Source organism: Lonchura striata, chromosome 1, assembly GCF_050655825.1.
Source record: "Lonchura striata isolate lonStrDom1 chromosome 1, ASM5065582v1, whole genome shotgun sequence".
In the NCBI taxonomy this organism is placed as follows: domain Eukaryota; kingdom Metazoa; phylum Chordata; class Aves; order Passeriformes; family Estrildidae; genus Lonchura; species Lonchura striata.
Window position 1 is genome coordinate 53462384 of NC_140703.1, and position 69804 is coordinate 53532187.

At 34.2% G+C, this 69804-nt stretch overlaps 1 long non-coding RNA gene across 1 annotated transcript; it reads left to right on the forward strand.

Moving 5' to 3' along the window:
• The first annotated feature begins 20082 nt into the window (after positions 1 to 20082).
• LOC146768675 (uncharacterized) lies at positions 20083 to 50254 on the forward strand. Its single transcript, XR_014954279.1, has 2 exons — positions 20083 to 25491; positions 46095 to 50254. It is a non-coding gene; the product is annotated as an uncharacterized LOC146768675 (long non-coding RNA).
• The last annotated feature ends 19550 nt before the right edge of the window (positions 50255 to 69804 follow it).

The window sequence follows — 69804 nt, forward strand, 5'->3', positions numbered from 1 at the left end:
GGGGGCATGTGCTGTCCAAGCCTAGATGCTTCCTGGGGAAGAGCTGGCATACAGAAAGCAATGTTGTAGCTGGTGCTGGCAATTAAGCATGAATAATGGCAAACCTTCTTCCTGTCCCTGTGCTACTTATACACACAGAAATAGCCTCAGTGTCTTGCAGATGTTTATTAATGTCACTGGTGTCAGCATTATTCCCTATTTAAATATAAGCACTCTTTCAAGATTCTTGTTTTGAAAGTTAAGGTGCATGGCAAATATGTTTGTTTTATATAAAATTAAACCCTCTTAGTTTATAGTCTATACCTGGAAGAAAATAGATTGTGTAAAACTAAAATATGCACTTGGGAACAAAGACTCCTGTACTCTAATGCTGCAGGAAGGTATTACATATTTAGCAAGTCACTAAGCTGTTTGTGCTCCATAAATCCCATCTACAAAAAAGGCATATTCTAGTTATTAACTCTAAAATATGGTGATAACCTACAGTAAAAAAAAAACAAAAAAAACCAAACACAAAAAGGGGGGGAAAGAGGTTAAATAGTATGATTTTTATGTTTATTTAAATATCAGTGAACTTTATCTTTGAAGAAATCACACATTTTGATTAAAAAAAAAAATAAAAAAAGAGAAGATAAAAGTATGTGTGGGTGAAGAGTCAAAGTAGTCTATCGAAAAAGGAAGAGACTTGTTCTGTCCAATAGATAACCTGACAGGGCACAGATGATAATATTATTCCATCTGACTGAAAATCATAATTGCATTTTAAGATTAATGGGAAGTATTAATATTTAACAATACATACTCCCATCTTATACTCACTAGAGATTAATGAGCATTCAAAGAATGAGCAAAATCTGCAATTAGAAATCATTTGTCATTTGGAAGGTGTCATTGATCAACATCAGCTTTCAGTAGTATATTTGATTTCCATTTAATAAATATTTTTTTTCTGTTCTTAGTAAGTATCCACAGAAAGATCCTTCAGCTCTAATTCATGTGCACACATTGTGATCATAGACCTGATAGGAGTTTATTGACAAAATTCACATGAGCATGCTTAATAATGATAAGAAAACAGTGTATGCTTGGTGTCCTAGAAAAAAATGTTATCTAAAAGTGCAGCTGCCCAATACTTGTGTAGCTAACAGAGAATTCCTAGTTCATTAATCTGATAAGCTAGTTTGTCTCATTTGATTCTTGTAGGGAGCCTGGTTTGATCATGTTTCCAGATATGCCAAGTGCCTAAAGTGAGATTGAAGGTTTCAACATTAGGAAACACTGCAGCTACAACAAATACAAAGATGTTAATGTCGCTAATGCTTTTCCACTCTTTTTGGAAGCTGTAAGTTTTAATAAGTAATATTAATAGTGACCAAAAATTCTGCCCCAGTCCTCAAGGAATGGAGTTGGAATGTTTATGTTGATTTTTCATCTTCATATTACTTATGAATTGATGGAAAATTATACGTTGCCTCACTGTATTATCACAAAGCATATTTATCATGGTTTAGTGTGAATGACAAATTTGACATTTATTTCTCTAAGATTAAAAAAAACACAAAACCTAAATCAAAATCAAAATAAAGATATGAAACAAGCAAAGTTGTGTAATTAGATGTACTGTTTAAGGAGATGGTATATTCACTGAAGCAATGAAATTATGTGCTTGAGGAGAATATAAATATTTTCCCCTTAACCTGCCATTTCTTTAGCTGTTATTAACATTCAAAAGGACTCAGCCAAAGAAGCACAGGAGCCATTTTGAGACCTTCAGTGTCATGGAGAAGTTTTCACAGCTTTACACCAGTAGGGGATGCCAAAAGAAAATGTAAAAGTTATCTTGTTCCATGAGCATATACCTGAGTTGTCAGTGGATTCCTTCATATTGCATACCTTAGTCTTTGAATTCTGAAGTCAGAATGCTGAAAAAAAAGAGAATTAGTAGGAAAAAAAAAAGCACAGACTAATCACTACAATGTGGTGATTATTAATCAAGATACAGTCAAATTTTATAGTGGAAGACTGCTTTATTGGTATGCAAGTAGTGCTCTGAGAAATTTGAAGATAATAGAACTATTACACATAATAAATAGTAGGGTTGTAAAGAATAAGCCAATATGTACCACCACACAAAAAATATCCTTTATTTTTCTTTAAGGAAGTATCTAGGTTTGTATTTATGAGTTTAAAAAATCACAACTATATATTAATTCATTGGCATTTCTCTCTGAGTTTGGCAATTAGTTTATAAGTTCCCCTATGATTTATGATTTATCATTTATAGAATATCACTTTTAATACATTTTTCTAATTTAAGTTATCTTTCTGTACTGTGTGGTAATTAAAACAATTACTTTTATTAAACGATGTATTGGGCTGAAATGTCATTTTGCTTTATGAATTCATATTGACTTGTTTGCTGTTTTTAAAATACTTTTTATTTGCAGCATTAGCATTCTGTGGTGCAGTTGCATTAAACTAACAGAACTAGGCAGGCATTCAACCAAAAGACTTCAGTTATATGATGCTCAGAATTGTGAAATGTAACTGCTCAGTTCCAGCAGTAGAATTTACAATGCAAATGATTAAGTTTGCATAAACTGTGATTCCCATAAATCTCTTTGAATATTAGAGTACTCCACATGGAAAACAGAAAATAAGAAAGGCATAGACTTAAGTGGGTTGCCTAAACTGAACTGTCATGGTCTGGGAATCCCAAGACATGAAAGCCATGAACACATTGGAACAAATCCAGAGGAGGCCACAAGGATGATCAGAGGTCTGGAGCACCTCTCCTAAGAAGGTAACCTGAGAGAGTTGGGTCCATCCAGCCAGAGAAGAGAAGCCACTGAGGAGAAGGGGATCTAGAAGACAAGAAAGCTAGGAAAGAACTTTTTCCAAATGCATGTAATGGCAGAACAATGGGGAATACATAGCAAATTAAATATACATCTACTTTCTATTGATCTTGCAAGACTAATCATCTCAGCTAGAATTTACACTTCTAAAAGGTATGGGAGTTTGAGAGAAGATGCAGCCACAAAGAATAGGCTGCTCTGGAAAAGACTGCAGATTAAAAAATTAACTGGTGTCCATAAGTATATATTGCACATCTATGCTCACCATGGCTCAATTTGTTTAGCAGAGCTCTTTTTAGTGTCAACTGCCAATTTTTATGGCTTGTAACTTTGGTTTCACTGCTGTGCTAATCAGATCTTGGTGTCATAAATACTTTGCAGAGTGTGACATATCTGATTTTGACAGAATAGGCTACTGTTCACCTTGACACTTCATCTGCCTCACATATATGTGTCCTCATACTGCCTTCAATTTAGCAGGGGAATCTGAAAATTACAAGGAAGTCGGAACAGATTAAACTAATGTGGTTGTACAAAGGATAAGAAAAATATCTTTATGTAATTGTATGTAATATGGTATATTTTTCAGAAATTTTTAAAAATATCCTGTAATTAGCAATTATATTCTCTTCCTCAGTTCAACAGGCTACCTTAAGTTATTATTTCCATTATTCAAATTAAATTTCTTGAAGAAACATGTTGATTACTTTGTATTGAAAATGTTATTATTTTTCTAACTATCTATTGAACAGAGTCGGTTGTGCTGCATTGCAGCATCAGTTCAGTGCATCAGAAATCTATGTGTAAGGGGGAGACAAGCCTCCAATCTTTAGGACTTCTGCTAGCTTTTATCATGTCTAATTTGCTTCATAATTCATATTATTTCTGATTTCTTAGAAATTTATAAAGAAGAATACACAGACTATTTAAGTAACAGAAAAGTAGAACCATTCTTCTATATAAATTAGCTGCTGAAAAAGTTAAATTTCCCATCTTATTAATGCTGTCTAAATCCCAGTTTCCAAACATACCCTCCATCAGGACACTGGATATCTTAATTTCACCTCTGTCTGCTGTTGTCAGTCTGCACATTTTGTCCAATTAAGAAGTCAAAAAACAACATTTAAAAGCTTTTCTCTGGACAGGAGCATACTGAAAATATTGCTGTTACAGTAGGAAATAAATAAATAAATAAATACATATTTTATCTCATTTGCATGACAACAAAGTCTTCTACCTGGAAAAAATGTACTATCAGAGTGTAAAATATATTCAAACAATTAGGTTATTCAGGTAGAAAAGAAGAGGTTTCAGAAATATCTCTTGATTAAAATAATTTATATTCACCTTAACTGTTTCCTTTCTGAAACACATTTAATTTCATTCTTCTTTCACATGTCCATTTATCTACCCCAGCAGAAGGACAGTAGCATTCCTGTTCTGCAAAGCCTCTAAAGTTAGAGGCTGTGAAGATTTGCTATGGACTTTTCTAATGTCTTTTAGCCATTAGAAAAATTAAATTATATTTTTTCCATTATTTCTTACGTAGTTCACTATGCATACAGGTTTTGGCATTTGCAGGAAGTTCGTATGGATTTGAAAAGTATCCTCATACCAGAGCCACAAGAACATCCCCACACCCTTTTTAATCATCTTCAAACTAAGCAATTCTCACAATAACCTAACTCATAAATGACTTACAAGTGAGTTGAAGAAACATTGCAAATACAAGTTGTGTTAAACTGTAGAGAATTGTTTAGGGACAACACACCCTAATATTTTAAATTAGTAAGCATGAATGGAACACTATTTAATTAGTGGACTACAGAACCAATGGTACTTTGGAGAAGGGTGTTTGAATTCAAGATGACACTGGAAACTAAGAGAGCATGGCTACATAGAAGGTGCTACTTTTAGACCAGAACATTCAACTACTTAAAGGCAGATAAGAGAATAGCTAACTATTGTGACAGCTCTGACAGGAAGAGTCTGAGGATTAACCTGTGAGAACAATATTAACACATTTCAATTTAAAAAATCATCCATTTCAGAGGACCAAGCATCAGTAAAAATATAAAGTCAAGTAAAGACATCCTAGTGTTCTGCTTATCAGAGGCATGTTTCTCCATATAAGAGTATTTAGGTAAGGACAGTGCAAATGTGTGCCAGTTAGAAAACCTGTAGAACAATACAAGGCAAACTTACACAACATACATCATAAAATGCAAAATGATAAATAATAATTTCAATTTTCCATGGAATTAATTACATTTTATTTGTTATTTTAGCTTCAGCTGCTAAAAAATAATTTTTAGTCTGAATTTTATTAATACAGCAAAGCTATCTTTTTGAATGTCTTCATACCTGTACTGAACACTGAGGTGACAAAGAAAACAGTAGTGGAAAGAAACCTAGTCCATCTCCCTCTCCTTGTAGCTTCAGGCCTGTGAGTGATTAGAAGTTGGTCACTTCATTTGAGATAAATAGCTTTACCAAGAGAGAATATTATCCAGCCTTTATCTTTCCTCTTGGAGCTGTTCTACTTTGTAGTAATAAATTATTGACTCGGTTGGTAAGAAACAATGGCATTACAGCCATAGATGTTAGAGTGCACTGATGGGAAATGAAATTTTCATGTTCAGGTCCTTGCTTCGGTGAATATTCAAAATTCATCAGAAAGAAAGTTCAAAGTCCTGTAATCCCCACTCAAATGACCTAATTAGAATAGTCTGTATGCATAAGAGACATCAAGCTGGTGCTCTCATCTGTTAGAGGAATACCCAGTAAGTACGTTATTGTCTAGTTAGGAGGCAGTAATTTCTGAAATAATTTAATTTTTTATATTGCAAGTGAATGGTCAATACATTTTATTATTAGATAATGTAAAATAAAGTCTTCTGCGTCCTTTCAGAGGGGAAGGCTACCTGGATCTAAAGCTGCTTAGCTCTATGCTTTGTCTTAAAAGGGAACTCTATTCTTTGTCCTTTTGGATTTCTTCCACAGCTTTTCACTCATTCTTCAGGTACCTGTTAATACGTCCTACTATCCCATGCAAATTTTTATGGGCATAGTCATTGAATTCATAAGTATTCCATTAAGTCCATGGGCACTGTTGAGATGGATCCACAGGTCCCAAGGGTGCCAGAATATGTTATTCTGAGGCCACTCTTATTAATATTTGATGGATTATGGTGACTGAGAAAAGTGACCAAATACCGGATGAAAACAAATGTCACCCATCTTCAAGAAAGGTGGGTGGACTAAGAGGACTCAGAAAAGTACAAGCCAGCCAGCCTGCCTCATTTTTATCCCCTGAAAGTTTATGGAGCAGCAATTCCTGGAAAACATTGCCAGGAACATTAAGGAGGAGAAAATAATGTAGTCAGCATGAATTCGCCAGGGGAAATTCATGCCTGACAACTTTTTAAACTCCTATGAGGAATCAACTTGCCTGGTAGATGAAGGGAATATTGTCTACCTGGGCGTCAGGGAGGTTTTTGGCATTCATCTACATAGCAGCACACATACATACCTAAAGGAATAGCGCAAAGAGGAGGGAACCAGTGTCTTTTCAATGATTCTCAGTGAAAAGACAAGAGGCAGTGGGCAGACACTGAAATACAGGAGATTGCATCTGAACATCAGGATGAGATTTTTTAATGTGAGGGTGACTGAACCATGGCACAGGCTGCCTAGAAATGTTGTGGAGTCTGGATATTTGAAGACATTAAAGGAATTCCAAGATATGATCCTGGGCAGCAGGCTCAGGTATCCTGGATTAAGCAGGGGAGTTGGACCTGATGAGCCCCACAGACCACTTCACTCCCATTCATTCTGTGATAGTAAATTCTCTTAGAGGTGCATTTCAAGGACTGGCATTACAAATTTCTGTGCAGAAATAGATCCAAATGGACATGGGATTTAAGTTCCTTAAGTAGTGTTCAAGAACAATGTGAAACTCTAGGATAATTTTCTCTTCAATAACTGAATCGCTTTCATGGGAAAATTCCTCAGGTATCTAAAGATCTTCTGATCCACATACTTAGACTGACACTGGCTGAGCAAATGTCTCCCTAGGTGCGTCTAAGACCAATTAGGATCTTCACAGAAAGGATTGTCAACATAGATATAGAAGATACATTGTTAAGAAGTGACAACATACATCATAATGGCGAATGTTGATCCACAAAATGTATTAATGTATGGGAATTATGTGCTTGTGTTCAAAATTAAAATAAAGAATTGCTCTTTATTTAAAACTTTCATTGCAATATTAATAAGGGAAGAAAAAATCCTAAGTCCTTAACTTTCTTAACTCAAACAAAGATTTAAAAAATTCCTTGTAAAAAATGCATCATAATTTTCAGACTATGAAACAACTTTAGTTGGGTAAAAAATTACAAAATTGTGTATGAAGTGGTAAAGAAGCCAAGAAAATAGGAAAGAAACAAAAACAGGGAAAGGAGTGAACTTGAATCTGCAAGCTAGTTCTATAAGCAGTCTGCTAGAACAAGGAAACCCAAGTTGAATTTCAAACATATTCATGCACTTTATTTAGTAACTGGTCAATGTAAAACCCAAAGCTTTTGTACAACTTCTCTCAGCAACAAAAAGTCCGACAGGTTGGCACTCCATCACACCTCTCCCAGACATATTTAAAATAGAAATTATTATTTTACTGAAAATCTATTTGCATAAAAGTTGAAAGGCATTTCAGGGATTCTCCCCATTATCATTTCTCCACGTTTCTTGAAAGTATATTTGATAAAATATTCAACAAAGCATATAATTTATAAGGTAGAGTAAAATGGATGATTTGGGAATTGATGTCTTGTTGATATTAAACTTGGTGTCCATTCACTGTGAAGTTTCTAAAAAAAAAATTATGGATCTGAAACATGAATCTGCCACTACAAATGTTTTCACATGACATTAATGCTCTTTTTGGAAGCAACATTCAAACATTCAAACATTCAAACATTCAAACCCATGTTTTCACTAACTCTCCATTTCATGTGTGTTCATCCTATCCCAGATGCTAGAGTGCAGGAGAGTTTAATCTATTTATTTGGAAATGCATCATAAAATGTATTATTAACACCATAAAATTATATCAATTATACAGAATAATATTAAAGAATGGATAATAATATTTCAACTAAAGTAAAAAAAAAATAAACATAAAAAAATCTAAAATTATAGACAATGTATTGATGGAAAAAAAAACAGTGATTTTACAAATTCATGAGCACATTTTTTTACTTTTATTTCATTGCAGAATGCAAATAAAATAAGAGTAATAAACTTGTCATATTACAAATATATGCAGCATTCCAGTAGAAAATAGGCTAGGCAAAAGTAATTAGTTGGAATATGTAGAACAAGGAATTACCCTTTAAATATTTACAGCATTATTTTTGATATTCCTTTGAATGGTTTATTTGCTTAAATTAATTAAAATTTTACAGGAGCTTTCAAAAGCATAGTTGCAATCTGAAATCTTAAACATTATGTTTTCCGTGTATTAGAATTGACTGCCTATAGTTTAAATTATTAAAACAACAAAGGAAATAATTAGAAGGTATGTTAAATAGAAGTTGTTAATTTATAAATCATTGCTTCATAAATATGTTGCTTTTAAAACTAATCAGAGACAATACTGATAAAGGAAAATAAATGAGCAGTGTTTAAGAATTGTACAAGAAATATTATGAACAAAAAAAATGGATCACGCTTTAAATTTCCATCTTCCAAGGTCTAGGTCAATAACAATCACATACTGAAGTTAGAAAAACAAATTTCAACTTCTAAAATTGACATTCAAGTAAACATTCAGCTCAGAAGATTGACAATATAGTACATATTTTTCAGTAAAGGAAGATGAGAATTCATATTGATGCAGGGCAATAAATGGAAGACAAAGAAAATTTAAAGGGGTTAAACAAAATTAAATGTGCAAAGGGATGTAAATTATGATAAAAGTTTTGTTACTTTTCCTATAACTTTATTATATATTTCTTTAAATATATATATATATATCTGTATTTGTTTAAGTATAGATCTTTCCATAGTGTAAAATTTTGGACAGTAAACTGAAACTGGCATAATTACAACTCAAGAAAGATTTTTATTTTTATTCATGCTCCATTCTTTACCTGAGATCAAATCATCCTATCTGTGGAAGATAAAATATTCCAACATATATTTTTATTGTTAAGTCACACATCTAATAAACCCATCTATGTATTTGTTATTACATTAACTAGATTAACAACATATGGTATGAACATACCTCATCAGCCAGTTATACTGCTTTGTATATCTTATGCATAGCTGCTGATAAATGGGGCAATAACACATTAACAATGCTGAAGCTGTATATAACACGCCTTGAATGTTTTTTTTATCATTAATATTTAATAAATTAATTAATGTATTGAAGTAATAAACTTAAAGCTTACTTTGTGTTATAGCAGTGGAGCAATATATTTTGGTTGCTAACAATAAAGTCACAAATAAATGGTTTTAGTTGGCAGCTTCAAAGAAAATTATTTACACAATGCTTGCACAGCAATTTTAAGAAAAAGTATTAAGCATTCCATATTGAGTTGCTAAAAACACCTTAATAGGGTAAAGATGGAGAAAACTTCTTTATTCATTAATTCACAGTTTTTCCCTTCCTATCGCTACTCACTAATTGATGAGGATTTTAACTTCATGGAATAAACTAGTACAAAATAATAGGGAAAAGAATTTGTCAGAAAATTACCCTACTATCAATTTCTGTAGGAAAAAAAAAAAAATCTCTGGCTATTAATGATTTAAAATAATTAATTTGTTTAAGTTTCTTGACATCTAAAGAAGTTTTACAAGTGTTTGATACCCATGTAGTATAATGTGAAAACTACTATATTATTAATCCATGCAAGAAAATTCTGAGTAATTAAGGAATATAAAAATGTCTTTATGGGAAGAGACCAAAGAATTATATGGCATAACATCCTGACAATAGTAAAAAATTGATGTTTAGGAAAGAATATAACAAAAACAAATGAAGACACAGAAAATATGAGAAACTTACATACAATTTTGCAGAGTAGTAATGAATAAAAGATCTATAGTCCTGATTTACAATTACTTATATATAGAAAATAAGAAACAAGTGACTTGAATTGCTGAGAGTGTCAAGTTTTATGAAGACTACAGGAATCACTCATCAGCCTCAGTGGGCATTTGCTTTCTTTAAATTTCCTGTCAATAGCAGAATGACCTTGCAGTGTAAAACTTAAAATAAGTATACACTTCTTCACATTCAACCTTGAAATGTCTCATGCTAAGGGAGCAGTGCTGTACAGTGGTGTGGGAAACACTACTCACGTAAGAAAGAAATGGAGGACCAAACAGAATCAGTTTAGATGCTGACTTTGTGTAACATCTGGCTACAAGTCTGAATATAAATCAATACAGATTCATTTCCACTGACATTATGAAGGCTGCTAAATTTCTCTGAGGATATGATAGCATTTTTATTTACTGACAGTAGAATAATATTAAAACAAACAAAAAAAAAAGAAATCAAAAGAAAACAAAAGAAGAAAAAAACAGTTCAGCTGTTTTGTCAGAAATTGTGAAAAGTGTCAGTGTTTAGGTCTTCTGCACTAACTGTGCGATTGGACTAAATTGGGCCAGTGACACTTTGAGATAAAGGCAAGTCACAGCTTCTTTCTGGAGGCACTGAATTTATTTGAAAATGTAAAAGCAACCACTTCAGTTACTTGTGACATTCTAACTTCTGGCTTTGTGTTTCTCCACGTCCTTTCAAAGTGTCCTGTCCATGTGCTATATTTAGCATCACGTAGTATAGCAATTCACATCTGGTTTCTTTTTCTGCTTCAGTTTAGACTATGTTTGCCATGCCCTGCTTTACCTTGTCTGCAGTGGTTATTCAGTTCCGTTCAGTCTTTACAAGTTATTTGGGAAATGAACTAACATAGCATAAGGGGTATGAAGCATCAGTGAGCTCAAAATGTGAATACAGTTAGAATAAGTGCTTAGTAGCTACTTGATGCCAGCAATATTTTTTTAGCACTCATCAAAAATAATTATAAATACACAAACCAAAAAGCTTTGCAAATAAGACAGTGCAGCAAATTGATGAAATTGCACTTCAGGACAGATTCTGAATTCTTCCTGTTTAATAAAATAAACATCATTGGATAGTCAAATAATACAAAATTGATCACCACAAGTTGAATGCAAAAAAAAATTTTAGCTGAATTTCTGTTAAAAAATCAATACTCTGATGGAAGAATGAACTTTCCAGAAGGACATTGACCAGAAAGTTTAAACTTTTCCTTAATGTCCTGAGTATAGCAGAAGGTGCCCTTGCCAAACCTTCTGTCATTTGTGAGAGACATCCAATAAAAATGAAAATATTTGTGATAACCAATAATAGCAAATAAATATTTTCTAAGACTGCTGAACAATATATATATATATATATGTATATATACACACACACACACACATTTTACTTCAGGATAGGAATGGTTTGACCAACAAAGGGACAAAGAAGTAAAGAAGTGTGCAGTTTTCTCTGGAAGGCATAGTAAAACTTGCAAACAGTGACACAAGTAGTAGATATGGCAGACAGAGAACATAAAAAATAAGATTGGCATAAGGAGCTGCACATAAGCAAGATATCCTGACAAATGTGTGAGAAGAATGAAAGGAAAATGAAAACTGAGATAATGAGCAGTTGGCACAGACAAGATTCCCCATCTTTTAAGAAGGACAAGAAGCATGAAAACATAGTCTTGAATGAGGGAATACAGGTAAAAAGAATACTTCTGCTTCATTCTGATTTTCTTCTCAAAAGTGGTAATCTCAATCTTAGTAATTAAAAATATCCAACGACCACTGGTCTCAGTGCTATTTCTAAGGCATCAACTGTATAGAGAGCTAATTTGGGATATGTTTCCAAGACTAACAGCTGTGTATATCAACTGCCTAGTAATAGCAGTAACTTTCAAACTGTGCTTCTAAAAAAATTTGGTCAAATATTTAAAAGAAGCCATGTAAATCAGACAATTGTCACAGTGATTCCTAAATCTCAGAGACATAATATGTATAAGTGTATAAATATTTACGTGTGTGTGTGTTAGTCTATTTGTGTTCTCTATACATATACATGTGTAAAGACATTGAGTTTGAGTAATACATATTTACTAACTCCATTAAGTTGTGATTTTCATGGACAAACCAGATCAAATTAAGTTTTTGAATAGTTTATTGTAGTTCTTTCACAATGGGTCAGCTAAAATCAATGGAGCCTTTCCACTGACTTCCGATGAGTCCTATGTCAGGGTGCAATCTCTGTGAGTTCAAACTATTATAGTAATTGCTGTTGAAAAAAAATTCTAAGTATGTTGAAGCATTCCAGTTTTAAAGCAAACTTTTTGATATTGATTCAGACTTTCAGGTCTAGTAATGAACCACAGAGGGAAAACATTAGCAGATTTCTGGCCTGTTCCAAATGGTAGCAACAGCTACATCAAGATAGTACAGTGTGCTAATGGACATGAAGCAAGGTACATCACTTCAGCACCACTTCAAGTCCTAATTTTTACAAGCAACCAATCAGCCAAAACCCCACTCTGTACTGGATACATATATTAAAAAAGTAAGCACACATAAAGGTCAAGAGGTATTATGTTATAACAGAGATAAAATTAGTAGTAAGGAGGTACTATCTTAGTAACAACAGTAATAGATTTTTAATATCTAATAATGAATATGACATCTGTATAATAGTGAAAGTGGGCATTACAAAAGTGATGAGTAAAAGTGAAAGAAGCAACAGTGTTTGAAAATTTGAGATCTTTTATATGTGAAAAAAATGAAAGGGAAAAATGGTTAAAATACAAACTATGGCATGCTTTTTAACAGCAGTCATTAATTAATTAAGTAGTATTAATAACATAAATAATGAATGTCAGTATGGAAAACATGAAGTTACACAAAACAGCCATTGTGAAGGCTACTGCTCAAATATATTTACCAAATCATTCCTCAAAGTAATTTCTAAATTAAGAAAATTGGAGGATGACTGAAAAATATTGATTTGGTACTAAAGTTGGTGCTTCATCTCTGTACAAAAACTGTAAAAATTTTTAGCTGCTCTTGCATAAGTTTTAGACTTTGTGTTCATTTTTTTAAATATATCTTTACGAGTTTCCTATATACTGTGTGAACCTCCTCTCAAAAACTGTGTCTTCCTACATGGCTTTCAATCTATAATCTCTGCTCCTTCTCTGTGTCACTGAGCAAATTCAAAACTTTGGCAATCTATAGTACACAAAAGCATAGCAAGCCATTTATATCTATAATTCAGTGTTTGACAGATTCCACATGAGACAGAGCTTGCTGCCTGCAGAATCTCTTTTCCATTTGACAGTGTACAAACTCACCAAATCCTTTGAAAAACAATAAAAAGGAATTTGGACATATTAGATGTTTGAAAACTAGCTAATTTCCAAAACATTAATGCATTAAACATAATTTGCTTACTATTCACTTATTTTATTTCAACATTTGCTTACTATTCACTTATTTTACCTTAAATGATATCAGAGAAAATAAGCTTTGTGCTATACAACAGATTTATTTGAGAGAGCACTTTGTTATGACTATTTTATTGTGGAGGCTGTTAAACAGCAAATGAACATGAAGGTGTGCGCCACTGAAATTTACAATGAACTGCCACTATTAGTTGAAGGAATGGACAAGAACAGTTTATGAAGTAAAAGCGAGAAAAACCCCACAAACTAACAATGATGGTGAAAATGGTTCCCAAAAGCCACTGTTGTGGATATTAACACTAGAAATCTTTCTACTGTGTGGTGTGAAATTCATAGTGTTCTGAATAAAATAGATAAATACAGAAACGGAAAAGCTGAGATTAAAAGGGTCACTTGAGACTTTCTAGTCCAAATGCCTTGCTAGAATTGCACCACCTAGAGCAGGTAGCCCATGACTGTATGAAGTAAGGTCTTGAATGACTCCACAGATAGACTGCAAAGACTTTCTGAGCAACCTGTTGGGCACTCTCAGAAACAAAATGTATATTTTCTTATGTTCAGATGGAATTTCTTATATTTCAGTTTCTGCCCATTGTCTCCTCTACATTTACTGAATACAAATGAGAGGAGCATGTCTCCATTTTCTTTATCAGTTTTAAGTACTAATAAATTTTTGTCTTCCTTCCCTTCTCCAGCCTGAGTAGTCCCAGCACCTTCATCATCTCTTTGTTCCAACGGATGCTTCAGTCCCCATTCAATTTTGTGATCTTTCACTGAAATATTCATATCTCTGTTGTATTTGAGAGTTCAGAACTAGACCTGGCAGTCAAGATGTGTCTCCCCAGAAAAAGATTCCTTCCTGAACCTACTAACAATAATATTGCCAAAGTAACCCAGTAGGCTGTTGACCTACTTGGCCATAAGAGCACATGGCTGGACATAATTTGTTATGTGTGGAAAGGGATGGATTAAAACAAAGAGGAGGTAACTAATTTTGGAATTACATCTCTTAAAATTTGTCTTAAACCAAGTAACTCGGAAAAAAATGCCTATTGGAATACCTTTAAGACTTATATGCAACAGTGTGTTTCATCATAAACTAAAGCACAAGGTAGATGCTAATGCAACAGATGAAAATTGCCTGCTTTATGAAATTTAACTAATTTAAATCTTATCCCAAAAGTAGTACAAAATTCTGGTCAAATTCACCTTCCATTAGAGCGAGATTAGCAATTCAGAATTGCTATTTGTGAATGTCAACAAAATATCAAAGTTTATGAGTTAATATTTGAAGGAAGAAATATGCAATATAATCATAAAATTATTTAAATTAACATGGTAGTGCAATGCTGAATAAAGACTAATACAAAGATATTGTAATAAAATTAACATATTAAACAGTGAAAGTGCAAAGGGCTCAGTTGAAAGTGATGAACAGTCACAACACTTTCTGAAATCAGGAGAATTTTAAGTTACTTTATGCATTCCAATTCACATGTCATTAATATTAATATAGGTTAGATACCTACGATAGTCAGAACTGAATATCTACTTCCCAGTTTGTATCTTTATCCAAGAATTGTCTTCAGAGGAGTTAAAACAGCTCTTATGGCAAAGCAGGTTGATATCTTGCTGGGTTGCTTTGGCAATACTATTGCTAGTAGGTCCTTCCAGGTGATTCTTCTAATTTCATTTTAGTTTTTTGTCTCTCATTCCCAATCCCAAAACTCTGTTCACTACTCTTCTATATCTCTGACAGATAGTAAGTAGAATAACAGAAGTAACAAGCATATGTTTTTTTCCCTTAAGTCCACAATTGTTACTTTAAATCACTGGTGCCCATGAAATACTAGCTAGATATCAACAAAATTTATTTGTTTTTAAGATGTATGAATATGTCTTGCAACCAAAAAAACCCCAAATAAATGCAATCCAAACAAAAAAAACAAACCAACCAACCAAAATTATGAAATAAATACATATCAGCTCATTTCCACTTACAAAAGAGAATTAATAAAAACAGGAATGTGTCTAGAAAGTTATGAACCTGCTATAACATCTGCTATTTTAGTGTGAAAAATACATTATTTAATAAATAAATAAATAAATGAACAAACAAACAACATCCCTGCAAAAATATGTTACCTTTTTTATAAAAGTTAATATTATGTTATTGGTAAATTAATAAGTATAATAGAAAAATATTGCTCAGCTGTTGTTCTCTATGAGGATCAGACTGGCAGACAAAATTGCTTATAGGTTAAGATGTATATATATTTGTCAGTCTATGACAGGAGTAGAAGCTTTAGAAATTCACCTAATATCAAAGACCAATACACGATTGGTCTTCCAACGATCACATTGGACTAGAAAAAAAAAATATAAATCAGAGATCAATAAGTTAACTTGTGACTTAAAACATATACATATATATCATATATTGGCATCAATAATTTATTTACTTTTCTTCTGGAGTGTGGCAAAAGACAAAGTTCAGGTCAAAAAGTGTTTTTCAACAGTGTTCCTTTGTGCAAAACAACTGCAGTAACATTTGGGAAAAACCTCAAATTGATATAATTATTTCACAAAAAAACCCATAGAAATATTGAAAAAAAAGAATTCTGGAGATGATATTGGGTAAAGAGACAAACAAGAAATGAAAAGTCTAAATATTAAGAAAACATCATAGATATAGACAGGGAAATTGCATAAATTAATTAGGAAGAAAGGGATAACAGAAGTAAAAGCCAGCAAAATTTCAAGAATGACAAGCAGAAGTTTTAAAATATGAATTAAAGTAATGGCAGAACCAAGACTCCATGCTTTGCCTTTACTTTGCAAAAACTTAAATATTCCCTAAAAATGACAAGTAGGCAAGCTTGGCCTTCTGAAATCTTGGCCTTAAATGGTTTTGTTGGGTTTTTAAAGGAAGATTTTAATGTGAAAGGAGAAAAAAAAAAGTAGATATTCAATTCAATAAAGTGTTCTTTGCATCCAGTAACAGAGTGGTAAAAAGCAACTTTGAGGAGACTGCTAAACCGGTACAGGCAGAAGGGTAACTTTGAAGTTGCTTTTGCAAGAGAAGATAGAAAAAATCCTTTGAGCAACTTAGGATGAACTGCTTGTGCCAAACCAGCAGCTGAGTTCTGTTGTGGTCTGTGTAATGCACTGAGAGTGTAAGAAAAAAAAGCCAGATGTGACAAACATTATATTGTCTTTCTGAAATTCTTTCCAGCTTGTGTATATGCTTCTTAACCTACTTTTAGTGTGGCATCCTACAGATCTATCCCTTTCTTTAGCAGAGCATTCTACCTCGGGGTGTATTGATAGAGGAGCTCATTTGACAGGAAACCTCTTATGCAAGAATAAAGGCAGGATTTACTTTGTTTTTTTCAGCCTCATGAAAAACTGAAATCTATGGGACAGAACAACACATGGTCCCAACTCCAAAACTGTCATCACAGTCCATGTAATGCTGTAGAACATTTGAAGGTTTCACAAATTTGTTCTAAGGTTTAGAACTATTTTCTGACTGGAATATTAAGTTTTTCCAGAACACTATGTAATTTTATTTATATGGCAATTGCAAGGTAAAGTGGGTGTTACCTTAAGCATAAGGAGATGATATGCTAAAATAAATTTTCAGTAAATGCTCCTGGTGCAAAGATATCACATTTTCCTGTTGACTAGCTTGTCATTACTGTGGACATTGTATTAAGTGATATGAAATTGTGATTTATATTTTTTGTTCAAAACAAGAAGTTTTCTTAAAGCAATGTATAAGATTATTAAAATTATTAAAACTAACAGGGAAAAACTTTAAAACCCTTTTTGAAGACTTATTGGGCTTTCAACATAAAATCAAGAAACATTAATCTGATGATAAAAGTAACATGTGAATTATCTCTTTATGCATGTCTCTTTCAATGCCAATAGAAAATTATTCAACATTACTAATTTTATTCAAGCAACCTAATACATAGATTGTAATAATTATTTTCTTCTTGTATACAGTGTTAAGGGGCAAAACTTTCAACTTTCTTATGACACCTAAAGTATTTTCTGTTACATACAGGATTATCCTGAAAGTGGGTTCTGTGTTACAGAGATTTCATGGTTTGTCAGACTGAGGGAATCACAGCACAAGCTGGTTCAGGCAGTTAAGTCCAGGGCCAGAAGTCTAAAACAGCCAACGGTGTGATAATCCAGTCATTCATGGTAAGGAGCCAAGAATCTAATTACACTGAAAAACAGTTTCACTATTAAAACAGATATATAAGATCTCTGGGGTTTTGAGACCCCCTAAGCTCAACATTTCCTTTTTTCTATTACCACCTCAGGAAAAGAAGACTGGTTACACTGGAGGTTTTAGAAAACCCAAGTTAATTTTGTGCCAGCTAGAAAGCCTAGTCAGATGACTAAGAGTCCATGAAATTTCAGAAGCCATGGTTTTCTGATATTTTGCAGTATCTGGAATTGTCTTGGTAGTCAAGAAACTACAGAGATATATATGTACTTAATATGTAAAAAATTATTCTTTATGATCCCCCTTTTTTTACTGTCCTGAGATCATCACCTGGATTTGTGGATTTTTACCTGGACATTAGTAAAGCTCTTAGCACCATTTCTCATGGCATGATCCTGGAGAAACTGGCTGCTGATAGCTTGGTCAGGCATGCTCATTGCTGGGTAAAAAACTGGATGGACAGCTGGGCTGAGAGTGTGGTGGTGAATGGAGATACATCCAGCTGGTGGCTGGTCACAAGTTCTGTTCCCCAGGGCTCAGTACTGAGACCAGCTCTGTTTAATGACTTTACCAATGATATGGGTGAGGGGAGAGAATGGACACTCAGTCAGTTATGTCATATTTGACAAGAAGCTGGGCAAGAGTGTCGATCTACTTTGGGAGAAGAAGGCTCTGCAGAGGGATATGGACAGGCTGAATCTATAGGATGAGGCCAGTTGTGTAATTTAGTGTCAGGTCAATGATTGGAGTCAATCTTACAGGTGTTTTCCAACGTAAGTAATTCTGTGATTCTGTGATTTGCCATCCATTGTTCAGCTCACTCATCAAGCAGAGAGAGTCCCTAATTTGTCTAAGGATTGCTTAGTAACATTTAGATTAAAAATTATGTGGATTTTCACCATTTCAACACTAGCCAGAATGACCTTAGGCATAACAATGAAAACTTCAACTCAGCATAAAGGGCATAATTCTGAAAATATTGGAGTGACAGTCAGGTGTCAAAAGAAACATTCAGAGCTGCCCCAGCAAGGCCAATGTGGTGACATAATCAGAATGTTGTGGATGACATCACCATCTTCGAGCAGACAAAGAGAGTTTAACAGGTATTTTCCAAAATACAGAATTTCCAAAGCTTTTTCAGGGTTATTTTTGCATTGAAATATCTGAACCTGTATTAGTGGACCCAAAGCAATCTGAATATGGATCCTCATTGTGTTCTGATTTTTGCCAAAAAAACCTTTAATCAATTTTTTTTGACCTGCCAAATCCAACTAATGAGATAAAGTTTGGGCCGTGAAACTTTTCCAAGAATGAGTAACAGCCCAATAGTTGAAGGCGTGTTAGTTGCTAAGGATATATTTATTATTATTCCAGGAAATAACCAGAGAAACTTCTTGATGAAAGGCCAGAGTCTGAGATTTCAGGAGAATTTCAATTTTGACATCTGTTTCCACAGATGTGGGTAAGCTGTGTCAAGGATTTTTTGCTGTCTTTGAAAATTTTTTTTGGCCTAAAATCAGAAGATGATCCACTGGTCATTCTCAGCATCAGGTGTTTCTTTTAGTTTGCATTTCACAAGCAATGGTTTAATGCAGTAAATTAACTTAATGTACGTCCTTTGGGGAAAAAAAATTGTCTTTGATTGCTTTTTACAGTTAATTGAGCATGATCTGTTATACCAAAATATGAGGAGAAATTTGAAGTGCCCTTGCACTGCAGCAGTAATTTGGTGGAATGGGAACTCATTTAATGTCCTTCCCTGTCAAGATATTTGTGCATCAGATCTGAAAACCTAAACAATACATGACAGCAAAAAATAAAAATTAAAAAAAATATTCCAAAAGTTGTGGAGGAATAGAAGTCAGACCATCAGCAAAACTGTCAGTGGACTCAACATAAGAAAGAGACTCTACAGTACAAGGATTGTTAACTATAATTCTATGAGAAAAAGATTTTAATGAGATGGAATACGATCCTGCAATAGGGAATCTCAAAGTAGATATTTTCAGGTCTATTAGGCAGATTTTTACCTAAGCCTACTCATTCTTTGATCCACATGTTAAGGCTAGTTAGAGGACAGTTATAAACCCTTACTCAGATTCAGCTGACTTGACAACAGCATAGAGATTTTGTGCATGTTCCTTACATTCTACATCAGTAAAAATGGTGAGTGGCTTTTTTGAAGTCTATACTTTCCCAATTTTCCTGAAAAAGTTAATTTATATTGCCTTTACTTTCAGGGAAAGAAGCATTGGTAGCAGATATAAAGACAAAAATATTTATTTTGCCTTATATCATGGTTCACCCTAAGGCTAGAAGAGCCAAGAGGGAACTAATAAAACAAGAATGTAAGGATAAAGTCAGAGGAAGAGATGATATTTATGCTTCCTCTGACCTTTTAAATATGGTTTTAGAACCAGGCCCTAAATTTATCCCCTTATAAATGATATGTGAAATTTATATGCAGATATTTTGAGGGTTGTGTGTAGTCTACAATTAGTTTTGTCTCTAGTGAGTTCACTATTTGTTAATTTATGTAATCTCTTGTTGTGTGTATGTATCCATGTATTGTTACTGGCTTAGACCTTTTTCCTTCCTCTTTGAGTTTTTATATTTATCTAAATATTTTTTAAAATTCCTACTGTTCACAATAAAGAACTGGTTCCTGTTTTCAGTTCTCTGTCTGTTAACCTGTTGTACTTGTTTATTGCCCATTTCTCATCGTGAGCCTTGCACAAGCTTCTATTTAAGTGCTGTAAAACAAAAACACAGTTCAGAATAGATGCATCATTAGCACAAACTAGCTAGGAGACAAATACATGCAAGATATTAGCACATCTGTTATGGTTCACAGTGCTTTGGTAATGCTTTCATTTGACCACTTCCTATGCTTGAATATTTTTTTCTGTTTACTTGCTGCCTTGTTAAGGTGTGACTAACCAGGATAAATTAATGTTCTGACAATGTTCTGCAGTGCTGACAATAGCCCACTGTTTTCCTTTTTCCTTGTCTGCTTCCAGCTGCCTACCTGTCACAAAAACAGCTTCTCAGTACTTTACATTAGACTCTGTGAAACACAATGTGCAAAGGTACAGTATCATAAAATAAAAAAATACAACTTTTTACAGAGGAACTTCTTAAAAAACTACAGGTACATTTGTCATTTAGAGCACTGAATATTAGGCCTCGATTTAATCTTCAGGGAATGCTCCTTGCTTGACTTCCATTTAAATGAGAAAAGCTGACATCACTGTGGCCAATCCATTTATCAATGACCTGGAAGAGAGGATCAGGTGCACTCTCTGTTAATTTGCAGATGTCACAGAGTTGGGCATCAGTGTTGATCTGCTGGAGGGTAGGAAGACACTACAGAGGGATCTAGACAGTCTGAATCAATTGGCTGAGGCCACTTACATGACATTCAATGAGGCAAAGTGTTGTGTCCTGCAATTTGGTCACAACAACCCACTGCAGGACCTGGGGAAGAGTGGCTGGAAAGCTGCCAGGCACAAAAGGACCTGGGGGAGCTGGGTGAGAACTGCTGAACATGAGCCAGCCTGAAAGGTGCCCAGGTGGACAAGAAGGCAAATGGAATTCTAGCCCGCATCAGCAATGGATCAGCATCCTGCTGTGGCCAGCAGGACTTAGCACATTTGAGGTGTTGATGCTGCAGTGTGTCCAGGGAAGGGTAACAAAGGTGATGAAGGGTGTGGAGAACACTGAGGGAGCTGGTGCTGTTCAGCCTGAAAAAAACCAGGCTCAGGGGAGAAATAGCCTCAAATTGTGCCAGGAGAGATTTAGATTGGATATAAAGGAAAATCATCTTCCAGCAAGAGTACACCTTCTCTGCTCCAACACTTCACTTATTTTTGTGACCTGGAATTCCCAAAGACTGGTCTCACTAATAAAGGCTGAGGGAAAGAAATCATACTGGACATTCATCTTTTCCATGAAGAAGATATGCCTGTTAGTTATCCAGTCTTGATATCAATGACAAAATACAAATACATACAAATATATCAGAAGAAACAGATGCTGGGCCTTAAAGTATAGTATTTCCAGTAGATTAGAAATTCACTGCCAGCAATGTGAAAAAAAACCCAAAATCCAAAACCTGTATCTAGAGAATAACTGCCCATTAATTATATTAACCTATGGAAAAGGAGAATTTGGGCTCAGAATATCCCTAACAGTTTCTCTTTTATTTGCTGAGACAAAGGATTAAAACACTCAGAGGAGCTGAGCTAGGAGTAATACATATGTATACTTTGAGTCACACTTTTGACTGCTATATTAAAAATATATTTCTTAGCATATTTGTAAAAATCTTCTTAATAAAAGCTGCAGATCATTCCATGAGATCTGTTTTATTAGGAAACAAAGCACAATTTCACATGCTCTAAAATTCTCTATAACACATATGATTCAATATTTCTGTGTCTTCCAGATAAATTAGACAGAGAAAAAATTCTCCTAGTGGAATTCACAGACCTAAGCCTTTTTTTTGCCCTGTCTATATTCCTACAAAATACTTGTTTCAGCACTGCTTTGAATTTATATTTTTGTGGTACAAATAGTGTAGAAATGAACAATTGTCATTAAAAGTTTTTCTGAGTGCATGAGCACAAAAACACACACATAAACAACACATAATATTTTCCAGCTAAACTGAAAATGCTACTATTATCTGAATCTCTTAAAAATTGTCTTAACTATCTTTCCCTATGGATTTTGTATTTTTGTGCCTTTGTTTTGTAAGTTACATTGCTTTAAACAAATAGTGTAGGTTATACATGTGGATTTGACATACAGGATCTTGAAAATCTCTAAGATGGGGCTGACACCTGAGCTGACAATAAAAGTGGACTTGATGAACACAAGTGACAATGAAAAATATTTGTACTGGCTAATTTCAATGAAGAAACAAGTAACAGAGATTCATCTTCAAATAGAACACATGATTCTCCTCTGACTCTGTCCTCTTCATGAGTAAGGTATTAAGTTTACTAATCAGTTTATCTAAGAACTGTACTGCTGGTTCCAGATTATCTAGGGGGGAAAAAAGTCTTTTAGCAACCATTCTCAATTTTTTTTTAAAACTATCATTCATATAAGCACATTGTTTGGATATATTGTAAACTACTAGTGAAAAACCAGCTGAAGCTCACATGCACTTTTAAAGTGCTGTGGAATGAATCAGAAATATTTAGCATTTAATCTGAAGGAAAAAAAGGGTAAGAGAATGGAAAAAATTCTATGAAAACATAAATACCCTGGATATCTCACAGCAACATAAAGAAAAACAGCACACATCTAATTGCTATCTTCACCTATATAGTTAAAAGAGGTCTGCTATAAAAACTGCATGTAATCAATATGAATGCTGCTATAAACAGAACCACACATGGCACCCTGCAATTTAATTCTGTCCCTACTACTGCTGGGTTCCACTTTTATATTTATAGTATGCATAATGAATGACTACATTTTAGAGCTGATTCTAAGGGGAAAAAATCTCTTTCCTTTTTGACAAATTCAAAATACACTAGTTTTCCTTAAAGCCAAGTTAAAATATATTTGTGTTGTGTCTGAGCTGAGGAAGAATTGAGTTTGGTTTGTCTAGCAAAGAGGCTATGTGAAGGAGAATATCTCATTATTTCATTAAATAAAATAATATATATATCTATCTCTTATAATCAAAAACTCAAATAAAGAAAATATTAAACAAAATTACACCAGCAGCAAATGCAAAATAATTAACAAATTAGTATATATTTCTTCCAGATGTACAGGTATTTGTCTGTCAATCACTTTTAAAATCTGCCTTCTGTCTTACTTTAACAATAACTTTAAAAATATTTACTGTTTAAATATAAGAAACATAATTTAATAGACAATATAATATGTGTTGAAAAATAATTTTTGAGGTGTTTGTGATTTTGGTTAGCTTATGCAGAGATTGAGTCCTAAAGAATCTACTGGGGATTTGCTTTCTGCCTTGTACCATTGTGATGGGTGAATTCATCCTCTGCATCCAGATTTCTGTTCTTCTTTAGTGAAAAAAACTACTAAATGAACAATCCTATGCAGCTCAATAAGAATTTAAAATACAAACTCAGTGACTCATTTTTAACTAGTTATATAAAATAAAATTTTAAAGAAAATAGAGATAGATAGTAATGTGAGGCTTATTAATCACTAAGTCAAAAGATTTCTCTATTTTTATGGTAAATGCATAACAACAGTGTAAAAGGGATTGTGACCAGCAGCTCAAAGGAAGTAATCAGGTCTCTACTCTGCTCCTACAAGACTCTACCTTGAGTGTTATATCCAGCCCATGAGCCCGTGAACCTCTTGGAGTGTGTCTGTAGGAGGACCACAAGAATGATCAGAGGATTGGAACACCTCTCCTATGAGCAGAGGCTGAGACTGTTGGGGCTGTTTAGCCTGGAGAAGAGAAGGCTTCAGGGAGACCGCATTGCAGTCTTTCAATATTTAAACAGTGCCTGTAAGAAAGACAGGGACAGACTATTTTAGCAGGGCCTGTAGTGGTAGGCCAAGGGATAATGGTTTTAAACTAAAAGAGAATAGGTTCAGATTAGGTATAAGGAAAGATTTTTTTTTTTTTAATTAAAGAGGTAAAACACAGTTTTCCCAGAGAGGTGGTAAATGCCCTATCCCTGTAAACATTCAGACAGGGCTTTTTGAGCAACCTAATCTAGTTGAAGATATTCCTATTCACTGCAGGGGCATAGGACTAGATGATTTTTAAAGGTCCCTTACAATCCAGAGTAGTCACTGATTCTGTGATGCTATTATTACTACTTACTGAAAATACCAGGTTTAGAATGGACGTGTTGCCTTTATTGAAATCAGTTGCCAAAATCTTTGCTAGCAGGAAAACCATGAAGAAGCGAACATTTTGTAAATATGCAAGAATCTTTTTCTGCATGTTTAAGAGGGTGGAGTGCATGCCAAACTGAGAGAACACATTCTTTTGCTTTGCAGTCTGTGTCAATGATCAGACCTAAGGTCTTTGAATGGGTCTTTGAATGCATGGAGTGTGCACAGAAGACTAAACCAACACCATACACACCACATCTACCTCTGTGTGTTGTGTTATTGTCTCTGTATGGGCTGCAAGTCTGAAAACTGAGAGCTGTCCTTTCAAGAGTCTGAATGAGGCAGATATGCTCATGTCATTTTCTATCCATATAGACACACATCACATAGAGACTGAACTGCCCATGTTGCCATGGATCCTGGGGTCACCTTGGAAAAGCATATGTTTTTCTGTGTTGTTGAAAATTACTAAATATTCTTCTGTTCAGACTCTATAGCATTCTTTTCCATGGCTCATCTACTGCCCTGATATAGCTGCTATTATAACAGAGCTAGTACTTTATATTCACAACATTATTATTCAATAACCTTTCTTTTCTGTTGAGAGATTGCCTGCTGTCCTTGTGTTTGACCTTTAAAGTGAAGTAATTCTACCTAGTAGACCTTTATCTTATTTCAATATTTGTAAAACATCATCCTCTCTTACAAAATGATCCACAGAATCACAGAAAGGTTTGAGTTGGAAGGGACACCTTAATGATCATCTAGTTCCAGCCCTTCTTCTACGTCTGGAAACTTTCCACTACACCAGATTGCTCAAAGCCCCATCCAACGCAGCCTGGAAGACTCCTTGAAACGGGGCATCCACAACTTTTCTGGACATCCTGTTACAGTGTCTCACAACCTTCACAGTGAAGAAATTTCATAAAATCATTCTAATAGAACCACCTCCACTGTTGCTGAGGTATGTTTTATTCAAATTCAAAGCTCCTAAGCTCTAACTTTCTCTGCCATTGATTTACTCCATAAACTCACACTTTTCTGTGATTTAATTGGCTCAGTTTACTTTGGATTGATATTATCTAATTCAGTGTGATTCTTCTCAAGACTTAGTATTGTTCATGATATGAAAATAAAAATGCTACATGAATGCATATTATCCTGTTTAGATGCTTTGCATCAGTCTGCTGCTTGTTAATGTTGCCTATAAGCAAGAATGAATGACATAAACCGTATTTGACAAAAATGTCTTCATGAATTGCTAGAAGTAGTGCTATGAATATACTAAAAATAATGACACTGTCATTGTATTCAGGCTGACAGGCTTTGCTAAGAGGCAAGGAATGTTAACTTAGGCTTGGATTTGTTAAAATAATGTATTCTGGACATGGCTTCCTATGTTTGGCTGCTTTGTTGTGCCAGCAGGATGAACATCTGACAATCTGAAGCAGGTAAAGCCTGTGACCTCAAATATATTGACCTGCTAATGCTAATATTTATTTGGATATTGCAATCAAGCTGATTTATGCCAAGCTTATTCAGAGGACTTAAAAAACACCATATAACAACATGCATCTATCCAGAACTGTCCATACTCATCTGTCTAATCTTTAATCTTCCAGTTTAGTCTTGTGGTACTCTGTTATTTTATAGTTTGTTCTTCTGTAGTATGCTTTGATATTCCTTGTTGTAAGTTTGTAGTGGTTCAGTCTCTGTACCCCATTTGGTTTCCCTGATGGTTCAGTCCTGAGTTGTTCACCACAGTTTTCCCCACCAAAATGTTTGTCAATCCCCATGTCAATCCGCCTGTACAGCTCCCTTGTTCCTTGTCTCAGGCTGTCTGTCAAAGCTAGCACACTCCTTTGGTTCTGGAGAGTTCCCTGTCTCCCATCCCTTCCTGGAAGCAGAATTGGGTGTGAGGTTCGCTCCTCCCCGCGTTGGCTTCTCTTGGGGAGCCCTTACCCTGCCCCGCTCCCCTGATGCCTCCTGTCGGTCCCCGGCTGTGTCCTCCCCGTGTTCCCTCTGCCCTTGGAAAGCAGCCCCTTGGGGCTCAGATGTGTCACTCGCTGTGCCCGCTGCGGGATGAGCTCTCCGCAGACTCAGCCGAGTGTCCTTCCCTCGCTGCCGTGCCTCGGTTTCCCCGTGTCTGTCCGTGCTGCGCTCCCCGCCCGCAGCGCTCCCGGCCCGGCCCGGCTGGGCAGAGCCTCGGGGCGGCCGCTGCGTGTGGCCCCGCGGTGAGCGGGACAGCCGGGGAGCCCGCCCGGCACGGACACAGCCGGGCGCGTGGCCTAAAAGATTGAAGGGAATCCTTTTTTTATGCTTTTTTTTTTTTTAAAGTCTCCAGTTTATAGGTTTTTTTTTATTTTCTTGCATTAAAAGTATAATATATTTCACATAAAGCAGTTTAATTAATGTTAGACAATATAAGCTTCTGAAGAGATTTTACCTAACCAGAATTATTAATCTGCTTTCATATTTTAAATAACACTTTTTTATTTAATTAAGAAAAAAAAGTGGTACTTAATTGGCTCATAAACAGCAAAACCAAAACAAATTATTTTGAAAAGATTTTATATTCAAAATACTTAAATTTTGCTTCTGCTTTGAAAAATATGGAGCGACAAAAATGAAGAGAAAAGGCAATGGCTTATTCTCCTCAGAAGTTCCATTTCAATATAAAATGTTCCTTTCAGCAAGTTAAATAAATATTTTTAAGAAATGTACATATGTTTTAGGTACTGCAATAAAATGATATATTCTGAGCACTTCACCATGATCAATCATTTCTATATTAATTCCTACTGAGAAGTTTTCTGGGAAGCATAAACTTCTTAATTGTGTTTTGGCACATTTATTCTACAATTTTTAGTATTTTGAGACAGAATAATTTCCTCACTGTATCATCTGAACTCTACTTATGCTCAAATAATCCTTTCCTTCTTCTAAAACTTTAGCATCATTTTTGACATTTCCCTATCTATTTTTCTAGGATCCATTTTATGAATACTAAGAATTCCACTTGTGTGGGAAACAATCTCATTAGATTAAGCTATAACTTCAGCATTTACCCATGAAAGATCTTCTCTATAAAAGAGATGTTTATATTTTATTTCTTCCTTGATAATGCCACTCCTTCTTGTGTGTTCTTGCAAAACAAATTGTTTCTTAATATTGTTTGTGGCTGTTTTGGTGTGTTTTTGCTGCAATATCTTTCTGTTTAATTTTCTTTTTCTTCTGGATGTATGTTAAAGATTTGATACAATTTTTTATCTTAGAAAAAACAAAATACTTTCTCTAACTTTAAACCAAATTCTTAGCAGTCTTTCCCTCAGTCTGAGGACCCAGATTACTACTATAACACTTTTTACTGAGATTCTAAACACCTTCCACAGATCTCTCGCTAGTCTCAAGACTTCTTTTGATTCTACTTTTTGAATTTCTTACAGAACAGTAATGAAATACAAATCCAAGTTTTTTTAAAGAACTAAATATCCTTAAGTATGTTTTTTTCTTGTGCAGTCTTTAACAGCTATGAATGTAAGAAAATTGCATAAGTTGGAGGTTTTAACCTATGAGTCCCTTATTTAAACCTTTTATTTTTTTTCCTACAGGTTCATTTCTCATTCTCTCTCTGCTGCTCTGATACTTTATAGTGCCAAACTTTGCTCTAATTTACAATCTAATTTATATTAAATCCCTAACATGATGACTAAATGAGAATTTTTTTCTCCTTTCCTAAGTTAACAATATGAAATTAACATTAAATAGACTAGGATGATGCAAAGGTTGTTTTTCTGGTTTGAAAAGTCTATTATGTACAGGTTATTTTAACATTTTTCTTCTAGACAACATTTTTAGACTTCATTAGAATAGATAACATGCATTTTTTATAATAATATATATTTAAGGCTATACCGTAATCCAAAAATATGACTAGAAAGTGCAGTAATATATATAAAAAATAAATTTAAACATGAGATTTATAAGAATCAGTGAAATAGAAGAGCTTTAATTTTTTTTTCAAGTGTGATCAAAGATGATTGACCACTATTTACTGGTCTGCAGTTTTGGGTGTGATAGAGAACAGAAAGAATTTGATCATTAGAAGAGGCAATAAAAATGAAACTGTGGAGAGAAAGGACTAAATTGAATGCACTGATAAAAATTAGACAATGACAAAAATCAGGACAAGAGTAAAATTATTTCACATGAAAGTTTATTTTAAATGATGAGAAGTGCTGCGGTGTAGACCTTAAGAAGGGATAAAATTCCTTCCTCCAATCTGCACTGCAGTCCTTAATGGCGTATTCTCCAGCTGCCCTGTATAAAGGGCTCCCACTGATATTAATAAATGCTCTTTTCATGGAACTATTGCAGCATATGAATAGAAATCAAGAAGATTAAAATTTTGCTGTATAGAAAGGTTCCATGATGTTCAGAAATGTTTCCATTTCTGCCTCTGGTCCTGTCACTGGGCACTGCTGAAAAGTCCCTGGCTCCATCCTGTTTACACTGCCCCCGCATCAGATATTTAAATACATTGATCTCTTTCCCCTCAGCCTTCTCTTTTCCAGGGTGAACATTCACAGCTTAAAAATACCCCTTTAAAATATCCAATTAATGAATGTTATTAAAGAATTTATAGAACATTAGGCAAGTGATTTTTATGATGTATTTAATTTGAAAGTAATGCTGGTCTCAATTAAAAAAATGTATGGTGTGTTAGTTAACAAAAGAATTGCATTTATGCAATTATGTGTGTTATATATATATTTAGATCTGAATGAATTTATAGAATTTCTATTAAAATATAGCTTAATTTTAAAAGGAAAAATAAATGCAATATTCTATTCATTATTTTTAGGGTATTTTAGTGAACAATCTGCATGATCCCAAGCATTTCATATATGATATAAAGTACTCAGTAATTACAGTGAAATGGATTTTCAAATATGTATATGTAATTTCTTTCAAAGAGCAGATAATTTAAAAAGTTATAGTTAAAAGAGTAAAATTGCATATTTGGTAGACAAAGAAGGGGAAAGGAAAGAAGAAATGTTTAAAATTCAGGCTACCTTGATCTAAGCTGACTTTGAGTCGAAAATAGGTGAGCAAGATGGGTTTTTTGTTGTCTGGGGGTTTATTATCCAAACTAAGACAAAAACAATAGAAAAACAGAGATTATAAAGAATCTAAAGAAATTTCTGCTCAGAGAAAGCAAATAGTATATTCCAAAGCAAAGTAATTAGTGAAAAGTCTTCAATTTCTTATCTGACTTCAGACACAGGCAGTCTGCTTGTCTCTTTGATGTATTGATACAAGGATTTATATATAATCAATACAGAGTAGTAGGAATTTTTAGGCTGTGGTTTATCTCAAGTAGATATCTTAATTCAGAAGAATCACACATTGCAACCGTCTGTTTTATTTCATTAACTATAAACAAAAGTTGAGAACATCTAGCTATCATCCAGACTTCTCCCTTTAACTGGATAAACCCCATTCTCAGTTCAGTCGGTCTTGGATTTCTGGAAGCAAAAAATATGGTTTTTTTATAATTGCTTAATAAATTGTATCAATATACCAAATTAATCCAAAATAACTTGGAGGGGATAATAAATTATGAGGGATAGCAATGCCTATTAACCTGAACAGGAGTTATTCCATTCACTCTAGGACTAATTCTGCTAATTTCCCACTAAGACAAATTGGTTTGGGGATATTGAGCTGATCAGTTTGTATTCAGGTTGACTGAAGTCCTTGGTGCAATAAGCCTTCTGTGCAAAACAATAATAAAAGCACTAATTTATTATCCTCCAGTTTCTGAATAATCTTCCCATGCAGCCCCTTCCACACACACCCAGGCACACACAGAGATCAGCATAACAGGTCGTTGGAAAAGACTGAAATGCTAAGTACCTCTCTTCCTGTGCAAATTATCTGGTATAGTCATTCAAATATCTGGTACAAAAATTCTGTTAAATATCTGCATCACATTTAAAACTCAGCTTTTTATTTAATTTTATTTGCACAATATTTTCATTTATTGTGTTTTTTTAAAGTTATTTAATTCTCATGCGCTGTTTTTCTATGAATAATTTCTTCTAAAAATAGAAGTAATTATATATTTTCAGAATAAAACATTGGTTTATACAATTTTAAACCATAATGATATGGAAGAATTTATTTGTCCCTCATTAAGGTAGAATAAGTATTTTAATAATAGATCATTTACAATTAAATACTTTACATTTTTAAGATGGTTCCAATAAATGTTGGTCCTCATTGCTTAATCATGGTAAACAGTAATTTTTCAGTGAATTGAAAGTATGTGTGGTATATCTGCCTTAGTTAAATAGCCCTCAATGATATTTTGCATTCTTCTTTTTCACTTAATGAAATCCTAACATGATAAAATGTTGAAATACAGAGATTTTCTCTTTGATAGTGACTCATGTTGAAGCCTATCCTGTGCATTTTATGTTGTAATTATTATGTATTATAAAATTTGATATTTTCTGCATAATTTTAATTTACCTTCCTGTCACAGTATTGAAAATCACAGATAAATGCAGTTTTGTACAGCTTTGAATTTACACCAGGAGCTGAGAGAAAACTTGCTCTTATACTTAAATCTGAGTTTCTCCTATATTCAAACTTAGTTTCTCTACCATCAAGAGTCTCATTTGCTGCTGCTCAAAGCTCCATCCAACCTGACCTTGAGCACTTTTAGGGATGGAACATCCATAACTTCTCTGGGCAACCTGTTCCAGTGTTTCACCACTCCCACAGTAAAAAAAAAAATAAATCTTCCTTTCATGTAATGTATGCCAGAAATAATAAATCTAGGCATATAAAATTTGAATAAAGATTTAAAATTATGTTTATTTGAAATACATTTTATGTTAATAATAACTTACAGATTACTAAAATATGCTGATGGCCATTTGAACTTGACACTTTCTGAAAAAGTGCATGAAATTTAAAATTAAAACCAGTAAAATTAATAACTTCTTGCAATTTCTTTTTTCCTTTGATATTCAGAATTGCATATGTCAAATATCTATGCTTCTTACAACTCCCTCAAACACTCTCAGAAAAAGTTTTTATTTCAGACTAAAATATAGTTTATGTAGAATACTAGTACTAGTGAAGGCTTTTTGGGGGATAGGGGGAACACCTTCTCATTGGATTTGTGTGCACAGTACATTTTATCCAAATTGGAAAATTCATCCCAGGTGTGTTATATTCAAGATTCTTACTGCACCAGGCCTCAATATTCTGTGAAAAGTATCCTGTGGACCTTGAACATAGCTCATGTGAAACAGATAAGAGGTGATGAAATTGTTGAGGGAGAGAATAAAGAGCATGTGACCCAGTAGAAACACCAGAAAGTACTTTTTCATGTGATCCACAGGCTGAAAATTTGTTTAGCACCATTTAAAGGCTGTGTTTGACAAACAGGGCTTAAATAGATCTTTAAAATATCTGGTAGATCAAAATCCATTGAAGCAAATTACCCTGGCCAGTCACCTTGCTGCTGATCATTCACCCTCCATAGCAGCTGATCAGGCTTAACAATGCTGCTGCAAAAGTATTGTAAAAAAGGTAGGTACATTTTCCCAAATGCAGGGGGAAATCGCCTTGGATGATGATTCCTCAGGGAAGTGCAGCAAGTTATGTACCCTTATCTACTGTGCAGTATCTAAGTTGGTGAGTTCACCATCTGTTAGCATCACTTAGAAAATAAATGTTTGATCCACAAAAAAATATTTCATATGTCCTGCTAGCTGCTTCATTTCAGCCAACAAATACGCTATGTTCCATCAGCAAAGTGTTTATGGTCATATGTTTCTTTAACTGCGATATTTCTTTATTTTTTTCAAAATCCGTCATTGGATATTCAGATGTCCATGGTAGGGGTGTAATTAAGTTTCATGTTCACCGAGTCAAAAAACATCATTCTCGTTATCTTTTTATTAAATTATTGGCATGTACCATCAGTCTGAGATCTGAAAAAACCTTAATTTGCTGTTTGCCAAGTATCGTCTATGTGATACAAATTCTACTTGATAAATCACACCCACACATTGCCATATGATACTACTAGTAATGTCTTCACAACTTTTTCTTCATCATTAGGTATTTTGGTGAAATGAATGATTAGAACAGAAGCAATGGCATTTGTTCAACATGTTCCAGAAAGAGCTGCAGTCTGTTCTCATCTTTGCTGCCCATGTTAGCACTGCACTGTAAAAAAAATAAAGATTACTAGGAAGAGTGTTACTTTTACTCTAAATTTGTAAATGATATTTGGAATACCCTGTTAAATGACAAGATGCTATTTTAAAATATGGCATCTTAAGGGAAAAAGTCAGCTTTAAAGAGGTTTTGAGACAGTTGTTTCTGGGGGGAAAAAAAAAACTGGAGCCATCTGAGGTTTTTAGCCATACCATTTTGAAGATTTATTCAAAACACAGTTCTTTCATACAGAAGGAACAGGGGACAATAAATGCAACTCATTTCAAAATGGAGTTATGTATGATTCTTGTTGGGATTACTGAACATAATTTCTTGGAAAGTTGAGGGGTTGCAGTTAGCTCTCCAATACTTTCTTTCCCTGAAGTTCATCTACATTTCCTCCTTTATCCAGGGTCCCCATTTATTAGATACTCCATCTCTGCATTAGAATATTCAACCAGAGCATGTGTCTCATACTTTCTAGTTAAAATTGGCTGGAACTGAATCAGTATTTACAGTTGCTTATATATAATATTGTCATTTTGACAAGTTTTCTTTAGACAATCTTTAGGCAGCAACAGCAAATAGAAAGTACAACTTGCAGCAGGGAAAGACACTCTTGTGCTTTCTCAAGTTTCCTGTAGATAAATATATGCCCAAAGGCTTTTCATAGTAGTACTGTCCTACTGTCCTGTAGGAATACCTGATATAGTCCTACCTTTGATAAAATTACTAATGGGCTAAATTTCCACAAGGCAGAAAATTTTTCTTTTAATATTATGTTTTTTATAAGTTGGAAACATTATCTTGTGTACCAGACATGTGGAATGTAGTCCTAATTCTTAATAAATTTCACAACCTTATTTAGAAAATATTCACTCTGTGTAACTTAAAAATAAGAATTCTAGGCATCTTCATTCTATTGATGTATTTTTTTTTTTTCTACCATGCTGTTATTTTTTATATTAAACTCATTTTTGCCAATATAAAACTTCTGAACAATTTCAGTAGATTACCTAGGAAGGGCTTGCTTTCTACCACTGCAAATTTTCTCAGAGATACTCTCTGGTTAACAGTTGCATAAAAAGGGTATTTATGCACAAACCTTGGGGCAAGTTCTCTCTATGATTTACTAGTGAATGCAAAGAAGGTAAAAGTGCTGCTTCAAACCCCTCTGTACACTTTCTGTAACAAGAAGGGGGTAACTCCAGAAATAAGTTTTTGATCTCTCTTCTAATCACAAGGCATGTCATCACCTCATGCATCTGTTTGCTGGGACTCATGGCATCCAAAGAATAAGTGGCTCTGTTGCTTGCTAAAGTGTGTTGAGCAGAAAAACCTTGTCCCATCAGAAAATTTGATCACAACTACAATAGAGTAAATTCCAATGCTGACAGGGCAATACTCTACCCCTGTAGTAACATGACACCATTAGAAAACTGTTTAAAAATATTTGTGTACGAAGTAATCAGAGGGAAAAGCATAACTGGGAAAAACTGCACATTGTTCTGGGAAAAAACCTCCTGCAACAGTCTTACAGATATCATTTGCGTATATAAGTCTTAATAGTTGGGGTTTTTTTTAATTTTGTATAAGATAAAATATTATTGCACCTTTATGCTTTCTTAATATAATATAATTGTACAAATTGCCTTTTTAAAGACATATTCTATAACGCACTGTGAAAGTTATTAGCTCTAAATAGAAATTCAAAGATTTATAACTATTTAGAATAAAGTAAGTCTAAGGTGATATAAGAAGAAGAAAAGAACAGTTTTCTTCTGCTGGTGAAAAAAATTGAGGAAACTGTACAGTGCAGGCATATTATTTCACTTCCTGAAAAACTGAGTAGGTTTGTATGGCCAATGGTTTTCATTAGGAAGGAAGAGATAAGGAAGAGATTCCCTTTGAAAAAGACTTCTAATTGACTTTACATTAGTGGTATGACATTTAATTTCACCAATCATGAACAGAGATTCTCATCACTTGATATGGAAATCATGATGGTAATCGAGACAAGGATATCTTGGCCATGCATCAGGAACATAAAAAAGCATTAGAATGCAGGTAAGACTGCGCTTCTGTACCAGTGAGACGAGAATGCAACAAAGACATTTTCCTTTAACTGTCTTCAGGATTAACAGCGGATCAAAGTTTGTCATATGAAGTATTTATGAATATAATTCACCTTTAAAATAACACTGTTTTCAAAAATCTGTTTACAGCATCTCTTATAATGATACACAGATAGAAAAATAAAAGCTTTTATTTTTTCAAACTCTTGTACACTCTAAAACAATCTACAATAAAAATAGTATTTCTTTCATACTGGAAATTATGTTAATTACAAGAATGCCTTGTAGCATACTTGGCACTGTAGTCTTTTCATTAGCACAGTTTTTTATTTCTCTAAATAGTTTCACATTGACTATTTTTCAAGTTTAATTAATGGTGTCTTTGTACTTATGCAGCATCCATAAAGAATTTCTTGGGTTTTATTTTGTACTTGATCCTAAATGGCAGGTACTGCATTCTGTCATCTGTCTAGCTTTCCTATTTGATGCAGCTTTTGAGAGGTATTTTCAGAATTGAGGGCTACCTGCAAGAATGATACTAAATATGTGCAGTTTACTCCTTGGTTAATGCAAAACTATTTTTCCCTTACAGCACAATAATAATAGGAAAATAATGATGGTAGATTTAATTCTTATAGTAATACAAAGGGGACTATTATTATCATTAGAAACCAAGCAAGTCATATTTATCGCACATTAACTACAACCACTAATGCAAATTACCCTGTAAATTCAAAATGGATCTGTATCATAAGAGTGGATTGAATTTTTCTATTGATATTTTGCTTAAACCAGAAAATTAATTATTTTGACAGCCAACTCATAATTGCAACCTAACTTTCAACTACTGCTTTCTAACAGTTGAAACATGTATGTTTATAAAATGATATGGTACAGTACATAACACCAGATCAGGTCATACACATTTAAAAAAAAAAAAAAAAATCAAAGGACAAATTCATTTGCATCTGCAAGCCCTCAAAAATGTACAGGTGAAATGTCTCCAGAAAACTAGGCTGGTGGCATAAGTTTTCTATGTTTGCACCAGCAGAAGCAGCTGCTATCTTCATTAGATGCAATTTTGCTTGCATCACCCTTCAGAGCAATCTTCTGTAGCCCTGCCCAATACACCTTCTGCTCTATTCCTTGCACTTCATGTTTGCATTTCTACAGTCCTGTAAATTGACTCAAAGTTCAGGTAAGAGATTTCTGAGATTTAGAAATGTTGTGTTAATTTAATTTATTTCATATTTCATCCTGTCTAAGCATACTGTAACTTTCTGAAGTGAAATATGTTAAGGACATCACGTGTATTTTGCATGTTCACCTTCACAGTAAAACTTCTCACAGACCCCTGTGATGCCTTACTGCAAAAATATGTAGCTGAAAAGAATGGTTATGGGAAGTTAGAATAGCCAGAAAACTATGTAAACAACCTAACAATAGAGCCTTGAATTTCTGAATATAATTACACAATGTAAGCTCAAAATATAATATTTTAAGTATTTTCCTATAATAATGACTGTGGGGAAGAGGGAATCTAGATAATATTTTTTTTTTTTTTTAAACAGTTTCAGGGAAAAATAGTCTTAACTTGGAAGTATAGCATTACATATTTCTATACAGCATGAGTTCTCATTACCTAATAATATTTGTATAAATTAATTGGAAAACAGTAAATAAACTAAGAAAAATAATCAAGCTATAAACGATATGCCTTTTATCTTACAGTTTAAAATTTTCTTTGTATTTCAGATTAAAAATATTAGGTAGCTAAGTGGTCACCCATTATTTTTAAAAGCATCTGGACATAAAAAACATGTCAATTTCTGCAGGACTTGGATGTCAGGTATTTCTTTATTTCACTGCTTCCCAACCCTGATTCACTCCACTTAAACCCAGATGTATTTCAGACAATCAGTAAAATGTGATGCATATAGTTCACAAATAATCTGCAGAAATTATTCAGAAAATTTGAAGATCTTTTTCTGTAAATGGCATTTAAATTATTTGTACAAACACACAAATGGGATTTCTGCGGCCTTCTTCAGACCACTTCCTCCAGAGACCTCTTCATTAAATCTCTATAGTTCTATTCTTTCGGTGATCCAGTCAGCACTGGGATTGTCCAAGTGCATGCAATTACTGTATGCTATAGCTGCACACTGAGGGCTTCTGTGTGCACCATCACGTGAGCCATACTAATGGCACCCTGTTGGTATAAACTGAGCTAGCTCAGCTGGCTAACAGCTGGACCTTAAGGGATAAGTTTGTGCACTGTTGGAATACAAATTAGGTACTAAGAAGAAGGCTGGAAAATTTAAGTATTTCTGCCTCCAGCTTAAGCAACACTAAATCTTGGTCCTTATCTGAAACAACATGTGAATTAATCCATTCGGCATTCATATGCCAAAAATGTGAGTAATACACTAAGAACTGTCAAAAGAATAACAATTCCAATCATTACTTTATAAAAATAATTTATTTAAAGAAGTCAGGAAGAAGGACTAATCATGGAAATATCCTACCCTGAGAATCATTCTATTTATTTACACAGGTTTCTTACTATATTCCCATCTAATGCATTGGACATGTGTGCTTGTGATGATACAAATACTTGCAAAGCTTACCAGATAAACAATGTGTTCCCTTCAAACAGCAAAACATTTATTTATGGTTGGATTTGCTAATTACATTTATACTCAATGTTTTTAAAAGTCTTTTCCAGCCAAAGTGATTCCATAATTCTCTAAGTCGCACATCCTCCTATTGAGATATGTCACCACACTATGCTAAGATACATTTTTAGAACTGCTAATTAAAATTCTACAACCACAGAGAAGCTGAGGAGGAAACACAGATCACTATAGTTACCTTGTGGTATGCCAATACTTTATTTTAATCATAATATTTTTTGTCCTTAAATCTATGACATCACAGGCATTAATTAAATATCTTTTGGGCAGGAAGGAAGATATTCTCCCCATTATACTGATGGGTAAGCTGAAATGCAAAGCAGATAACTCAAAGTATAAAAGCAATAAAGTCAATAGTAAAACTCACCAATTTTGTTTACTACCCTAAATCATTACTATCCCAAAATACAATAACAGCTGTAAAAACCTTGTGGCTACTTAATTTTTTCCTATACCTACGTGGTAGAGTAAGGGACAGACAATCCCAAGCAACGATAATCCACAACAAAGTATTCTTGACATCATGTTCAGGTTTCTCACAGCAAGATCTTCACCTGATGAAGTTATTCCATTGCAATAGTTTGGGGAGTATCTTAAAAGGCTGGGTGTTTGTTTTTAAACCATCTTGATGATTCAGGTATTCAGTAGCAATGAGAAAGTTTAAAATAAGATAGTGCTATGCATTGATTTTCATATATGACAGACATATTTCTACAACACAGAAGGCTGACCTAACACTTTACTACATATGGGTGAACTGGCATCCTGTTACCCATAGGTTTTTTGTGTTTATTTTTAACTGCTTTCCTACCAGATGAATGAGCTGAACTAGCTCAAAATGGAATCAGACAAGTGCCAGAGCTTTCAAGCAAGCAAGCAAACAAACAAACAAACAAACAAACAAAAATGCAAAATGATGATTTGTGAGTTTGAAAAGATAATATTTTTTGTATTTTGTTAGATACATGGCATTCTCTAGAATGATCTTGCTCCAATGTATTTTTTTTTTTAAATTCTAATTGTTATGCATTCATTCTGGCCATTTTAATAAATAGATTTTCTGATATGTTCTTTCAAGCTGAAATTGGTTCTAGTAGATATAAGCACACTGGTAGGTAAAAGTAGACTATAAAAGATAACACTAAGAATGTATTTCCCTTGACTTCCCATTAAAGCAAGTGCAGAAAGCAGGCAGGAGATCTTCAGATAACATGGCATGTGAATTGAAAAGAATCTGTGCTTATTTGTTGCAGCTGAGAAACTCACACAATGAAATACAGTTCAGATAGATGAAAGGGTCACATATGATGTCGAATCTATACTTTTAATGTTTCAATGGAACAAGATTTCTTTAAGTATAAATCATATAAAAAAAAGGTGAATTTGCAGAAGCAATTGAACTGAGTCTGTTTTATGAATACAATGTCTTCTAATTAAACTGAGGATTCAGGAAGGCAACTTTGAAATTAAAAGGATTTCAGAATACACAAATACTAAGACTGGCATTTCATTAGCTTTAACAGTCTCTTTACGACAAGATTTATTTTTAACTTCTGCTTGTAGTGGGTCTGAAGCCATTAGGAATGCTACAATATAAAAAACCCAAAACAACTTTCTCAAAAAGCTTTTAGAAACCAGAGAAAATATGATTTATAGGGGTTAAGTAGTCCTTTAAAAGTTGTCTCTGGGAAAAGAGATAAAAAAACTCTAATGACTGTGGGGTGTATTACAAAGCTGTAATGAAGCATGTAAGGTGCAAGAGCCTGTAATAAAAATACTATGCTGGGTTCATCTGTTGAAAGCATTCTAGAATGGTTGAAATTATGATTCACATGGTATGGGATGAAAAAAAAAAAAAAAAAGAAGGAAACATAAGGAAAAAATATTTAGAACATATTTTCGCATTCCAAGATGGTATAATGGCTTTATTCCATTTTCTTGATATCTTATTGTTTTACAATAGAGAGTGAGAGTGTTCACACTAACTATACAATTTTGATTACTCTCTTTTACTTTACACAGCAGCAGATATGGTTTAACACTCCTTCAGAATTTAGTTCTCCAAACTGAATGTGTCAGATTTAACCTGACTGCCTAGTCCACCAGAATCCTTAATTATCTTTAAAAATACTTTATCGTATCTCGTTATCTGGATGTGTCTCCCTATATCTACTTTGATCTCCTTGATCTTTCATCTATAGGATGAGATTCAATTTAGCCTAGCAAGGATATCGCCTTTCAAAACCACATATTTTATGGTCTGTTTCCTTACAGTACACTTACACTGCAGGGAACAGTTTGGAAGATCCTAGTCTTTTTGTTTCTCAGATATGTCACTGTGTAAAGCAGCTCTTATTTTAATTTTCTCCCTGCAAAAATATAGGGTCTATGCTTAAATTATTGTGATGCTAACTCATTATCATATATTCTGTAGTCTTACAGAGTATGCAGCAAAGTTTTCTCTTCTTCCAAGGACATTTTACTATTTTTATGAGAAATGCTGAAGGTCTGAATTTAGTTGCAAAGGTCACTGATTCACAGATTGCAAAATTGTTAAATCTAGTAACAGTATGGAAAGTGTGCTGTTGCTGTGTGTGTGTAAATACCATGTCAGATGTTGTTGGGATAAAAAGTATGAACATAACCAAAGATATCTGCATGGGTAAAAAAGAAACAAATAAGAAGACATTTGTTGTGATTTCTGCACTAAGAAACAAGTATGAAGCGCTAATTTCAGTGCCTAGACACTATCATCCTTGGGCCAGTTCTCTTCAATATCTTTTTAACAAGATGTTACACTGGACTTGAAGGACACAGGACTTGGAGGAATATTAAGCAAGTTTGTCAAAGACACTAAACTGGGAGGAGCTGTGAACTAACTCTCTTGAGGGCAGAGAGGCCCTGCAGAGAGATCTGACAAAGAGGGATGGGCAATCACCAACCATATGAAGTTGAACAAGGGCAAGTGCTGGATTCAGCACCTGGGACAGGGCAGCCCTGGTGTGTGTACAGACTAGGGAGCAAGAGGCTGGAGAGAAGCAGTGCAGAAAGGGACCCAGGGTCCTGGCTGATGGCAAGCTGAATGTGAGTCAGCAGTGCCCTGGCAGCCAGGAGGGCCAACCCTGTCCTGGGCTGCATCAGGCACAGCATCACCAGCCAGGCAAGGGAGGGGATTGTCCTGCTCTGCTCTGGGGTAGCCTCACCTCAAGTGCTGGGGGCAGTTTTGGGTGCCACCACGAAAAAAGACATGAAGATGTTAGAAAGTATTCAAATAAGGTCTACAAGGACAGGAGTCGAGGAAATAGCAGGCAGCTGAGTCAGGGGAGGTTTAGGTCAGATATCAGGAAAAAGTTTTTGAAACAGAAGATGGCTGGGCACTGGAAGAGTCTCTCCAGGGACTGGTCACACCATCATGCTTGTCTGAGTTCAAGAAGCTTTTGACATTGCTGTCAGGCATATGGTGTGATTCTCAAGGATGATCCCATAAAGGCCAGGAGTTGGACTTGATGATCCTGATGGGCCCCTTCCAGTTCAACAAATTCTATGTTTCTATGGTTCTGTTCTGGCCACTCAAGGTATATTCCTTGGTCTCACTGGATTTTGATCTCCTGTTGCTGGTCACTAGTGATATTCTGTAGAATATACTGGGTAATGACATTTATCATGTATGACAAAGTGCCTTTTCTCAACAGAAATTTGAACACACACCCTATAATCCTAAAAAAAAATCTTCTCCTTGAACCAGCACTGTCTTATGCCCAGTATTCTTTGCAGATTTTAAGGAGAAAGAAGGCAAAATGACAAGGCTTCATATTACAATGAAGCATTGTCAATTTTCTGGTTCTTTAGCAGTATATTTGTACTTCCACTGTTCTTTTCTACAAAACCATGGTTTTGTATACCATGTAATTTTCTAGCAAGACACATTTTTGCAACTGAGCCCATCAGTCTCCATGAAAATATATTTTTAAAAGCACAAAACATATGAATAGGCAGTGACACGTGAGGAAAAAGAGAGTATGAGAAGCAACTGTGTGATACTAAGGTGAGACAAGAAGGAGGAGGAGGTGCTCCAATTGACAGAGCCGAGAATCCCCCGCAATCCCTGGAGGACATCATAGTCAAGCAGGTTGTCTCCCAGCAGTCCCTGGAGAACCGTGGAGGAACACATACCTACAGTGCAGCCCGTGGAGGGCTCCATGCCACAGCAGGTGGATGTGCCTTGAAGGAAGCTGCAGCTTGTGAGGGCAGGACCAGAAAGGCATCCTTGACCTCTTCTTTAGTGGAAGAGTATGTGCAAATGTCAAACAGCTGCTAACTCTAATCCATTCTCTTTCCAGTTGTTGTCATAAGTAAGTAAGAAGACAATATAAAATTTAGAAGCCTAAATACTTTAGTTTGAGGCTCCGATTCTCTGCCTCCCCCTTTAAAATTTAGGTTTATATGAAATAAAATTAAATAGAAAGTTATTAAGGCTTGATATGCAAGCTTTATAGAAAATAGGGAGTGCAAATAACTCCTGTCACTCCAATCTTAAAGTTTCAATTACTAAGGACTTTTTTTAATTTTTTAAGGACTTATGGAAATCAATTGGTAGAGCTGATGAGAAGGAAGAGTATAATTAATCTGAAAAGAGAATATAATTTATGTATGTGTGCAATTTGTGTGCAAATTTTTTACCAGGAACTTTTAAACAGGCTTAGGACACAATTGTTATCTGTGACAATATTTTAGTATGCATAATACATTCATCTTTAAATAGCTCTATCTGTTTTATAGTCATGACTTACATTTTAAATTTTATTTGAAAAGAAATATTTGTGAATCAGATAATTTACAATTCTGAAGCATTTCAGTTGTTGACAGTTTTTGCTGTCTCCTGAGGGCAGGGAAATAGTCTTTGTACCAATACTAAAACAAACTAGTTCGAAAAAATATTTTTCCTTGTTCTTTTCTGTTTGTTCTAACAGGCAGAGCAGCAAAACTACTGCTATGAATCTGAGTTGCCTTACCACATGGATGGCAAACTTGTAGTGGCTAGTATTTTATTTGCACACATTTCTGATGCTGGTTGTTAACTGTTGTGCAGAAGGATCTGTAACCTATTTTCACAGAAGGACACCCTTGAATTGCTTCACTTGTCTCTGAACCAGAGAACTAGGCTGGCAATCAATTTCTGAGGTCTTGCTGAGCTAGCCCCCAAAATCATTTCCTTAAAATGCATTTTACTTTAAATCAAAGCACTTCATTAGTTCATTATGTAATCCATTGTTTTTAATGTTTAGACTATTGTTTTATAACCATAATAGCATATTCCAGTAAGCAGGTAAAATATATGTCTTAAGTTGTATACATCACTTGGCTTTGGTTCATGAATTGTAACATCTACAAGGAATGTAATTTACAATAAATATATAGGATGGAGTAATTGACCATAGGTTTAGGATTCTTTCTTAAATTAATTTTGCTTTAAAATTTAGCTCTCACCATTTTAAGTGTGTCTTTATTAAAGCAATCAACTATTTATTACCTGTACCACAATGAAAAACAATAAACAGTGACTGAGCATCACACAACAATTCTAATAAGAATAATGGTCTGAGCCCCCAGTGAGTACAGGGGATCTGTAATCAAGCCAGAGTCCTCTGGGCATCTTCTCAGCCTGGAGAAGAGCAGACTCTGGGGAAATATTATAGCAGCCCTCTGGTATCTGAAGGCAGCCTAGCAGAAGAAGGGAGATGAGCTACACAAGGGCATATAATGATAGAAAAAGTGTTGATGGCTTTATAACCTGGAAAGTATATGTTTAGTTTGGATATTGGGAAGAAATTCCTTGCCACAACAGTTGTGAGACATTGAGAGATGTGGGTGACCCATTCCTGGAAGTGTTCAAGGCCAGGTTGAATGGGTCTTTGAGCTTAACATTGTCTAGTGGAAGGTGTCCCTGCCAATGACATGGGAGGGTGATTTTCAGTGAACTTTAATGTCCCTTCAATGATAATCATACTGTGCAGTAGCAGCAAGTAGTTTAAGATATAAATAAAAAATATTGATTGTGAGGAACCATCATCCAATGAATTTAACTGTTTTGGTCTCATATATGTTCAATTTAGCATTAGTATTTCTAGTAACAGTCCTGGCACTTAAATATCGTGCATAGAAGAGTTTTATAATTTTTAAGATTTCTGTCATTTGGGAATCTTTCTTTCTTTCTCTCTTTCTCTCTTTCTTTCTTTCTTTCTTTCTTTCTTTCTTTCTTTCTTTCTTTCTTTCTTTCTTTCTTTCTTTCTTTCTTTCTATTTTTCCCTCCCTCCCTCCCTTCTTCTCTGAACTTTGATGTTAATCTGCAAACTACGAAGTAGCTACGGTAAATGACTCTTCCATAAATATCATTCTGAAACATAAAAATGGAGAGATAACAAAATTGTGTGAAGACAGAGCACTTAAAAGTGATTTTAAAGTGATAATTAGAGTTGAATATTGAAATATCAAAAACACAAAATTGAAATTATGCAATGGACAGTGGAAAGATATTTTCTTTGTATTTTTGAAATACAGGTTATGATCTCAGTTTTTACACCTTCTGAAAATAACTTTTGAAAGTTACTACTTTGGATAACAAAAATATTTCCAAAAATAAGAAAACTGATTTATGCAGATGATAATATAATATTCTAAATGTTCATTATCTAGTACAAAGGATTACCCTTACACAGTAAGCTTTATGGAGATTCCAAGTCTCACACAAACATAGAATGGTTTCTCAACTGACTAGAAAAATCTTTAAAAGCAAATTTACCTTTGAAAAAAGGGTAAATAAAGGTCATAAAATTATATGCATCCAGACTTACTATATGTTGATTACTAAATATTGGACCTGTTTTGTGGGTGAGTACACTTCCCATTCACACACACAGATACACCTCTTCCCCCTGCAAACAGATGTCTGATTTTGTGTCTCAAAAAGGGGAATCTTTTTTTTGTTCAATGGGATTTGGTTCTCAAAGTCAAGGGGTATTCTTGCTATATGAAGGTAATAAAATCAATTAAATAGATGATAAAAACTGTTCAAACTACATCTATGTAAACCATTAAGTCTAACTTAGGTTGCTTATCTAGTAAGTTTTTTCAAATTATTAATGCAACTAAAGAATAATTACATCAATAACAGATCATCTTTTTTTTGCAGGAAGACATTCATGGCATCTTTAGCATACACTTATGGCATGGATTTTTTATTAAAAGATTTTTTTCAATAAATTTTTCTATATTCAGTTTTTCCAATTATTTAACTCTGGGTTAATTAAAATATGAAAAAAACTCTCATTAAAACCAACACCTTGCTTTCCAAATATAAGCTACCATAATTACATTTGGGTTGTCTAGATAATACCAATTAGCACTGGCAAACTGTAGGCATAACCTTATATAGAAATATAGATTTTCTTTTATCAGAGATTTTGGCTGCTAATAGATAAGAGATCTACTATGGAATTCTACCTAAGCTCATTTGCTTTTCAAGAGGCTTGTGAGAAGCGGAATGCAGGCAACAACATGGTGAGAAACCCATTCCAAAATTACCAGCTGAATACCTTACCATGGCTTGATTTGATGAACTGAGAAAATTCTTAAGTGTTATTAGTAAAAACACAGCTTGATCAAATAGATCTCAACTGAATAAAGAACTTGATTGTTTGTTCATTTGTTGGATTTCTGGAGGTTGATATTGGAAGTACAATCACTACAAATACAGTGAAATAAATATATATTGATTCCTCAGACCCATAAAAATGTCAAATAGAGGCTTTGTTTGTAAGAGGTATGTAATAAATACACACTTAATTAAATTAAAGACACATACTTTTGAATGGACAAATCATAAATACACCCTCTTGAAAATCAGAACATCAATCATAATAGAAATTATATGAGCAATAAATGAAATTGCAAGCTGGTTTTAATTAAAAGGTAATAGTGCAAATATTTTATGTATATTCTTTCAAGATAATATTCCAGTGCTTCTGCCAAGTATAAATACTATCAGAAAAGCTGAAAATAAATACCTTTCATTGCACTTAGTTTAACTACAGCAGTTTTCACAGGGAGCACTTAAATAACCAGCAGTGTATCAAAGTTCCTATCAGGCCATGTGGATTAGTACTTGCAAGTTTCTAAAATGTATGAACCATAGTATAATTTAAAGTAATTTGATGTGAAAAAATATGTTGAGATATATGGTGCCTTGTCCATAATTTCTAGCTTGTAAAATAAGAAAATAGACATGATTATAAATATGCAAATACAGCATATGCAAGATGCATGCAAAGCGTGCACTATAAATTCAGGTAGAAATGACAATTTATTGAAAGGCTGGTAACTGAAGAGAACAGAGCAGAGGCTGAGCTGCAGCATGTCACTACAATTCTTTGTCCTCATCTGGCAGAAATCTATTGAGCTGGGAGCTCATTTTAATCTTAATTTAATTAGTGACTACAGGCACATATATTTAAATAACCTTCTCCAGATTTTTCTAATTCTTTTATTTTCTTTTACAGTATGGAGAACCTATGCTACACACTGCAGAGGAACTAAGTAGTGGCTAAAGGAACTTGCCTATCAATTGCTTAAAGATAAGTGCTTTTCCCACCATCCTTCTTCCCTTGTCCTTTGGAAAAACTAAAATCTTTTCTTCAGAAACAGTAAGGTTGTCTATCACAATATCCAATACATCCTATGAGTTATGTTCAATAAATACTGTTCTCAATAGTGTTCTCATTTTACCCTTTTAAAACTTGATTTTCAGTCAGAAACTTTGCTTATTTACTCTTGGATATTTAGACTCAGTGAAAATAAAGTTCTGCACTTTTGAAAAGCAAATTGTTAGGAATTGATTGTGAGGATTGTTTCTTCAGTAATATGTTTTAAAAGTTATTGCCAAAATATAGCAGTGAAATTTGGAGCGTAGGAAAAATCTGTTGAACAAATTAAACAAATTAAAAGAAACTGACCTGATTTGTACAATAATGTACAGAAACACACATATATATAAATAAATACATTTTATTCCTGTAACCAAAGCATCTTGCACAATTTAAGCTGCTTAAAACCATAGAAATAATTACAAGTAATATTTTTAATTGTAACTCATAAAAGAATGTGCCGCTACTTACTTAGAGCAGAATTAGAAACAATAGTCAGGCCAAAATATTTTCAGAGGCAATATGGCTTCAAATAAACCTGGATAATTTCTACTCCTTAAACTGCAAAGAGCTACCTTTACATTGTGGAAGATAAGTGAAAAAGTAGCAGTTGAATAAAGTGTTTCATTTGGTAGTTTGTGAGTTTGAGCTTTTAGGTTTTGGTTCTTTTGGTTTGTGGTTTTGGGGTTTTTCCCCTTTGCTTTATATTGTTTCTAACACAATATATATTTATTTCTTATAATGCTAATTAACCCTATCTCCTGTTAATGTTAATTATCTCCTATAACCCTTATAGGAGACATTTATGTTTTGATTTGGGAAGTATACAAAATTTGCAACAGTTTTTATAGATGTTAATGCCTAGAATGCAACATGAAATAACTCTTCAGATGTGACCAAGCAATTGTACACCTTTGTTTCTAGATACTTGAGACTCACTATTTACAGCATAATCTTTACATTGCTTTGTGAATGTAGCATTTTTTTCTAAATATTTTGACTTTTCTGAAGAATACTGGAAACCAAAATCCATAGCAATCAGTATCAGAGCATTACAAATTAATTCACTAGGAAAAAGAACTAGATGGTGGATGAGGAGATGAAATTATTTTTTCAAGTCTAGATTCTAATAGTAGAATAATTGCCCTTCAAGCAAGATGGCAGAAATAAACATATGATCATGTTGCTCTCAAAAGTCTGATGAGAAGCTCTCTGATAAATTATGAGTGTGTTCTGGGATTCTGGAAATGATACAAAATTGATCAATGGTGGAAGAAGTAGTGGAGAAGTATAATGTAAATATTCTTTTATTTAGTGGGTTTGTCTTCTATAGACAACACCATAAATACTTTATAATATTATACAAATGACAGTGCAGCCCATTGAACCATTTCTGGAAATTTTTCCCAGTGTTCCAAAAAAAAGCTTATGAAAATATTAGCAAAAATTATTGACCCAAAAAGCATTAAATTATAGATTGTAAAGGCAATTAAAAATGCAAAAATTGCTGATGGGAAGCTAAAAGGAGGATAAATATGTATTCATAGGGTACATGTCTCTAAAGAAATCTCTAACTAAAAGCCATTAATTCTTTATATCATAATCTTATCCTCTTTCATATTTTAAATGTGAATGAAAAAGATAATTAAGAACTTTATCCATATATCTCAGATTCATCTTACGTATAAAGCAAATATTTCTTCACTGGTTTTCTTTAAGTTCTGCTGACTGCATTGCACATTTATTTGTGTGCTTTTTTGCTCCTTTCTGCTGTCAGTACTGGGCAATTCGTGCCATCTACAAAGATTATGATTTCTCTCACCTAAGCAAATGTATTTAATCTTTATGATTCCTTTATATTAAATGGACAAAAAAGTAATTGATTTATTCCAGCTAATATTGATTCTTTTGGTAAATGTCACCTTGAGAAAACTTTTTCTGCTAGGATTCAACTCAAGGATTGGAATAATTGAGAAGACTGGTAGGCACTGGAGCACGGAGAGCCCTTCGGCCTCTGTGCATATATACTACAGATAAAATTATCAACACTCTAAACTTGTACTGAGCACAATTCTGACTGTAATCTGTTCCACACATAGATACCCCTTTTAAAGACACATGGTAAAATGATTCTCACCTCCTGTACTGTGCACGTATTTTTATTTCTATTGACTATTTAGGATACCTAGATGAATTTCAGATGTCTAAAGTTAGGTGAGACAAAGCCCACTCTCAACACCTAGAAACCCCTCACTATAAGCTGCAAAGCACACAATGCTGCAGTTCTGTAATATTTGCCAAAGCAATGATTATAAGATTAACTGTGTGCAAAATACCTGCACACATATTTTTCAAGATATTCACAGGATGTTCTTCACATAGGAATATTAGAAGACACATCTTTTATCTCTTCAGTGGATAAAATCCCCCAAACACATTATTTTTTTGAATTTAGAACTTTTCCTGTTACAATTATTTCACTTCACATGGCTTAATTAAAAATCTTCCAATTCAGAGAAAGATTGGTAAAGCCAAATAGGAAAGAAAATCAGAAACTGATTACTCACAGTGTAAGTAGGAAGACAGGGAAAGATTTAAAAGAATAAGGAAACTAAACAGAAGCAATGACAATGAGAGACATCCTGCAAATTTCCTGCAGTGATTATGTATTATTTAATCAGTGACAAAATTATAAGAGCCTACACATTTGATGTCTCACCACGGGAACACAATAGCCATTGTGCATGCTTATAATTGCCAAAGTAACATGGCAAAGAGAAGGAAATACACAGAATAATATAACTGAGTAATAAGACTTTTTCAATAATTGAAATGCAAGTGGTGAATTATTCAAATAACCATTTTTATACTGTAAAGCAGCAGATATATATGCAGTCTGGTAAACTGCATATATGTATAACATACTCAGAAAACAATTCTCTGATTCTCTGAAAAATACAGATTCTAGTTTTGATCAAAAGTTTATGAATGTCACATAAGAAAGTATAAAAGTGTAAATCAGAACATGTGAGTACTCACATGTAAAGTACTAGGATCCAGAGATCAAGAAATCTGTCAAGGTTGAAAAAGCACAGCTGAATCCTTTCAGGCTCAGCCTATGCTAACAAATTATTATGAATTGGAGTTTTGTCCATTACTGAGGGCAACTCTGTGGAAAAACCTTCATTCACACAATTAAACCATTAAACTCCCTTATGCTGCAGGACATCATGAAAACATCCACAGTGCCTTTTGGGGGGTCATGTATAGCCAGTATTAACTCCCCAACAGTCTTAAGAAATGCTTTAGGAGATTATGAATGGCACATGCTTTTCAGGGACCAGGTCAGCAGAGCAACACAATATGAAATACTGTCCAGGAGCATTTCCAGGAGCTTTATTTAATAACATAGATGCAAATAAAGGCTTCACTATTGATGTTGTTTACCATTCCATTTATTCAGACTTGGAGCTTAGGTAGCTTGCACAACTATGCATCCAATAAGCCTATCTGGCTGGTCATTCCATGATTTCTCAGTCTGATGCCCTTCAATATTAAGTGTGTATATCTTGCTCTCATTAATAACTTTCCTTCTGGCACGCTGCTTCTCTGTACACTCGGGTATACTAATTGGAAGCCACTCCCTTTCTGTTACACCAGTTCATAATCCCAGGCTTACTCGTGAGGTGTGAAGACTAAGGTATGGCTCAAGAAGGCTTCATTAGAAATGCCTGATAGTCCACTATATGATTTTCATTTTAAGTTGCTTAGCAACCTTCCTCTGGTATCAGTCCCTGCGTACAGATTGGCAAAAGGCTCTACAAAGGAAAAACAGATAATCAAGGAATGGGAGAGATATCTGAAAGAAAAATCAGCACATAAAGGGATCCATTTATTAAACTTATTTTTGTGATTTTTTTCATGCCTTTTCATTTGTTCACTGATTATTAATAGAAGAGTAAAGATGCCATTGAGGTCTGGGCATCTCTGTAGCTTAAGATGATGCCAGGAATGCATTAATTAAAAAAAAAAAAAGAGAGAGAGAGAGAGAAAAGGATTTGTGACATGACAGTTGTAGACTGAAGGATCTAAAAGCAAAAAATCCATCCACTCTTCCCTCAAACTTCCTGGTGAGCTATTTAGTTATTACTGCATGCTTTTTAGAATGGAAATTTTTGAGAGATAATAATGGGCTCATTTTTGATGCTGTCCAGCTTTTTTATTCCTCATTGGTACAAATTCCATAAATTAAGAGCTGTGGAATTCTGGAAATTGGAATTGCTCTACAACACAGACTCAGGTATTTATCATAGACTGGAAACTAAAGACACTTTTGACTTGTTTTAATTTGAGTAATTATATCAAAGGCTGAATTTGTGGAAAATCATGCATAAATTTCCTTCAAGCATATATATCTGGGTAGAGCTACTGTATTGTGCCATAGAATACTATCAAGACTTTATCTTTATGCTGATGTATGTTTACATCTGGAGTCTCACCACAGAACCAACAGAAGTCACTTACCCAAAACAGTGTAAAATTAACTGCTTCCAAACAAACATCTTTGACTGCCTTTTGATAAAAGGCCATGTGTAGTTCCCCTATGCATTTAACTACAGTCTTAATGCTTTGAAGTACAATTTTTTACAGGCATGGGAATGGATCCTTGAATGAACAGTTATAAAGGACAGAGAGCTCCCATCCAGCTTCAAACACTTCTGTCTCAGCTGGTGACTCATATGGTTCTTATCTCAGATGTCCTTTTGACGTACTCACTAATAGTCTAAGGAAATTTAATTTGAAAATTTCCTCTTTTTATATTGTACAAGATTGAATTTGACAACTGAAGGCAGTGATTAGAACAAGAATATTCTTCAACTGTCAGACTCCAAAAATTTAGACTAATGGTGTGGAAAGAATTGTAAGCAGGAGGATAAAGGCTACAGAAATATTAAATCTCTCCTTAAACTTTTTTTTTTTTAATTATTCCTTATATGTTGGAGTGATATGGACTCAATTACTAATAGCTACTGAAAGAAAAGGCATAATTTGAGATTTACATGAGGAACGGTTTGATTTCTTAGTCTTGTGTCTGAGCCTCAGATTTCTCTGTCTATTTTAATAAACCTATAACTTGTGTTACTATATAATTTGACTGGTTTTGCTGCAAGAGAAAGTGACCTTATGTAAATTTGGGCTGACAATGAAGGACTTATGGTGCTGAGCACCTGAAGCAAACACTTCTTGCTTAGGCTAGATGAATCAGTGCTGGCTTCTTATGACTTGTAGGCAGCCAGCCACAATGATGTGCCACTGGGACCTTGGTCCATATTACTGATGATCCATGGAACTTGAGCAGTTTACCTGGTCAGATGAATGCTGACACCACTACAGGAAAGAACAAGCATTGCCGTCAGGTCTGTGAAGAGATTGTGTCCTTGTAGAAATCTGTCAGTACGGAATTCTTCCAGTATGTGCTCTCAGTGAAGGTATTTATTACATAAAGTACTTCTGACTCCTATATTCTTATCCTGTATACAATGTGATGACAGTGAAGAAAGAGGAAATTGTGTCTGTATATCTTCCCAGGCCCACTCAGGACATCCTTTATATGTTGTTCTTTGACAATCCCATCTATGCCTAGTTAGCTCCTCTCCTCCAGTCAGACCTTATAGTATAGGTCTTCTTCCACCTTACAGGGTAAAGTATGAAAACACTACCATCCTTCCTATTACTCAGTGATGGAGCAATTTTCAGCTGCCAGCGTCTGTGGATTCTTTGAGCAAGAAGTTAAGCATGTAAATTCATCTACCACACTGTACTACATATAACAACTGCAATATTTTTTGGCTGAACGTATGTGATATCTGCATGATCTAGCTAATTGGCTTTGGCTGTGACAGATGGGAACCGTGGTGTCCAGGTGTGCTGGGTTTTGCAAACTTTCTGCTTCTGTAAGACCAGAAGCTGAGACTCTTCTCTTAGAATTGTCTTAGAGAGACAACAACTTTTTGTCCATGAAAATGGAATCTTCTACTTTCTACATAGTTAATCTGGGATTAGGGGAAAGATGCTAGCAGAAAAGGAAAAATAAACCTCTAATGTTTGTGGTTTTTGAAAAGTTGGGTAAGGATGGATTTGAAGTAGCAAGACTGAGCAGAACTATGGAGGGAATGAGTGGGAGGAGGAGGTTTCAGTGTGATGGTCTGCAGCACTTTTCCTTCATGTTGCTGTATTATTAACTTGATAAAGCTGAGTCACCTGAATCACTCCAGCTGAAGGCTTTCTATCCATAACCTCTTCCACTGAGTAAATAGGGAAGTAGGTTGTCTGCCTTTAGGCAGCTATCTCATCATTAAATGTAGTTTTGAAAAAGCACTAGCCTAAACTGGGATTTCTTTTTTTAGGCAACTGGATCAAATCCCAGCAGAAACTAATGTGGAAGTAGGAATGGTCATTGTGAGCCAAAGGACCACCCTGCAGTCTCTTTCAAATTTCAAATGACAATAAATATTAGAAGGATATTTTACACAATCTCAAAAATATGGTTGATACACTATGGAACCTTCATGGAAAAGAATCATGGGGAAAAAATAACTGGGAAAACAATCATTATGAGTTTAACAATTGGCAAGTGAGATGAACAACAAAGTCTCTGAGTCCTACTTAGATGGGCATAGTCCTACTTTCTTGCATGTAAGAACTGTAATAAGGTGGTGTCAATTAATGCATTATAGATCTTGTAGAGCCATCACATCCCTTATTATCACATTTTCATTTGCTGCATTTGGCTAGAGTCTGGAACACTGACATTTAAAACTAATCTATTGGGAGAAGTACTTCGAAGTCTAAAATTAAAATTGTGCATATGTTGCAGGAGTTCAGTTGGGAAGCATGATATTTTCTAGCATCTAAATATGTAATTAAACAAAGGCTCCTTAATTATACTATGCTCATTAACTCATACCTCTAATAAATGCCCATCTTTAAATATTTATATGATTGAATGAATGTTGCTGAATAATGTACTTTGAATGATTTCTGCTTAAAATAAAATCATTACTGTGCATATTGCCATTGTAAATCTGGAGAGGTAGTAATAACTCAATGGATTGCAGGACTTAGGGATCTTTTTTAAAGATGGGCAACTACAAATTATATTAGTGTAATTTTATGTCAATTTTTATGTTAATGAGGATGACTGAGAATGCCCTGCAATCAGGAACAAGGAGATTTATTCGAGGGGACTGTTCTCAATAGAATGTTACTTCAGCTTTTGGTCAAAGCAAGCTTCGTCATTGCAGACCTGCAAGCCTCAAGGCAGGTAGGTGTTCCTCCTGTCTTATTTTTCAGTATATCAAATCTTGTTTTCAGCTACAGTGAGGAGATATGTACAGTTATATATATGATATATTTGGATTATAGCAGTTAAGCTGTTATCATTCTGCTATTCTCATGTCCACAGCATCAGCAGAAGACTTCATTTGTTAGTTTCTCTCGTTTGTGAAAGGTATGAAATATAATTTGCAAGTAAGTCTCAAATTTGTTCTTCAGCTATAATTGCTATATAACAGGGTATGAGTTCTGAGCTTTTGTGCACACCCAATGCACTTAAGTCATTAGTTCTTGGTGTGGTCCAGAAATTCCCTGTGAAGATATCTGCATAGACAAGAAAATGGACTGACTGAAGAAAAGTATATTACTGAAATCTTAGTCATCTTCCCAAAAAAAGCTGTTGACTAATTTGCAGAGGACCTCTTGATATCAGAATTTCAAACTGTCCCTAAGATTTTCCCAGGTGAAATACCTTGTCTGTACCAGTCTGGATGTGCAATGTATTGACTAACATCTTGGGTGAAAATCCTGACCTTTTCAGAAACTCCAAATTGTTCCTGTGCAGAAGTGACCAACTTTTGAGTAAATAGGACCCCTGTAAACTGTTGCTATCACGTGGCACAGATACAGAAATTGTCCCATGTGACAATCTCTTGTGTGTACCAAGGATAAGCAGGGGATGTTTCACATGTGATTAAAGCATTGGATTGTACATATGCTGGTTATGTGGTCATGTATGTCAGGGAGCAGCAAAGAGCAGGGCTGCTCCCTGAGCTGAGCTGGAGCCCTGGGTGACCCTGGTGGAGGCTGTGGGCAGTCAAGGACAGAGCCAGTCCCATAGCACCTGAACTAGGCAAGCAGAGCAGGGCTGGAGGCATTGCTGGAGAATGCAGGGGAGGTTGCTGGGGCAACTAATGCACAGTGCCTGACCATCTTGTTTGAAATTCCCAAAGTAGTGTTACTCAGTGCAAGGACCTCGATACTCAGTCTGTTTTCTTTTTTTCTTTTCTCTTTTTTTCTTTTTCTTGATTTTCTTTTGTTTGTTTCTTTATTTTTTCCCCATTTGCCCCCCTCTTTCCTCTTACTCCTTTTTCTGTACAATGCTTAAGCACTGCTGAAAAAGCGTTCTCATTTTATTTCTCTGACACCATTATTTTTTTATATTTGTATTTGCTGATTATATTTTATAGTGAACATTCAATTTTTTCCCTTATTTTTACCATTCTTTCTGAGAATGAGTAACTTATTATTTTTAGCCTTCTATTTTATTTTTTTACTAGACAAATTTTCTCTCTCATATGAATTAAAAAATGAAATAATTTTTAATGTAAGTTCTGTGAAGTATTAAGTATGCAAATAAAGTATCTCATGAATGTATGACACATGAGATAAAATTATTTCAACTTTTGAAACATAAATTGTTGGTAATATAATTAATTATATCTGTAATTCATATTAATATATACACTGAGATGATCTGGTTACAGTCAGTATTCTACAGTAAGACTTCAATAATGTATAAATTATCAAAGGTAACTGTGTGTATTACTAAGCTTATTATACAGTTGTGCAAATAAAGCCCATATATAATTAGAAAACTGAATAGTAATCACATAGCACAGCCAAATTTCCTCCCAAACTTTTCTAGCAAAGTTACATGCAAATATGAAATACCAGAAAGTGTATTGCTATCCTAATAGATTCATTTTTTTTATCTCCTTTAATTTAGTCCATACAGTAAGAATACATTTGAACTTCTGAAATAATAGCTTCAACTAACACTATGTTTTTTATGTTGTAAACCTATCCTTCATGAGAAATTTCATATTTTTATCTCTATGATTAGCAGACTTGTTTCACCATTCAGATAAAAAATACAATACAAAGCTAAACTTAATGTTGTCTGTTTTGGGTTGTTTTTATTTGTTTTGGTTTTTTGTTTGTGCTTTAGATTTTTGGAATTACTGATTTCCACTATATCTTGGTCTTTTCTTTCTGACGTTGAATAAAAGCATACAACTTTTATCAGCAATAAAATGTTACTTTCAGTTGTCTTAAAGTATGTAAGTATGGATCTATACTTAGAATCACAGAATTCTTTAGGTGGAAAAGCTCTTTAAGATCAAAGTCTGACTACTTACAGCACTGCCAAGTCCACCACTAAATCACGTCCCTAAGCATCATACTATACATCTTTTACATACCTCCCGGGCTGGTGACTCAACTACTACCCTGGGCATCCTGTTTCAATGCTTGAGAATGAAGAAACATTTCCTAATATTCAATTTGAATTTCTTCTAATCCAATTTGAGGTAATTTTATCTTGTTACTTGAGAGAAAAGACAGATCTCCACCTCACTCATTCTCCTTTTAGATAGCTGTAGAGGGCAATAAGGTGTCCCCCATGTCTCCTTTTCTCCAGGTGAAACAACTGAAATTCCTTTAGATGCTCCTCATTTTACTCCAGCCACTTCACCCACTCTGTTGTCCTTTTCTGGATGTGCTTTGGCACCTCAGTGCCCCTCTTGTAGTGAGGGGCTCACACAGACAGAGTGATAAATGAGACAGAAGTTTAACAAGATTTGATGACAAGGTAAACTTGATTACTACATGGGGTCAGATAAAACTACCATCAAGACCCTCTAAATAAGTCAAGAGGTTTTGGAAGAACCTTTTGCTATTTAAATTCCTTCTCAGAAAGTGATCTAGATATAGCTGGATTCAATCCTAGTCCCATTGTTCAATGGTTTATGTCTAAAGGGTTAGATGTGCAAAATCATTCTTTTATGAAACTCAGCTAAGATTTCAACATTTAGCATGCTACTAATCTCTTGTCAAGGATCTGTCATGGCAAGGAATCTCTCAGCCTCAAAGAGCAGCATTGAGAGCCATCCTTACTAAAAGGGAGATCCTAGAGTGTAGCCCATGGTTTTCCAGGAAAGCTCAATGGGGCCTGAGCTGCCCACTATTTATAGAGTAATTATTTACCTATAGTCATACGTTCATACCAACAAGAAGTCTGAGCCACTGTCTTCCAGACTGCCCTTGACTACCATGCTGCTATTGGTCACCTTGTCATTGAAGGAGATCACATTGGTCAGGTTGCCTTTCATAATGCCATTATGCCTTAGTGTGGTCAACTGGTTGTACTGTGTGTGCCATGTGAAGGCACTCAAGATGATCTTTTCACACTGAAATAAGTGCCAATATAAAATAGGCCATTTTTTTCTGCTATCTGAAAGTTCAAATTTATATGTTAACTTTATTCAATAGTCATTTCATGCCCATTTGTTCTTGCACCAACATTTATCCCCTACTTTTAATAACTCTTCTTTTTATGCTCTACATTTTAGTACTGTCTTTTCAAGTTTCATTTTATCTATTTTAAGTGCTAGTAGTCCTTGTAGCTGCTACTCCTCAGCATAACTTTTATAGTCTCCAGTCAAATCATCTGTCTCTGGGCACAAGTATATTTTAAGAAGAAGATTGGTGTCTTGGCTTGAAAGCAACCCGGCATAAAGGGATCTGGGGGACCAACAGACAGCAGGCTCAGTGGGAGCCAGCAGCAGCCAAGATGGCAAAATGCATCCTGGGGTGCATCAGGCAAAGCACATCCAGTCAGAAAAAGAGGATTATCTATCATCCTGAATTCAGAATTGCTGCAGCTTCACTCTGGAGTCCTAGGCCACACAGGGTTAAGGTAGTCCAGTGTATCCAGAGGAGTTGGAAGGAATTTCCTCTGAGGAGCAGCTGAGGACTTTGTATAGTTCAGAGAAAAGGAGGCTGAGGGGTGACTTCATTGCTCTGTACAGCTTCCTGAGGAGAGGCGCTTGGTTGTTCTTCTTGGTATCTAGTGACAGGAAGCATTTCTTTACCAAGAAGTGGCCAAACACAGGGACAGGCTTCCTAGAGAGGTGGTCAATGCCCCAGTAGTGTCAGCACTTAAGAAGAATTTAAACAATGCCCTTAATAACTTTTGTTCAGTAGTAGTGGTCAGGGACTTGGATTGGATGACTGTTGAAGAGACCTTTCCACTGAAATAGGATATTCTGTTCTATTCCCTTTTCTAAATCTTTGTATAATAATTCTGATATCTACTGGAAGTAGCAGGGCACTTTTACACTTTCCCTTCATTTTTACCATATCTATATTAATTTGGCAGAATACAGTTATGGTCAGGGAAGTAATATTCTACTGATTAGCTTTCAGTTAATCTAGACGAAATTCACTCAATAAGTTCCTACACACATGGCCCCACTAAATTTTGTCCCATTTGTATTATTATGTTTTGTATTCTCATTATTCCTTTATATAATATTCAGGTCTTGTTTTGTTTTAACGATTTCTCCAAAGAAAGAAGGGTAGAAAGAGTTCAAAAAGACAGAAGCATTGACTGATATTTTTCTATTTTATTAATATGAAACAATAGATAATTAATAAGCATTAGTAAAAATAAAACTTAAAGTCTAATGTTATTAGAAATAGTATCTTCCCTAAATGTAACCTTATTCTCTTTTCACTGTCTCTCCCAGTGTTACATCTCTTATATGGTACTTCTAAGAAGCATATGGCTTCCACTTATTTCTTTTACTCCTCTGCCTCAGGATACAGAACTATGATCCTAAGTGACTTCCTCCACTAATTTTACAATTATGAGCTATAGAGCATGAGTTAAAAAGTCACATTTGAATTCATCTCTGTTCTTATTTATGCATACTTGGAAGTTTACACAGGATTGATTCGGTGTAATCCTTCCTAATGGATTTGATAAATACAAGATCAAGCAGAGATTCCCTTCAAGAATAACCCTGCTAGGATAAACAGGCTACAAGGTGTTTAAAGAACACAGTATCCTGACTACTGCCTTGACATCCATTCCATTAACCTTTTTATGGGGTAAAGCAGCAGTCCATGATAGTGGCTGATATGGAATAGCTGAGAGCTGGCAAATAAAATCTGTTTTGCATGCAGACTCTTTTAATACATAACTGATAAAGTAGAAACATCCTTATGTACTGTTATTCAGCCTGGGGCCTGTGTTAAAAAATTATTTCATAAAAGTCAAGATATTAAATGTTTAAAAATGGATGAGAGGGCCATTTGTTGCTTTTCAACACTTTTCTAATATTCGAAACCATTTTATTGTAGTCATGTCCTTAGCACTTGCTGAAATAAATTTAAAATGTTAAGAATGTGATAGAACTGGAGTTTTCACTGGAGTGAAATGACACTTATGAAGGTATTTAGTTTTGTAAATCTTATAAAACATTTCACCAAATACTCATAATAACTTAATATTAATATGAATTCTCTTTAACAAAATATTTTTGGTGAAATGTTGGTAAATGCTTTCTGTTGTTTTTGAGAAAAGCTGGCAAATGGATTTTCATTGTTTCAAATATTAATGCATAACAACAAAGATGGAGTTCTTCTTTAATATATGATTTTTTTAAAATAATCATAAATAATGTAGTTATTAGTTTTTTATATATAATTTTAAAAATCAAAAGGTGTTTTTTTTTTTTATTTTTTCTAGGAAAATATTTTAGGTAGGGTACATTGGTTTTCCATCCTATTCTGTTACCACTGAAGCCAAAGGAAATTTTTATAAAAGATTATGTAGCATAAAAGTGCCCATAAAATCAGGTACTTCACATACATAGGAACCAGCAAACTAAAAAAGACATATAACTTTTTTTCCTGGGTTACACAGGTATGCCTATAATGACTCATATTAAAATACTGCAGTTGGATAGGATATGTTAATTATTTTGCAATTTTTATTCTAGAAGTAATTTTGAATGCCATTTTGAGATGTATTTTGTTCAATATCTGTAGTGGAGTGAAAGAAATTTTCAATCTGTTAATATAGTTTATCAGACTTTTTTCTTTGCACTCTACTTTCCAGTCAGATTTCTAAATCTGAGGGGACAGAGAATAGGGTTGCTCAAAAAAATTCCTTTCAAACCATGACCAAATTATTAAATCTACACCCTACGTGTTTTGTTTTGGTTTGGGTTGTGTTTTTTCTTCCTTTTGGGAGTTATATGACAATGATAGCGGTGCTGATATCTACATGCTATCTGGTAATAAAAAGCCATATTTTCAACAGAGTTATGGAATCAAATCTCCCGAACTTCACTGTTTGAGATGACATTGGCAGATAAAAACCAATCTAATCTCAGACACATATGCCCTTTTAAAAGTTACATAACATTGCTGTCTCAAGGGGTCGACCGGGAGGAAGGTTAGATGGTCAAAGCAGCAGTCACAGCTGTGTGCTGTGTGACCAGGGAGCTGGGCTGTGGGTTCCTGTGGGTGTCACATTCCTGCCTTTCTCTGCAGTCATATCAGTCCTGTGTTGGGCCCTCTCCTCGAATGTCTCCCCAGGAATCTCTCTTCCCTCATCAATGGTCTGTGTTTTTTCATGTCTCCAGCAGCACCTTGCAGGGCCTCCACACGTCTCCGCAAACACCCAGCCCCTCCTGTCTCCGTGTTCTCCCCAGCTGCCTCTCTGCAGCACATTTCCTCATCTACCTCTTCACATATATCTCCCAAAGTGTTCCTCCCCAGTGTGTCTCCCGTGCCTCGTGGCTCTCCCTTTCCTCAACACATGTGAGCCAGAGCACATGGGGCTCCCCTGCCTGGCTGCAGTTTGGGGTGCAATGGGATATTTACAGCAACATCAACTGAATGAACTCTCAGGATCTCCTCCAGAACACCTGGCAGCTCCCAGCTACCCAGACCTGCCACTTAGGTCCAACACATGAACATTTACTGTTAGATCTTCCTCTCTTTTTTTCCTTCTCTCCTCACCTCTTTCAGAACTCAGTCTCATGCTTTGCTGCTAAGCTATAAGACTTTCTTAGTGCATTATGATTTTCATTGTTTCTACTACACGTGAACTGCTGACTTTTTCCTTGTAGTAGACAGGTTTACAGCTTTTATTCACTTGTAAACTAGTTACTTCCTGATCTGAAAAGGAAGGCTTGGGTTGTGGGTTTTTTTCTCTTTTACTTCCAAACACATAACTTTCCTTAAAGCAAAAAATTTTCACATTTTGAGTCAGTCCAAAAAGGTGCTTTAGAGCAAAGTATTAACAGCCAAAGCTAAAGTCAGGACAGAAGGTTGTATGTTGTTTACTGATATCGCTAGTTTGCAAATCCTTGAGAGATATGTCTTGGCTGTTTTTCAGGGATAAGACTGAGCTGGACAAATGCAGTGCTAAATGATATTTTTTAACTTTTCTTGCATATTAGATGGCTTTTGTATATATGTATTTTATAAATATGACATTTAAAAAAGGAAAAGGATAAAAATTCTTTTTAGAATTTGATTGGAGCAAACTACTAAATAAATTCTTGGTATAATGTTCCTGTTTTAGTATACATAATAACCTTTTTTATGCATTTCTTGCTTACAATTTTGTGAACATAAAACTCAAAGAAAATGGAAATAAAGCAAGCAGGATGTGAAAATCTCAAAAGTGCCCTTTCTTGCTCTTAATGATTGATTTTGTTCTATCATGATTCCTGTCTTTCTTTACTTTTTAATGTTTGGCTTAGAGAAGCTGTAAATGGCTGACAGGTTATTTTTACATTTGTTTAGATTCCAGCTGGGACTTTATATATGAATCAGCTTGAGGCCATGATAGTGAACAAAACCATAAAATATAAAAAGCTTTCTTAGCATTGAAGGCCACTTTCCACAGAGATTAATTATGTATAAAGTCAATTAAACAGTCAGCAAATATTCTGCACCTGCCGAAGAGTTCAAGAAACACTTACTGTCAGATGCAACTTCATAGGCATTGCATAAAGATGTCTAAAGAAAAATTGAAGTGTTCTGTGTGAAACAGTTTTACAGTGCTTTTCTCTCTGCTTCCTGTCTTTCTGACTTACCTTTTCTAGAGAGTCTTAAGACACGAACACATGGACTTATCTTCATCTTTGTGCAAAATCCTTATTATTTATATCATGAGGATTTAAAGTATGAATTGAAGATGTTAATTTTACATTACCAGAAGCTCACCAGCCCTAAAGAAAAGAGATTTGACAAATCGTCCCTACAGAATGACTGTGACATTCTAGTTCTGGGGTTTTACTCTAAGTGAAAAGGCAGGAGGACATCTAATTTTTAATTAGTTTTCCCCATTTGGGAGATCATCTGATTTTACTGGAAGAATTAGCAAGTGAAATCACTCAAGAGCTGCCATGTAAATGTCCCCTACCCTTAGGGATTCAGTATATTAAATGAGTACAGTGTTAACCTGGAAACATTATTATTGATTTTAAATGAGACCAGCTCTGAAATTTGGCCAAAAAACATTAAATTGAAATAATTATTTTTATTTCATTCTCAATCATTGACAATGGAAATTAGACATGTATATTCCTTTTATGCAGAAAAGAAGATAGTTTCTGTCCCCCTCCTGAATTTGTTAATTCTAATAAATAATTTAAATTAATTCCAGAAAAATGTTAGTGTTTTCTGACAAACACTAAGAACAACTTGGAGGACATATCAGAGAATAAAAACGGACTTAACTCTTCCTCCTTCATATTTATTTTTTATCTTCTTTTGCTACCTTATACATAGCATGAAATTTTACTGAAAGAATTGAGAAAAAAATAGTCTTAGTTTCTTTAACTGGTTTATTTTTCAAGCTCCATTTAATTATTCAAAATGGACTGTATTTCTATGGCAAATTTTCAAATTTACAAATGAAGACTATTTCTGGAGTATCAGTATAGAAGCTTATTTGCTGCAAAATTTACAATGCTTATGCACCCTGGAGGCATACAGACAGCTGTCACATATTTAAAGCTCAGACCTCCAAAGACCTTGAATAAGGACCCCAGCTCTACTAGCCTGACAAGTCCTACAGAACTGTCATCCTTATCACTCATCCTTTTACTACTTGAGAACAAACAATGCCTAGAGATGAGCAGAGATTTCAGTACCTATGCTTCTCAGTCACTATTTCATTAATTTTACTGTTAATGCAAAAGGCTTACCTAAAAGAAGCAAGCATTTCCAGATAAATATTAGGACTGTAAACCAGTTAATGTAAAAATTCACCAGTAATGATATGCTCTTTTAATGTTTTAACGTATACATATATACACACACATACGCATATGGATTCACACATAATCACAGGCCCATAGAACACTTTAGGTTAGAAAGCACCTTTAAGATCATTGAGTACAGTAAATTGTAGCAAGCATATCTGATAGAATCAAAAAAGAAACTACATTCAGGCATAATATAATACTACAGCTTTCCTAATTCTCTTCTATCTTTGACTCCAAAGATGACATATGTCTCCTTAAAATAATTATACAGTCTTATATTTTAAAACATAAATTACAGTAAAAAATTTGGCAAAAAGAGGTCTTTACTTCAAAAAACCACTCTAAGTCAATGGGGAATGCATGTTCTAAAATCAGATAAGTGGTATACACAATAATGCAGAGGACTAATTTTAAATGTAAGTACTCTAAAATGATTAATAAAAGCTGAGGGGGAAAATTACATATTACATTTATTATCATAAATGAAAATACAGGAAGTACAACAACTCTTCATGAAACTTCGCAGTCTTTAGAATTATAGAAAACTAGATACTGTCACTAAGGAGAAGTTTATCCAGTTTTTGACAGCCTCAGGTATACATTCCTTTCTTAGTCACTAATTATTTTTAGAAAAGATGTATAAGAGGAGTGAGGTTGAAATAATGATAATGAAATATAAAGAAAAGTAAATAAATTTTATTTAATGTAAATTTTAAGATTACATTTTTCAAAAAACAAATTCAGATGAAACTGCATCATTTCTTAGACAGCTTTATTGCATATAGTCCTACAAAATTTAGGGAAGTGTTCCAAGCTTCATTGTAATAGATTTTGGTCTTCTACTACTAATACATTAATAATACCATTAATATCAATATAGGGGAAAAAAATAAGAGGCAATTCTCTCAAGAAAATATATTATTATTTTCAGTAATATCTGCATCTGCTTTCAATTACTAAAATCAAACTTGTTATTATATAGAACACTATACCTAAAAATAAAAATTTATTTTTAAGAACTATCAAGGAGGATATGAGAACTCATTAAGGATTGAAAGATTTCTGTTAAACAAAAGCAGAGTACTTGAAAATGCTTAGAAGTCAATGTAACTATGTACAGCCTGCAAAAATATATTAGTAAAAAAGAAAGGTATTCAATTCTATAGTGCTCTTGATCATGCAGTCATTTCTAGCTGCAGAATACTTATGTAAATCATTATAATTTTAATATTTCTAAGAAGGTAAGTATGTATGTATACTCAAAACCAAACTCATTGGAATCCATGATTTTAAATTTCTGGAACTTCCTATTAATTCTTTCAATTGTTGGAAAACTGAGTATAAAAGCAGTTCCTTTATCAAATTGTCAGAAAATCTTGACTTGCAAATAAGGCTCAAAATGCCAATATTTAGATGGCTTATCATAAATGTATACTTTTTGCATATTTCACTGAAAACATAGTCCCTTTTACTGCTTTTGTCAGAGCTTAAAAAAAGAAACTATTTTGGCAACTACTTTGCCAGTAAGCATCCCTAAATAACAATTCAGTGAATAATGTTGGAATATCTAAAGAAATGATAACCATTTATTTATATATATATGTCCTGAGAATATTAATTACAGTTATGAGACAGAGTATCTTCCTGATTTATAGGACAATCAATATGTATTTTTTTCACAGAATAAAGGGATCATTAGAAGTAATGACTTCTACAGACTAACATATGAATAACTATCTAGCAAATCTAAATTTTAAAGTATGTACAAACCCTATGATTCACAAGTGCTGTGAATAGATCATCTAAACTCACTATGTGCCTTCCTAGCTCTGAAATTCCACAGAAGTACCTTGGTGTGACCTCCTTGGGAACCTTTACGAAAACCAGCACGTGCATCCCACAGACTTAAAAAAAGTACGGCTGCTGTGTTATTTCCAACCCATTGGCAAGAGTTGTGAGGTTTTGAATTTTACATAACTTCTCGGAGACAAACTGTTACCTTTTTTTCTATTTACATGATTTCTTTGCAGCCAGAGGAGTAGCCCAGGCTTTCAAACATCATTGTTTACTCCACACTGTACACCAACAGGGTAAAAGTAACATCCTGGACTTCCCAGGAAAAAGTCTTAAATATTATATTAAAAGATGTTGGGTTAAAGTAGATGAATTATCTTGGTTTCTTCTTTTGAAGTGGTGCTTACATGCAAGAAGAAAAATAATACTTAATGTATTAGAAGACATACCACCAGTGTGAAAATAACTCCTATATCCTCTCAAAGTTGATATGACTTTGAACTTCTGAAATGGGAAGGATAATGAATGCTAAATTTTTAATTGCTCTCAGCCTTTCAACTGCTGCACTATTATTGTGGATTACTTTACTAGTACTGTACTGATAATATTTTTTTGAGGGTGTCTATTACAGTTTATGAGGGACAAACATGGTGGCAAACTTTGTTCATGTTCATTGTGGTTTGAGATTTCTATATGGCCATTCAGAAGACATTGGGTTCAGTACACAGCTTCAAGGTTAAAAAGATTGGTTCTGTAAACGGATCAATATGGGACTCCCTGCAAACCTGCATATAAACAAAGCACAGTGATAGTAGTGCTTTAAAGTTAAAAAGAAACAGAAATATGGTTTTTGACACTACATGCCAAATCCAGATTTTGGGTTTGGGCAAAGCCAGATTTATAAACCCCAGATTAAGACTGCAAAGTATCCCATTGTGTCATGCCTGTAATCAGATTTCAGGGAAGCATTTGTTTCACGTTGCATCTATCAGTTACTCATGCAGTTACTACTTCAGAAAAGCCTCCAGAAATCATAGGTACTTTCCAGCCTGGATACATGGATTACTTATTACTCTATTACTATTACTTATTATTACTCTATTCATCAGCTTTTAATAGTCAAGTCTGTATGCCAGCAAGACTTCTAAAACTGCACACTGAAGCTAATTTCCACAGTAGATTTTGGGAAGCATAATCAAAATGTGTTCTATATCAGAAGATGTGAATGGATGAGAACATAACAAGAGACTTATCCCTGCCACTGCAATGCAGAGAAAATATATCTATGTAATTAAAATTATCTAACTATAATCTAATGTGGATGTTTGTTTATCAGGATTAATTATAACACAGAAATGCTCTTTATGGTTACAAGTACACAATTAAGGACAACACGGTATAAAATTCAAATAACATATGGCATTTGCAGAACCAGCAGTGCCACCAGAAAAAAACATACCAGTTGTCATATTTTATTAATCTTAAGATAAATTATTGCTGCATTGTAATTAAATGAGCAAGACAGCCAACATCATTATCAGAGCTCCTGTTTTCTTTGAATATCTTGTAACTTAGAAATCCAATTTATGAATATTATATTGTTTTATTGAATGTGAATTACTGTAGGGATAGTAGGCTTGAGTTATTCTCCAATAATATTGTCCCAATATAGCAATGATTTATGCTAGGTATTAATTTTGTCATATTTCATATTGTATCTATTTATGTGTAATTCTTGGCAAGAATAACCAGCCCAATATTCCTTAGGTAATGAGCTATTAAGTTCAACAAGTGAACTTACAGTGCCCTTTGAAATATAGCATTAACATTTAACTCTCATTCATGTCAGAGGTTAATAATTTCATAATTTAATAACTACCATCTTACAAAGGTAATCAATATTATTTTGTTTCAGATGTTGGAATGAACATAAATTTATCTTGGTAACATGTATCAGTAGCATTCAAAATTTGAAAAAAATATTATTTTCAGTATCCAAGAAGTTTTTAAGAATTAAAATAGCATTGAAAAGGAAATTAAAAGCTTACACATTGTGGAAAGATAATCCTAATTATTTTCACTACAGAAATAAAACCTGGAGATACAATCCAACAGCAGATGAAATATGTTAAATTAATTTTGTGTTGCGGTGTTGACTACTCTTCAGATAAATAATCATTAAAATAATGTCTAATCCTATGTTACTGCTTCTTCACAGCAAAAACAAAATTCAAGAACCTTAAATCTGTCAGGGTCATGTACACACCTTGCAAGTGCTCATCTTGCATTTAGGGGCACCAGATAAAAGACACTTTGTCCCAGAATGTCTTTGGTATTAATATGTAGACACAGCTAAATAAACTATCAGCCTGTTTTGATTTTAGAACTCAACCATAGGTCAAGTAGACACTCCAATTACTTCCCTAAGAAAAAAATAATTTGACCTAAAATGGGTTAACTGGTTCAAATATAAAACTAACAGTTGCAAGAACAATTTCTAGTAAGTTCTTGGACATCTGGATGTAAAAAAAATAGACTAATTATAGATGACATACTGAACATATTGTGTCCAAGAAGAAATTAAGCAGAATTTTAAACTTTGAGGACTATTCTACATGTTTTTCTTGTTCTCAAGTAGTATAAAAATATGGGCCACAATTCTATTATATAAACCTCTCAATTAAAAAGTTGCAATGTCCAATCTGCTTATTAAACTATAAGTATTTTCAAATTTCTTAATTGTGTGTACCTAAATCTATTCAATTGACAGAAGGGGTCAGTTCTCTTAGCAGAATCCTTTCTGGAAAGGGCTCTGCAAAGGATTTATCTGAAATCAAAAGGATTATGGGAGAAGTGATGGCACATGCATAAATAAAAAGAACAAAACACTTCACATAAAGAATCCCACTGATTTTTTAAAAAAACCACATGATATTTTGTCTAATACTGCATTAGTATCTGGATTGCAGAGTAAACCAGTCTAATTAAACACATTTTCATGTGCAGGCCGAGAACTACATCTTTATTACTTTTATACCAAACAAATTAAGATGCTATGAAGGACAGAATTAATTGATATGCAGATAGATAAGATCATTCAGTAGATTATGCATGTTTGTCTCTTTTTATCATGACAAAGAAATATTTTAAATCTCTCTTTTCAAATTGCATCTTTATTCTACAATAATCTGTTGACTGAAGAACAGGGCATATGACAAAAAAAAACCCAAAAAAACCCAAAACCAAAAACCAAACAAGCCCAAACAAAACCAATCCCACCAGAAAAAAACTATGTTTAAAACTAAATCTACATCTACAATATCCTAATAAAATTCTGTTGAAAGGGAAACAAAACTCTTCTTGCTGTGCTCTGTGTCTTCAGAAGAAGGACTGTTAATCAAGCATGGAGGAAACAGCCTCCCTGGAGACTGGTATTGTCTGAAGAGTAATGACTCTGAACAGATACTTCTCACTACTTGCTAACTATTGGCTCATTATTTAGCACTCTAGTCAGTTTCAAGTGTGTCAATTTGTTTAGGAAGCTAATAGTCCACCAAAAATGATTGGGATTTCAGTCTACAATGAACATATCTGAAAAATGAACTTAAAAATGAGGAATCACAATATGCTGCAGTGCCTAAATTCCATTCCAAATTTAAACTCAAATTAATTTCACAAAACACACTGTTTGTTTATTTCTATTAATGGAGTATGTTAATCATACTGGAAAAATGTTTGTTATAGCAATATTTTGTAAATACTATCTTTTTGCTGTTTCCAAATGAGCAATTCATAAACAAAGTATATAGAGAGTAATTACATGAAACAATTTTGGAGCTACAAGAGAAGAGATTTTGCTTTTAACAAAATTGAACCAGTTTTTGTCATTAAATTGGATTGACATATTTTGGAGTACACAGCTATAATTGCTTCTGCAAAAGTAAGCAAACAAACAAAATGCAAACCAAACAATCAAGTAAAAATAATTCCTTATCTGCCCAAGCAGTCTGGTGCAAGTGAGAAGGGATACCTAACAAATATGACTTATCTAGATGGAAGCAAGAAAAGGGATTTGAGCTCTTAGAGACCTCAGAAGGCAGTCTTGAGTTTTCTGGACTATACAGCTCTGGATAAATTATATTTGAGGATCATAATGAGAAATGTTTGTATGACAGAAAAAAATGTATTGTTTTTATTATATGTTGTGTTATTCAAATTTCTACACAAGCAGAGTATATTTGGGCAGCTTAAACAAGAATTAAAAAAAAACATAATTCCATTTTTTTTTATGATTCTGAATTATCTTATTAAATGCTAGGCTAACACATTGCAATTATTCTCTGTTTTCAATGAAAATGAAATCCTGAAAAATACTTCCAAAACCTTCTGCATATATTTTTTAAATGTTAATTAAACTATACAAATTACATTAAAATAGGAGGAAGAAATATTCTATAGATCTTTATCAGTGAACTCATGCCCAGATCTAACAGAAGACATATGTTTTATGAAAAGGTTTCTTCTGTCATGTCTTCTGACACCTTAGTTTCTCCCAGTTCCTTCCATCATATTGCCAGAATACTGTTGCCAAAAAGTGCATGAAGATCAAAAAACTTTTAGAACAACAGAAGGAACATAGAAATTGCCAAATCAAGTTCAGAAGGAGGGTTTATTTGCTCATTTTTTGTTTTGGTTTTAATTTCCCTTCTTAACCATTCTTCCTCTCATCATTTACATGGCCATTTCTGTAGCATCACTTTCAGTCATAGAAGACTTTTACTTCTCAATTGCACCTGGCCAAAACTATTCCATACACGATGCATTTCAGGGCACGTTACCAAGTTAGACTTTTATCCACACAGGTAGCTTTCTATCAAAGAGGAATAATATGACACGGAAGTCTAATGAGGTTAGTCTGTGCTTCAGTTTTTTCTGTTGGACACTAACTTCATTGATTTTGAATTTTTTGACCAATTATTCTTTCTAGCATCTATATAAATCCAAATAAACAGTTTATTAAATTACAAGTGAAGTACTGACAAGAGAAATTAGTGGCTGCAGTGCCATCCAACTTTCAAGCGCATCTGAGACTCAAACATCATATTTCTATCTGTCCATATAATACACTTGGTTAAGAATAGGACATTTAAGAATTTCTGTTGTTTAAACACAAACACAATGCACAGACAAATCAGAGACTTCTACATACACCATAGTAAAAAATGCCTAAACAGTATGTGAAAAAATTCCTAACAAATAGGCACTAGTAAATGAAATATGCCAAATATAAAAAATATTGTCAGTAGAAGATGCCTCACGCAGCTGTAATTTGAAGGGGAGAAGGAGGACACAGGGACTGT